This window comes from Petromyzon marinus, unplaced genomic scaffold (genome assembly GCF_048934315.1).
Source record: "Petromyzon marinus isolate PM22_M1 ecotype Great Lakes invasive population unplaced genomic scaffold, UKy_Petmar_22M1.pri1.0 PM_Scaffold_23, whole genome shotgun sequence".
Lineage (NCBI taxonomy): Eukaryota > Metazoa > Chordata > Hyperoartia > Petromyzontiformes > Petromyzontidae > Petromyzon > Petromyzon marinus.
Window position 1 is genome coordinate 1,033,158 of NW_027423202.1, and position 72,089 is coordinate 1,105,246.

General features: G+C 49.1%; 1 protein-coding gene and 1 long non-coding RNA gene across 4 annotated transcripts; both read left to right on the plus strand.

The window, feature by feature from the left end:
- The first annotated feature begins 14,716 nt into the window (after window positions 1–14,716).
- On the plus strand, window positions 14,717–37,231 carry LOC116938474 (uncharacterized). 3 transcript variants are annotated; one of them, XM_076063885.1, is made up of 4 exons: window positions 14,717–17,392; window positions 29,502–29,760; window positions 32,102–32,297; window positions 32,747–37,231. In XM_076063885.1, the coding sequence occupies exons 1-2, from the start codon at window positions 16,537–16,539 to the stop codon at window positions 29,519–29,521; spliced, it is 876 nt and encodes a 291-aa protein (XP_075920000.1). In that variant the 5' UTR covers window positions 14,717–16,536; the 3' UTR covers window positions 29,522–29,760; window positions 32,102–32,297; window positions 32,747–37,231. The 3 variants fall into 3 exon arrangements, with proteins under 3 accessions (XP_075920000.1, XP_075920001.1, XP_075920002.1); XM_076063886.1 differs by having other exon boundaries at window positions 32,780–37,231; XM_076063887.1 differs by lacking the exons at window positions 32,102–32,297; window positions 32,747–37,231 and adding an exon at window positions 31,470–31,855.
- A 2,900-nt stretch (window positions 37,232–40,131) lies between these two features.
- Window positions 40,132–52,542, plus strand: LOC142922947 (uncharacterized). Its single transcript, XR_012940440.1, has 3 exons — window positions 40,132–43,748; window positions 46,088–46,283; window positions 46,741–52,542. It is a non-coding gene; the product is annotated as an uncharacterized LOC142922947 (long non-coding RNA).
- Window positions 52,543–72,089: the final 19,547 nt, after the last annotated feature.

The following is a 72,089-nucleotide window of genomic DNA, read 5'->3' on the forward strand; positions in this document are numbered from 1 at the left end:
CACGAGTGCCAATGCAACAACAATGCTCATGCAGCAGAATGCCAAAGTAGCAGCAAAAATCCCTGCACGCCAAGGGCGGGTTTCGAGTCTCGCCGAAAGTAACCTGCCGCGGCCGGCTCATCCGGGGGCACCTTCCCTCGCCCAGCGGCTGCTGTTTCTCAATTAATTTTCGGCTGCGGGGGGTGATTGGGTGGCCTTCCGTTGGCGGTTCGCGGGGTGGTCTGATGCAGAGGCGCTATGTAATCTTCCCACCGTGCTTTAAGAGGCAGCCTTGGCGGTGTTTTTTTCCGTTCCCGAGGCGAGCACAAAACGACGCTGCCTCAAGTGTCTCCCCATTTGGCGGCAAATTTTGACCCTCCGTCCAACACGTGGCGGAAATTAGTGATGCGGAGTCGGGGGGAGACCGAGACGCCCCTCGACTTCCGCAGCGAACGACTGTCGCTGGCCCAGGATGCTTACCCAAGGATGGAGCGGGCAGGACTAGATTCTCTGTTGCTAGAGAAACTGTTGACGCTGGCTCAGGAAATGAACTTTTTTTGCCGGCCACAGGAGAGGACGACCTGTCCTCAGATAGCCCGATGCATCCAGGACCACTGTAACCTGTGACGGCGTGCCGGGGTGGCGGCCGGGGCTGGATTTCCGGGAGATGAGGGCGACCAGAAGCACCGAGAGTCTCCTTGGGTCTGCGCGTCGGGTGGTTGGAGCCCGCGGGGGAAAGTTGGAGTGGGACGATGACGGGACCAGCGGGGGGGGACCTTGCCTCAGCTATGGTGGGGCCCCGTTAACTGCTTCAGGTGTGGCCTACCGGGCCACATCTCCAGGGGCTGCCGTGCTGATTTGGGTAAGTTTTTCCCGGCTTTACCATCCTTGGCCTTGCCAGCCTGCGCTCCTCTGGGTCTAAAGGCAGGTCGCGATACATCACACACCCGGCCGGCACAGCCACCTCATACATCCCATTGCAGTAAGTGTTGGGTGCACACGAAGGTGGTGCTTCGGTGCATGATGGTTGGCCATGGGGGTGCGGGCAATTGACCGCACTAGCGCACCGTGCCATGGCAGCACCGTGCCATGGCAGCGGGAGCGGGATCATCCCTGGTGGGTGGATTTGTGCAGGATATTAAGGTGCGGATGCTCATAAATACAGGGGCATCCGCCACCATGGTTTCCGAGTTAATTTTTAGGACTTTCGATGGTGGGTTGCCTTAGTCCGGTAGATAATCCGTGTGTTGCCGCTAATGGCGGGAGTTTAGGCATTGTGGTCCAAATTAAGGCATCGATGCGGATTGGCGATATTGAAAGGATGGGCCCGGTGTTGGTTTCACATTCATTGGCGGTGCCTTGTTTTTTGGGGACGGACTTTTTTTAAGATGATGCCCCTCTGGATTTGAGTTGACCAGGGTTGTGTGAGGTTACCGATGGGGCATCGGTTGAGGTTTTTGGAGTCCCCTATGGGGTGGTGTATGTCTAATGCAGTGGTTCGGGCCCTGGTGCGTGAAACTATTAGGGTTCCCCCGGGTGCAGAGATGCTTGTACCCTTGAGGCTGCGGAAGTGGCTCGACCAGAAAATCACTGGGGGTGGGGTTCTTTTAACCCCTTCGAATAGGGCAGTTCGTGGGCTCACCTTGATATAGGGGCTCAGACGATAGTGAGGGGGGATCAGGAGCCCTTCCTGCAAGTATTAAATGCTGGGCTGGATACCGCAGTCATACAGGCTGGTACGGTGTTTGCCCATGCGACGGTTCAAATAATCGTCACCGGTGGCAGCCGTGAGCGGGAATCGAACTCGGGTCGCCGGGTTCGTTGCGCAGCGTGCTAATCACTATACTACCGCTCCCCCCACACACACACACACACGTGTCCATAGGTACACATGCACACGCTTGCTGCAGACACATACAACTTTCAGGGTGTGTACGGCAGTAAACGACTCAAATAGTAAACCAATGCTGCGTGAAGAACGCCTTAGACCTGCAACACATTTGTATGGCACTTTAACCGCGGAGGGTTGGGGGGGGGGGGGATGCGTGACATCAGCAGGCACACTGCGTGACGCTCCCGCATGTGGATGACATCACAGATGTGACGTCACAGCTCACTTGCTGTGCAAAATATATCCATTATTGTGCCCCCCCCCCCACTAAAAATTACAAAGTTTATTTTTATAATTTTTGCATGGTGTACAGTCTGGAAAGTACCCACATGCCAAATTTCAAGTTTGTTGCATGTCGGGAAGACACACATTCACAAATTTCCCTTTTACATATGTATAAACAGAACACACATGTGTTAATGAATGCACTGTGTATTATTAGTACAATGAGGTAAAATAGCATTCTCAATAGAAAACATAAAGTTATCGATGGTTGTAATAGACACATACAGGTAGTCTTCGACTAAGGAATGCCCGTACTTAGGATCCAGCTTTCATGCCGTATAAAACAACTTACATTGACTTCAAACGCAAACTCGAAATTGCAAACTAAACCACATAGCTATTTTGTTTCGCAGATCGACCATCCGCGAGGTGTGTGTGCGCACACTTGCACACATATGCGCCTGACTAAGTATTTTGTTCCATCAGACACTCCACCCCCACAACTACCAATTGGTGATGGGGCAGTTGTGGAGAGAGTGGAAAGTTTCCCATACCTGGGCAGTGTGCTCATGACCGGCTCGTTTGACAGCAGAGGCCTCACTCTGAATCAGTCCAGTGGCATATTTTCATCAGTTGTGTAATGCTGTATGGAATCTACGTAGTCTGTCACTCCTCACGAAGCTTCACATCTTCTCAGCCACAGTCATGCCCTCCCTTTTCTACGCTTGCGAAACGTGAACCCCGCTAATGGAACATCTTCACTGGTTTTGAACATTTAGGCTGGCCTGTCTACGATCCATCCTGGGTTTAACCAGGCTGGATTATGTGAGGAGCTCACAAATCCTTGAAAGATCCGGACAAATTCCCATCGGTGAGCCCCTCCGGCAGGCAAGGCTGCGTTGGTTGGGTCTTGTAACCCGCATGCCCAGCCACCGCATGCCTAACCAGCTTTTGTTCGGCCGGATATAGGGGGCTCAGCAGGCGTGGCACGGGCAAGATGAGAGATGGAGTGCTGTGCTACAAGAGGATGTGGAACTGAGTGGACTTGTCGATGACTGGTACCAGCGGTGTCAAGATCGGTTTCTATGGAGGAGGCTCGTGAAGGATGCTTCTGGGCAGTTGGAGGTAGTCACCCTCCAGCAACAATGAAGGGCAGAGGAGTGATGCTCACAATAACGATAGGAATGCCAGGCGGCTAAAATTCAACAAGTTGGCAAAGTAGGGAGTACAGTTTGTGCATCTGTAGTGGTGTTCTTTCACGCAGACAACTTTTTTTCTCCTGTGTCAGTTTTATTCGAACAGAACTCTTCGCGTTCAACACCAAGAAACTCCGTCGCAACTCTCCCGCTTGCACTGATCGCCTGCTTCACTCCACTCTGCGCTGCTCGCCTGCTTCACTCACTCCGCTCTCTCCCTCTCTCAGCCTCTCCATTGCTAGCTTGCTCTCTTTCACCATCCTAGCCTCTCCACTGCTAGCCTGCTCTCTCTCTCACTCCGCTAGAATCTCCGCTGCTAGCCTATCACTACGCACTCTGGTAGCTTCCCACCGTACCCTTTGCTAGCCTATTATTATACACTCTGGTAGCTTCTCCCTCACTATATACTCTGCTAGCTTCTCCACTGCTAGCCTTCTGCTATATACTCTGCTAGCTTCTCTACTGCTAGTCTTCACGCACTCACACTTAGGATTTCGCTAGCTTCTCTTCTGCCAGCCTTTCTACCCTTGCCTCTCCAACCTCGCCGTTGCCTCCAGTGGGGGTTCAGCCATCACCGCTCTAGAGGACGAGGTGTGGAGAGCGGGGCCTTGGACTTCTCTTGTGTTTGCTCTTCTCTTCGCCCCCCCTACAACCTCCTCCATTGCCGTATTTAACCTCATTAAACGCCCTAATTAAGGTGGCGCCCTCCCCCTGCCTCCCGCACGTGGCGTCCGCTGCTATTGCCTCAATCTGCAGACTCCGAGGCGCCTACTCCGCGCCTGCATTTGCAGCCAGCCAATCACGGCTATGCATCTTAATTGGTCGTCCCTCTCGCTTCGCTTTCTCTCCCAGCACCTGTTCGCCCTGATGTGACCTCACTGTCCGCGGCTCACACGTGCATGCACACTGTTTGCAAAACCCTACGCGCGTTACTCCACTATACATCTACCAGTCAGCTAAGTATGCCAACCAATGGCACCTGGGTCTGTTCCAAGTTCTCCTGTCAGGGAGCCTTTGATACTTCACGTGACCTCAAAGTGCACCTGCCCTGGCAGGTGTGTGGGGAGCGGTTTTGTAGCGGTTAGCGCACGGCACTAGGAAAGTGTCACAGTGCTCACGGCCAACACCAGTCTCTGGTGTGGTGTGTGAACATTACCACTGGGGAGACAAAGGCGGCCGGGCATGGTGTTGGCCAGCAACCCCCTCCTGTGACGTACCGACCAGAAATAAATCTACAGTCTGCCCTTCCGCACTCAAGAATGCTTTCCTCATCTTCGTTAATCCGGATTAACACCAGACTGGCGAATGCACACCCTGCTGGTCCTGGATCAATTCCAGACTCCGGGTGACTTTTTGGGTGAAGTTGGCATGTTTTCACCTTGTTCTGTATGAGGGTGAGTGAGCGTGTGAGTGAATGGCGTTGGAATGGTCTCCCCTTGTTCTGCATGAGTGTGAGTGAGCGTGACTGTGTGGAGCTTCTATTCTCTCTGCCTGCTCGGCATGGGTTTCCTCCAGATTCTACAGTTTTTGCCCATTTGAGAAAATCCCCACAAAATGTAAATGGTGTTGGACAAAACATGGCAATGCTGAAAACTTACCTACACATCACTCAATTGGGGTTACATAGCAGCAACATTTCACCTGACTATCATGAATACTTAGCAGAACCTTCCTTAAAATCGTCTTTAAACTCAGTGATTTCCTGGTAAACGGGCATAATAAATAAAAATATGAAAAAAATATGTTGGCGATCACAGTAGTTACACACTGAACATTATGCTGACGGAGTTGGAGTACAAAAAGGAGTTGGATAACAAATGCATTGGAAAAGTTCATCAAAACTGAAAATCCAAAAACATTCAGATATACGCAAGTGATGAGGACACTTAAAATACAGGGCATTGGCAATGAACGATTGGCAGACAAATTGGTAGACAGGTTAGTAGATCACAGGCAGCAATGAAGGACTTTGGACAGACCCATCGTCACTGCTCAGGAGACAGTGAGGATCTGAAAGGGAAGTAGAAGTTACTTTGCTTGTGCGTTGATACCTCTGTTGTGAATTAGGTCAGAAGCAGTCCACAGTTTGTCTATCACTGCTGCTGCTGCGGGTCGGTCACATTGACTCAATGTTGGATTGAAAATAACCTCAGGCTAAAGGACCACAATGCACGTATTCAGAAAATGCTTATGGGTTTTTTTGCATATCCACAAATGGCCGTGTGCTTTTAAATTAAATAATCTGTGTGTCTTGTTAGGAACGCGTGTTTTTTTTCAGCCTGCACTACTCTTTGGTTATGATTGTTTTTTGTTCTCATCATTTACATATTTCATGTTCGGAACTACAAATATTGACATTTTAGACAGGGGCTGTACCCTACATGACGTGCCTGAGATTGTTATCATAACAAGTGTATCACTATTCATTTTCTTGGTTCTTTCGGTAAAGTCACTTAGATAAATATAACAGATAATAAAGTAAAAATAATAAATTGAAAATAATAAAAGCAAAAAACCCACGACGTTTCGATTGCAACACAAGCAGTCTTCATCATCTGCCTGATGAAGACCGCTTGTGTTTTTTGCTTGTATTATTTTCAATTTTATTTTTTTATCTGTCATTTTTATTTTATTTTCTATCTACGTGACTTTACCAAAAGAACCAAGAATATGAATTCTTGCAGTCTCGAAAGTTTTAAGTCAATATTTAAGTGTCACTGTGTGCATGTGAGGGTGTTTATGTCTTCCGGTAGTCATGGAAGTGTGTCTCCCTGTGTCTCTCTCACTGTCTCATTGTCTATCTCGCTTTGTCTCTATCTCCTATCCGTTTCTCTATTTCTGTCTGTCTCTCGTTTGAGACTACATCCTCAGTTGCAACTACAACACCAAACTGCGCTCCGCCACACACCACCACACTACACACCACGCTACACCACACTACACCACAATACCACAGCACTACAGGAATACGTTGGACCACTCCATCACGACTACACCGCGGTTGTGCACCTCCCCACTCACCACACCGCTAAACCACAACATTAGCAATGGTGACGTGAGCCAACAGCATTTGCCCCAACAGTCTGTTAAGGCTATACGAGGGATCTTTCTCAGTCGTGTGTGTCTGTGTGTGTTCGGAGCGGTAGTGTAGTGGATAGCGCAAGGTGCTACGAACCCGGCGACGGGAGTTCGATCCTGGGCCTCCCATAGGTCGACTCAGCCTCACATGTGTACCTGGTGTGGTGTGTAGTAAACATCGCCACTGGGGAGACAAAGGCGACTGGGCGTAATGTTGGCCACTCACCGGCCTTCAGAGGTGCTCGCTAACAGCTCTTGCTCTAACAGTCTGCTAAAGGCTATATGGGGACTCTTAGTCTTTGTGATTGTATTTATGTATTTATGTATGTGTGTGTGTTTCTGCTTTTTGGGGAGGAGTAGTGTAGTGATTAGCACACTCTGCTACAAACTCAGACACCTGAGTTCGGGTTCCAGTTCAGAATCAGAATATTTATTCAGACTGGAGGAATATGATGACCTATGAAGATATTTTTCACAGATGTCCAGTCGGGGCAGGTCAGAAAGTCACAACAACAAACAATACAAACACGATAGGAGTGGCGGTCATGTCACAACGGCGCTTGTGCCTGGTTAGGTCCACTTTGAGGCCACATGAAGTGTCGAAGGCTTGCTGGTAGGAGCTCACGGGACAGAATCAGGTGCCATGGGTTGTACTGTTGTGCCAGGCTAGGTGCAGGAGGAGCTCAGAACAGACCCAGGTAACTTGAGTTGGCTGGGATGACTCCGTCTGAGATGGGGCGCCACATATGCTGACTACCTCGCCTGCTATACAGGAGGTTGTGGGTTCCATCCTGACTCTGACGAAGTATGTTTATTTGGAGTGTGTTAGTGTGGATTTTTTCCGGATCCTATCATTGCCTCCACATTTAGAAACATGCGATATAGGTATTTGGTTGCGATACATTTCTACATGATATGCCACTTCATTGTGCTATCATTAGTGGCCAGGTCGCTTCTGAAAAGAGCTATATAGGTCAAGAGGCCTTACCTGGTAGAAAAAAATAGTTTAGTTGTATATACTGGTAGATGTGTGACACATACTCCACACGCTCATGCACAGTGCACATTCTGACACCCTTATTGCCGCTCGCATCTCGCCGTCCTCTCGTTGGGGAGATTGGGGGGGGAGCGTGGGGCGTGAGTTCGGCTGTGCGGGAAGAAGAGGTATGGAGAGGGGGGTTTTGTAACCTCTGTTGTGAAAACCTCTCGTTCATGCCATTTATTGATTTGTTCATTTCTATTTTTGGTTGATATTTTTCGTCCTTCATGTCACGAACTACGTGTAATTATTGTACAGCGGTGTGACAAGCAGTTGGTGTGAATGATGCAATGGACAGGGTGTCCCATAAGTCTGGAATCGTAGGAAAAACAGAGCTCTGTGTTTTTGGCTCGCGGTCTGGATGCCATCTGTTAAATTCAACAGCGACCTCCCTCAGACTCCCGATTTCCTATGAGTATAATTATCTTGACTCGTTCTTCCTTACTCAGAGACACCTTGGGCCTGCAGAAACAAAAACATATGAATAAGTCAGTTTTCCCTATGATTCCAGACTCATGGCCACCCTGTATATACAACAGAATTATTTTGCGTTGAGGTTAAATTGAAGGATAAAGAGTGCACATACTCACACGAGATAAGTAATATTTAAAAACACTTCTTTTAAACACACTTTTATGAAATGTACTAGTAATGGAAGAACTCCACGACTCCAGGAAGTGAGCCCGAAGCTTGCCGTAACGTAAGGGACCGTGGTCAATTACAGCCAACGTCAGTTGACCGTTGACTTCGAAGTGCGGGCCTCCCAAAGCGCCGGGCCCGGGGCGGTCTTCCCGATTCGCTGTACCCTAAGGATGGCTCAGTCTCTACCTACCGACTGAGCGACCGATTCTCAGAGTGGAAGGAAGAACTCCCTCCCCGTCTCTCCTTCCCGCTCTCCGCCCTCATCAGGCAGGCGGCACGGGCCAGGCTGGCGCTGTCATTTGTCCTGGGGCAGAGTTCCGATTCCACGTGGAGGTGCGTGCGCACCAGAGACTCTTCGCGTTCAGTCGGGGCTACGGAAGTGGTATCCACGAGAGTTAACTTGTCAAGTGCAATGTGATGGTGGCACTGTGCGTTGTCTTGGCATGGTTTGTAATTATTCTTGCCAATGTTATTGTTGTTGTTATTGCTGTTATTGTTGTTTTGCTGCTTTTGCTCATTATTACATTAGATTTTGATATTAAAGCTTTTGTGACTGCAGGGATTCATATTCTTGGCTCTGTCGGTAAAGTCACGTAGACTTTACACGTGACTTTACCGAAAGAACCAAGAATATTACATTAGATGTTGACAAATCTGTAAAAATGTATGTGCTAGCGCAATTTGTACTGCCATGCTAACTATATTTATTTTGAATTAGTTAACTTGAATCTCCCTTACTCTGGTATAATTTATTGTATTGTTGCAACTCACTGACTGCCCGAACCCCTCCTGAATATCTGTGAACATGAGCTTCATAGCTCACCGTATTCCTCCTCCAATGATAAACACAGTCTGATTGTAAGAGTGAATGTACTGGCTGTCTTTACACTCTATGGTGTACTGTGTGTATACTGTGCGATGTACTGTGTGTACTGAGTAAGGCGGGAACTGATCGTAAAGTGTTATGACGGTGAGCTGCAAATAATGTTGCATTTTGCAGCACAGGGTGTCTCCCTTTTTTATTATTGGAAGTTTGTATCACGTTTACACGTCATCCTTCATACGCGAGGTAACGCTCAGCAAGCAGTTAGCCAGCCAGCCTTTGCGATGATGCTATGTGAAATTATGTTCAGGAGTCCCGTTGCACAGGCTGCTTTGTTGCAGTGCGTGGCGTCACCGAGACAAACCAATCAACCAGCTGGCAGAGCGTTACAGGAAAAAAACGCCCCGTGGCGTATTATGAGATAAGATAAAGGTTTTTGGGTCAGATCGTGTAAATATAAATGTGTCGTAACCCGCCACCACCCGACTCTGCTAACCAGTAAGGTTTGTCACGTAAACAAAATGTGTCAATTAGTTTCTATGTCAGTCCACCGGTGTGTTGGAGAGTAAATCCACAACATTTACAATGAGTAATTGCAGGGGCTGATGCTCCCCTCCTCCTCTCCCCCTTCCTCCTCTCCTCCCCGCCGGGCTGCCGCCAATCGAGTGATCGGCCCCCCTGCACCAGCGTCCTCTCTGTGGGACATGGCTAGTGGCTGGCTGTCCACCGCCTCGGGTTATCCCACACACTTCCCACGTAAACCACCATTAATCCCGAGGTGGCTACTTGCACGTGCATACCCGTACAGGTGTACACTGCTTGCCCCGACTCGCGCCAAAATAATAGCCGTATGAATAACCCACCACTCACGTTGCGGTGGCTGCGTGCACGCGCGTGTCTGCTCGTGTGGCTCGCTACTGCTCGCGCTAAAAATCTATAGGTTTGCAAAGGACCTTGGTATCGGAGAACACTATATCATGATCACCCACAGCGTTGGAACAGTGGTCAGCCACGGCAGAAGAATTCGTTCTGCCGTGTTTCAAATCTGATTTGTGCTCGCGAATAGGTTATCATCAGAGATTTGTCCACAATGCAATTCAGATTTACAGACACAATTTCAACCGAGAAAAGATTGTTTCAAATTTAGCAATCATTGGAAAGATGTTCTAAATCATACCAAACATTAAACAAATTTTCAATGGTACAGTATATTTATCCAAGTAGTGACATACCAAACTTTCACAGCAGCTTATTTCCCGTCAAAACAACGTTTGTAAACTCCCCTCCCCCTCCCCCAAGTATTAGGTGCTCTATCAGTACTTTATGCTAATTCCTTTGTCAAAGCATTTGGTTTCCTCCCACAGCTTAAAGGACGCGACCTGGCTTGACTTTCTTAATTCCTACGCTGTCTTCGTGACAGCACGGTCCCTTCACCTGATGAAGGCCACTTGTGTTGTGGCTGAAACGTCGTGATTTTTGTTGTTTAATTTTTTCCTACGTGACTTTACCGAATAGAACCAAAGAGTATGTATGGATCCTTGCAGTCACGAAAGCTTCAAATCTAGGATAGCGTGGTGGATTCCTCTTGGCGACATCCATACCGGAAATCTTAAAATTTGATTCGATTGAGCGTGATCAGGATAGCAGAGAATAAATTCCACACACCTGTGAAGATGTGGCGCAGCCTGAGTGAGGCCGAGTAAATCATGCACCTGGCGCAGCCTGAGTGAGGCCTGGCTGATCATGCACCTGGCGTAGCCTGAGTGAGGCCTAGTTAATCGTGCACGTGGCGCAGCCTGAGTGAGGCCTAGCTGATCGTGCACCTGGTGCAGCCTGATTGAGGCCGAGTTAATCATACACGTGGTGCAGCCTGAGGCCTAATTAATCGTGCACATGGTGCAGCCTGAGTGAGGCCTAGTAAATTGTGCACGTGAAACTGCCTGAGTGAGGCCTAGCTAATCGTGCACCTTGTCGCAGCCTGAGTGAGGCCTATTAAATCATACACAAGGCGCAGCCAGCGTGAGGCTTAGTGGGTCATACACGTGGCGCGGCCTGAGTGAGGCCTGGTTGTGCACATGACACTGCCTGGGTGAGGCCTGGCGGGTCGTGCACCTGGCGCAGCCTGAGAGAGGCCTGGTTAATCATGCACAAGGCGCAGCCTGAGTGAGGCCTGGTTGACAGTGCACCTGGTGCAGCCTGAGTGAGGCCTAGTAAATCGTGCACCTGGCACAGCCTGAGTGAGGCCTAGTTAAAAGTGCGACGGACCCCAAGCTGTGTTCCTGCCAAGGCAACATTGCGACGGACCCCAAGCTGTGTTCCTGGAAAACTTCACGGAGATCATCAATACGGCCAAGGGTCGTGAATGAAGAGTCCCCTGTGTGGGCTTCAGTGGGGCCGTCTGGTCGGGCAGCAGAGACATGAGAGGCCAAGAAACGACATTCCAGTCGTGGGCTGAGCTCAAGGAGGGCTAGCTCGAGCACCATCCTGCGGCGGGGAAAGGAGGTGGTGCAAGCGGTTCAGCCGGACCCACAACAGCCAAAAATCTGCTTTCTCTGTCTGGGGGGGGGCACTGTTCAACCTTAGCACATGGGCGAGAAGCCGTGCATGTGTGACGAGTGCGGCAAGACGTTTTTCTCGCGCTTGGCCTACAAGTATATATTTTTTATTTTCCGCTTGTGTGTTAATCTGTGTTTACCCCGGATATTTTAGAGATGGCAATTCTCCTGTTGTGTATCCTACTGCTGTCCCTCCCGGCCATATCTAGTGCCACACTCAACTCTACAAACAGCTACCCTCGTTACTTTGCATCCATACTTGTTGCTCGATTTGCTACTACACCTGCTAATGAAACAGCTCATAGACACGTCTACACTCCATCAGTGTATCCTTTTAAACCCTATCTTTGTCCCATTACTTCACCAGCACTCCTTCCAAACTTTATTCTGCTCTTATAAATAACACCATCTGCGAGTTACTGCTATTCGTCTAAGGTTCGCCGCTCTTCATCCTTTCACAGAAAATACTTGTGGAAACTATTAATTCTACTTTTCTTATTTCTGGGTGGTATTGAGCTTCATCCTGGCCCAATTGAAAATAACTCATATAATTCTGTAGATTTTTCTGGCAGGAAAGTTGTTGGTGTTCTACATGTCAACATCAGAGAGCTTGTGATTAAATTAAGTCAAGTAAAACTAGAAGTGGCAAATCTTGACCCGGACATTTTTTGCCTAACAGAAAAAAATTTCACTCCTGCCGTCAATGACTTGCAGATTGCGATTGACAACTACAACCTTTTTCGGCTTGACTGAGGATCTAAAGGAGGTAGAATTGCCATCTATGTTCGTAATACTATTGCATGTTCACTAGCTCACTCCTTGTTTAAAAAAATGTTGCTTTGAAGGTCTGGCTCTCAAAATAACTCTCCCAAATGATCAACATATTTTGATAGTGTGCTGCTATCGACCGCCTAGTGGGAAGGATATTGAAGCTGCATCTCTACTGAGAGAGCTTTTTGGGGGGCCTCCTTGAAGGTATAATATTTTTAGTGGGTTATTTAAATTGGAATTGGCTAAACCCGCCAGTCGTGGCCACAAATTTTGCAGATGAATTTAATCTTTTTCGATTAATTAATGTCCCCACAAGACCCAACCTAAAAAATCCGGGACAGTCATCTCTGCTTGACGTCCTATTGACAAATGCCCCTCACAATTTCACACTGACTGGTGTTCTGGGTAATAACCTTAGTGATCACTCCTTAATTTTTGGGGTGAGATCATCAGCAAGACCCAAAGCCCCCCCTTAATTGGTTGAGAAGCACTCTATGAGACACTTCAGCACTCAGGCATGTACTAATAATGTGCTTCACTCGGATATTGACAAGGTCTGTGATATCCCCAACTTGACTACGGCTTGGGAGACCTTCAGGTACATGTTTCTCCAAATTCTTAACAAACATGCTCCGTTGGTTAGATTTAAAACTAAAGGCAACCGCCCACCATGGTTTGATCCTTTCATTACAAAGCTCATGAAAACTAGGGACAAGGCTTCGGCATGTGCTCAGAAAAGTAATTTGGTCAATGACTGGCTAGAACACAGGATTTTAAGGAATAGATGCGTTAAAAAAAATACGGCATGCAAAAATGCCTACTTTTCCTCTACTCTCCTGGAATCACATGGAAATGCCAGGAATTTCTGGAAAACAATCAAATGTATCGAAAAGGCATCCAAAACAGACAATCTGCCCGCTGAGCTTAACCGAAATGGGGATATTTTTTCAGATCCCAAAAAAATAGTTGACAATTTTAACCTTCATTTTTCTGAAGCTGGTAATCTTTTTGATAATGTATTGGGAGTTATCCCTGCTCATGCAAATTCCTACACCTCTGTCCAAACATTAAACGAATTTAGTTTCCAGCCAATCCACGAAAGTAATGTTCTGAAACAACCGTCCTACCTCAAAGGGTCCTTCTCTACCGGAGCAGATAGTATTCCCGTCTTTGCTCTAACTGTTGGTCACCTAATATACAAACCTATAGCCCATATTTTCAACCTGTCCATCAAAGAAGCATCAGTTCCTCTAGAATGGAAACATTCCTATGTCCGTCCACTTCACAAAGGGGGCCCTAAAGATGATCCAAATAACTACCGACCTATCTCAATTTTGTCCCCGTTGATGAACATTTTGAAAAATGATTGACCTACCAAATTAGCAATTTCCTGTCCACCAACAATCTACTACATATAAAACAATCTGGGTTCCAAAAAAAATACAGCACCACATCTGCTGCATTAGACTCTCTGAATCACATTTACATTAGCCTTGATAATTCTCAGTACTGTGCCTGTCTTTTTCTAGCTTTTGATACAGCAGACCACAACACCCTGCTTTGTAAACTAAGTTGCCTCGGTTTTTCCGAAAACGCAGTAAAATGGTTACAAAATTACCCCTTTTCTCGCACCCAAACTGTATTCACAGATGGTTGGAGGTCAAAGAGTGTTAAGATAAAAAAGGGGTTCCACAGGGTTCCATCCTCGGCCCCCTTTTGTTCTCTCTTTATGTCAATAACTTGGGCACTGACCTGGATTATTCCAGGGTAAATCTTTTTGCAGATGACATGATACTGATTACTGCTGGCCGCTCTCCAGATGACGTGATTGCTAAGCTACAGGGTGATTTCATCAAAATACAACATCAGCTAGTTGCTCTTAAACTAGTCCTGAATACCTCCAAAACCAAGGTGCTATGCTTCTCACCAGGACTAAAGCAGGAAGTTATTTTTTTCCCAATTACATTCCTTAAATAATTATCAAATAGAGCAAGTCAAGATCTATAAGTACTGTATTTTGGGGTCATCCTGGATTCAAAACTGAATATTGAAGATCACATTGATTATATTGGTAAAAAGACCAAAATAAAAATTGGTTTTCTGTATCAACACAAGCACTGCTTCCCCCCAATGTTCCGTTTGGGTTTGATAAAGCTACCATACTGCCTGTACTTGACTACTGTGACATCGTGTATAAATCATCCCAAAGTACTGTACTGAAGAAGCTTGATTCCATCTATCACTCGGTTTTAAGATTTACATTGAACTGCCCATATAGGACTCACCACTGTGATCTCTACATTGGATCAAACTTAACATATCTTAATGTTTGACGGCTTGTGCACCAGATCTTATTTATTCATGATGTACTTACAAAAAAATCCGCCGACTACCTGCTGGATCTCCTCTCTGTTTCAAAGAACAAATTTGACCTCAGGTCTTCGCTCATTTACCAGCTTCACATTCCCAATTGCCGTAAAAAACTGGAGGAAGGGCCTTTGCTATTGATGCCCCCAGGGGCTGGAATGCTATTGCCAATTAACTGCAACTTGAATCGCTACCAATGAGATCTTCTCTCAAAACTGCTCTAGAAGAGTTGTACACCCCTAGCTGCCACTGCTATTCATTGGCGTAAAATAAAATGTTTCGCTCCGGATGACGCTGCAAAGTATTATCTGTATTTTGATTTAGCGTGCTGATCTCAAAGCTGCATTGAAAAATTTGATACTTCGACTGATGTTTCTGTTGTTCATGCAGCCAGCTATGGCTCTAGGATTTGGTGCTACATGTTATTTATGTAGTTTATTGTAAAAATTCGGTCACAGTCCCTGTGATCACTGTTACGTTGCAATTATGGCTTTATTTTTTTTATAGATTTCGAATAGTTTTTTGGTTCGGACATGTTTGTTTGTTGTAGTACGGAGTTAGACTGATGGCCTTAATCTAAGTTTTCTTTTGGTTGTTATTGTTGTTGTTTGACTTATATCCCACTGGGATTTTTTGCACACAACATTGGTGTACGGTGCTTTTTTCAGGAATATTTTGCTATTTTTTCATGGATTTTCTGTTTGCACAGTCACATAGTCACTTTAAGATGTTTTCTTGTTCGTGTTTTTGTTTGTTGTAGTTGCACCCGATTTAAGAGCCGAATGGCTCACAGGGCTATACAAAATAAATAAACTGAAAACTGACTTCACGACATATATCAGGAAATCGATTCCGGTGTATTGATTCCTCTTGGCGAGATCCATACCCACAATGTCAATATTAAATTTCGTTTTAAAGCTTTCATGACTGCAGGATTCATCTTCTTGGTTCTTTCGGTAAATACACGTAGAATGGAAATAAAATAATAATAAAAATAAAACGTAATAAAATTCTCACGACGTTTTGGCCACAACACAAGTAGCCTTCCTCAGGTGAAGAAACAGAACTGTCGGGAAGACAGCGCTTCAGTGAACACTGCCAAGCTTGGCAGCATCTTTTAAGCTGGGTGGGAGGAGCAGAGCGCCTTGACGAAGGAGTTTACATATCAACAGAAGAATTTAGCATTGAAGTAGCTGTGTTAATGTGTTGGATTAGCAGGATGTTAAAGTCAGAAATTAGCATGTAACTGGAAGATTAGCATAATATTAGTGTGAGGGATTAGCATGTAACTATGTCTGAAAAAGTGGCGGTTTCTTTTTTCTTTTCAACGTTAGCACCACGGAAAGCGACGAGCTTTGTTCAGACGGACGAGTCCATCTATGCTCGGAACGGAGGAGGGGGGAGAGAGAGAAACAGCCACGATGCACTGCTCTGTCCTGTGTTGTATTACAACTGTAGAGGAGTAAAATGGGGACGTGACGTCATGTGTGCCGTCTAGTGCGATGACGTCACGGAACGTGGCGTCATGCGCGCTGGGCGGCTCGATGACGTCATGTCTCTAGTATTTAAAGGGGCCCCGTGACGAAAGCTGGGTCACTGTGGGAACGGGTAGAGTGAGAAGGGTGGAGAGGGAACCAGGGGTAGAGAGGGATCGACGAAGAGTCAGGAGTGAAGCCGGTGGTAGCCGTAGGAGGTGCTGCTCTTCCCGGTCGGTGGGGTTGGCAAGTGCCCCCATCCGACTCGAGGGAGAGAGACTGGAGCTAGCCGGGCTGGATCAGGACTTAGTGTAGGACCCCTAACCCCTGGGAAGTTGTCACACCCTTTGTGTTATTGTAATATACTTAATAAACCTTTGGCGAAAGCCCTTACCTTCAAGCCGTCTTCGAGTCGTCGTCAGTTGCTCCTCAACAACTGGTTTCAGAAGTGGGATCCTCAACAACTGGTGTCAGAGTGTCTGCGCTGCCGCCACCATGTCAACATCGGGAGCGGCGCACAAGAACCCACTGACGGGACGATCGGAGGATGAAGACGGCGTGGAGGAGGTTTCGGCAGTGACCCCGGAGTCCGGGGCCCCGGTGACGGCCCCCGAGAAGAAGAATGGGACGGAGCGGGAGGAGAAGGCGTCCGGGGGTGCCAGCGCTCCGCCGCCGGGCGTGGGGAGCGCGTTCGCGGGGCAGCTGGAGCTGCTCACGCAGGCGATGGCGCAGCTCGGCGCCCGAATCAACATGGAGAAGGCGTCCGGGGGTGCCAGCGGGCCACCGCCAGGGGCGGGGAGCGCGTTCGCGGAGCTGCTGGAGCCGCTCACACGGGCGATGGAGCAGCTCTGCGCACAAGGCAACGTGGTGAAGGCGTCTGGGAGTGCCAGCGCGCCGCCGCCAGGCGCGGGGAGCGCATTTGCGAGGCAGCTGGAGCTGCTCGCGTGGCCGATGGCACAGCTCTGCGCCCAGATCTGCGCCCAGATCGAGGAGGTGGAGGCAAAGGTGCGCGCGCTCGACACGCATTTTGGATGGGAGCGGCGGATTCCCGCCAACCTGCTTCCCGCTAATTTCAAGATTGGCGCCATGTTCCCGACGGGGGCTCCGCGGGAGGCGGCCGCCATTTTGGCTGCGACGCCGCTGGCGGCGGCCATGTTGGTTGGGGCACGGCAGGCGGCCGCCATTTTGGCTGCGACGCCACAAGCGTCCGCCATTGTTGATGCGACGCCGCATGTCGGCGCCATGGGCGCTGCGGCGCCGCTCTCCACCGTGGGTGCCGCCAAGCACGCGAGGTCTGCCGGCGGCGACGCCGCAGCTCTGCACCACGCTGCGCCCGCCGGAGGGGGCCCAGGTACGGCCGCGGCTCCGCCCCTCGCTGTGCCTGCGGGTTTTGCTGCGCGCGCCGCCGCGGCTCCGCATGTCGCGGCGGTCGCGCGGTGGGCCGCCGGCTGCGCCGCGGCCCCTCTCCGCAGCCGCGCCTGGGGTGTGGGCCGCCGACGCTGCGGCGGCTCTGCACCTCGCAGTGCAGCGCATTGCCGTGCCGACGCCACGGCTGCGTGTCTCGCCGCGGGGTGGGCAGCAGGAGCCGCCGCTCGGGCCGGCGCGCACCTGGGGCCTCCAGCCCTCATCGCCAAATTGTCGGTTTATGTGTTGTCGGGGCTGCCCAAGTGTCGGTTGTGTTACGTTTGGGCTGCCAAATTGTCGTTACCGAGTGATGTGGGCTTCGTAAATTTGACTTTATTGTTGTTGGGCTGCCCTGGTGTTGTGTTTGGTTCTGGGGGCGGTCCGTCTTCGTAGCCACTTCCATGGGGTTGTCAGTTGTAACCACTACCGAAAACAGTCGCTTATGCACGCGCCCGCCGAACAGCACACCCGTAAACAGCCGCGTAGGCACGCGCACACTAAGCGCTCCGCCCCGATGTAAACAACCATGCGTGCGCGCGACCACCAAGCACTCTTTACTCTCGTATCTGCCGCAAACAGCCACGTATGCGCACGAGCGCAAAACAGTACTGTATACACTCGTACCGGTATGCGAACACCAAACACTCCGTCTCCCTCCTCGCACTCACAGCGACGACGACACAGCTTTATCCTCTATTAGCGGTTTTATTCCCCGCGAGTATCCCGCTAACTACGAGTGTCTGTGCGAGTCAGCAGGCCCTCCTAACCTATTCCTCGAGGAGCCCAGATTCAGCTTATCCTGCCTATAGCTTCGCTTTCTACCCTCTATTCAATAGCCCAAACTTACCCCTCCTCTACTTACGATTGCTTCCACTCTGCTGCACTGAACGCTGTAGAAAGGCGATACTGTGAGTCGTCTCCGGAGAGGGTTGAGTCTAGCTGTGCTGGGCTCGTCGCACGGACGTCTCGAACGGCTGACCCTCCTGCCCCGTGGACCGCGATGATTTTGCAGAAGAAGACTTTTTTACTGTCCCCCTCACCTCCTTTTTATCCTACCTATCACCAAACATATTGCACGAACCCTACACATCATCGCTCGTGCCTTTTCATATTCGAGTCTATTAGCTTACCTATAACAAAAGGCACTCCGATGCTTTCGCACCTATGCTGCCCGGCCAAATCAGAGGTCGCGTTATTTGTATCTCATTGTCATCGAGTCCATAATGCCATTCATAATAAAGGCGCACTGTGGTTCTCACACCCCAGCTGGCCCTGTCCATTCAGATGTTGGATATTCTTATCCCTTTGTTATCTAGATCCCTGATCCTAACAAAGGAATTCCGTCCTGTGACCTTATCTAGCACAAAAGGCATTCAGATGCTTCCGCCCCACGTCGTCCTGCTCATTCAAAGGCCTGAATGCTCCTATCCTGTTGTCATTTGGATCCGTGAGCCCACCTATAATCAGGGGCATTCAGTTCCCATTTCCATCTATAACAACAGGCATCTCGTGGTTCACACGCCCCGTGGTGTCTTTACGGCCTCCGCCGCGACTACGTGATTTTAATATCAGGTCACGGTGCCGCGGTTCGTATCAGCTACGGGGGGAGATATCGCCCAAATTCCCGACCATTGGAAACCATGAAACTTAATCCAATTAGGGGCTTCTGGAAAAAACCTATCGGCCAGGTGATCTCCCCTTCCGGCTCTACGTGGGGTGTGTGTGCATTCGTGCGGGGGTTTGGGGGTGCGAGGCGCAGTGCGCCGCGTCGGCGTTGTCACCCCCCGGGGCTGGTGTCGCGGCGGTGGGCACGGTCCCCGACAGAGCTACTCCGCCGTGGTGGCACCACACAGCCCCCCGAGGTGCCAGTCCCCGTACCGGGTTGACTAGAGCACCTCGCCTGGGTAGCCCCTACGAGGTAGCGCCGCGGGGTCCGCGGGACAGCCCTCGTGGCTGGTCTTGGCGTTGGCGGCCCCGTCTCTCGGGGTTCCGGCGGCGGTCTCCTCCTCCACTCCAGTGGCTCTCTCCGGTCCTGGGTACCTGCGGGCTGGGAGACAAACTCGGGGGAGGTGGGGTTCAGGGGTCGTCGTCCCCGTCTCCCCTGGCTTGGGTCGGGACCCTCTGGGGCCCGGGGCCCCGTGGGGCCCATATACGGCACGAGGCCCCCGCGTATGGGGGGTGTGTGGACCCTGGGGTTTCGGGGTCCTTGAACGGTGGGGTTCTCCCTCGCTGGGGTCGCCCTCCATGGTTTCAGTCGCCGGACATTGACTACCATCTCCCGGCCCCTCTCTCCCCCTTGAATCAGTACCGTCCAGGGGGAGATCTGTCGCCCCAATATCCAGGGTCCCCGGGCGCTCCGCTCCTGCCGCTGGTGTGCGGTCTCGCCTTGCGGGTAGGCCCGGACCCTAGCTTCTCGTAGGATCTCCATCAGGTGCTCCATGGGGTGGCTCCCTTCCTCCCGTTGCGGCGGAGGGACACCGAACAGCAGATCTGTAGACAGGCCAGACTCGCGACCAAACATCATTAGGAACAGGGTCTGTCCCGTGGATGTGTGTACCGTGGTGGCATAGGCGAACAGAGCATAGTTGAGGTGTTCGTCCCAGTCCTGTTGATTCGCGGCCGCCATGCGTATAAGGTTCCCGGCTAGGGTCTGGTTCATCCTCTCTACCATCCCATTTGCCTGGGGGTGATACGCCGTAGTTTGGTCCTTCTGGATCCCGAACTCCCGGCACAGCGCCTGGAATAGCTCTGCCTCGAACTCACTACCTTGGTCAGTAATGACTCATTCGGGGATCCCGTGCTTAAGTACGTAGTGTTCTACGAACGCTCGGGCCACTACGAGGGCTGTCTTATCGGGGATGGCCACCGCTACGGGATAGCGTGTGAAGTACTCCACCGCTACGAGAATATACCGGTTGCCCCGGTGGGATCGCGGGAATGGTCCCTGCAGGTCGATCCCAACTGGCTGGTTCATCCAGCTGACGCGGAACGGTCTCAGGAGTACCTGACACGCCCTGCACCCAGGCGGCCACGTCTTGAGCCAACTTGGGCCAGAGATACTGGTGACGCAGGGTTTCCCTAGTGCACCGTTCCCCGTCATGGCCCCCGAGCGGGTGGTCGTGTACCAGCCTTAGCAGCTGGGGTCGCACCTGGGTGGGAACGCAGATGCATCCCGGCTGGCCGGCTTCGGTTAGTTCCCATACTACCCCGTTCTGCACACACAACCAGGCATACAAACCACTCCAGGGTCCTGGTAGGGCGTTCTTCTTCCCCCGTAAGGCCGTCTCCACCGCTGCCAGATCTGGATCCCGCAGCTGGGTCCGTCTCAGCTGCTCGTCGTCCAGGCCCGGGAAGGCGCAGCCGACGTCCTCCTGGATCCGATCGGGTGGGGTTGGGCGACCCGTCGGGCCCGGGGGTGTTGGCTCCGTGCCTGTCGAGTGGTCCCCCGGGTCCCTGGTTCCCCCTGCCGGGGTCTCTGTTGCGCATACAGCACTGTCTCTCACCGGGGGGGGGGGGGGGGTTAGTCTCGGTGAGCTCCGGGGGGCCCACCACCTGCCGGCAATGGCCCCCCGTGAAGCACGGGCAGACTTCCTCCACCCTTTTCTCGGCGCACACCGCGGGCCGCCTTGACAAGGCGTCCGCGTTTGCGTGCGTACGCCCAGCTCGGTACTCTATTTGCAGGTTATACTCCAGCAGCTGCGCCAGCCATCGGGCCATCTGCCTCCACGGTTCCTTGAATGTAAGGAGAAACTGCAGGGCATAATGGTCGGTGCACACCCGACATTTCCTGTCGTACAAATACGGTCGAAACTGTTTACACGCGAAGATCACGGCATACAGTTCTTGACAGGTCACGCAATAATTCAGCTCGGCTCCACTCAGGGTCCGACTGGCGTATGCAATGACCCGCTCCGTCCCACCCTGTACCTGTGACAGCACCGCGCCCAGCCCACTGCTGCAGGCGTCGGTGTCCAAGATAAAATCCGTGGTGAAATCGGGGAAAGCTAGGGTGGGGGTGTGGGTGAGGTGGTCTTTGAGGGTGGTGAAGGCCGTTTGGCAGGCCTCCGTCCATCGATAGGGGTTCTTAGGGGAGGTGAGTTGGGTGAGGGGGCGTGCAGTCTCGCTGAATCCCTTTACTAATCGACAATAATAGGTGGCGAGTCCCAAGAATGACCTGATCTCCGTCAGATTCCTGGGCCTTGGCCATTCCACTACGGCGCGCACCTTTTCCAGATCGGTGCACACCCCCGCCTCGCTAACTCGGTGTCCGAGGTACCCTACCTCCCGCTGCGCAATGTAACACTTACGCGGCTTGAGCTTGAGATGGGCTGTTAGCAGTCGCTGTTACACCTCTCGCAACCTGGACCAGTGCTCGGACAGAGATCTGCTGAACACTATCACGTCGTCCAGGTAAATCAGGCACTGTTCCCACTGTAAACCCCGCATTACCAACTCCATCAACCGCTGGAACGACGCGGGCGCGTTAGTGAGTCCGATCGGAAGCAGTCGAAACTCGAACAGCCCCATCGGGGTGGTAAATGCGGTTTTCGGCCGATCCTCCTCTGCCATCTCCACCTGCCAGTACCCGGACGCCAGATCGAGGGTGCAAAAATACCGTGCTCCTGCGAGGCTGTCAAAGGTGTCGTCGATGCGCGGTATGGGGAAGGCGTCGCCGAGGGTGACTGCGTTCAACTTTCGTTAATCAACGCAGAACCGGGTCGACCCGTCCTTTTTCGTCACTAGCACCACCGGGGCAGACCACGGGCTCATTGAGGGCTGGATTATGTTATCATCTAGCATATCCGCGACTGCCTCCTTGATCTGGGTCCGTTCAGGCGCGCCCACCCAGTATGCGGGGATTTTGATAGGTCGGGCTGCACCCGTGTCAATTGTGTGCTTAACAAGGTCTGTCCGACCTACATCCGAATCGTGCTCACTGAACACGTCGGCGTACTCCTGCAACAACCCGCGCAGCTGATCGGCCTCCCCCTTGGGTAAGTCCGCCCAAGGCACATGTAACGTGTCATGCAAGGGGATGATCTCGGCTCGGGGAATCGGACCGACCCGCCAGGCCAGAACCTGGTTGTCCTCGGGGCGGCCAGGGTCTTCCGCCCAGAGTGCGAACACCGAGTCGTTAGAGTGGCGCATGTGCAGGGGGTGTATGGTGCCTACTGTGGTGCGCCGTCGTAGCATCGCCGGGGTACTGTGTGGGTTAAACACCCAGCGTGGCTGACCCGACGACTCCGTACCGCTCTGCCTACTCCGGGTGAGGAGTTAGCATTACTTTGCCCGATGGTCGGTTTGTGGGGTCGGTGGAGGGTGTTGCCACTGGCACCAGCATCTCGGCAAATGGCCCGATTGTGACGGTCGACACCAGCATAGCGGCCACGGTGTGAAGCGAGGGCGATTTGGCTTGGGTCCCAGGAACGGGATCCGCTCCCCACTGCCCTCCATGGTGGTGCATCGCTGGCGGGGCTGCACGTTGAGCCCCAGTTTCTCCAGGAGGTCCGTACCTGTAATACACTCGTGGCACAACACACTCGAGACGTAGAATTCCTGTGTGCACACCTGGTTTCCGAGACGGACCTCGAGGGAGATCCTTCCCAGCAACCCCATCCCGGCTCCGCTCGCTGTGTGCAGCACGCGATCTGGGGCCTGCAGGCGGCTCACGTCAACCCCGTGCACGCTGCAGTGCGCGGCGCTCACGAGTGAGGCTACGGCCCCCGTGTCCAGTAGGATCCGGGTGCGCTGCCCATTCACCTGTCCTTCCACCAACGACGTGGCCCCCGTGATTCCCGCCACCAGCTCCCGCAGCCAGTCGCCCGTGCTCACCATGTCCCTGGGTGTTGTGGTCGGAATCTGCATGGTGTCACTCGCTCACCATTATTATTATTGTCGTTCTGCAAAGGGACCGTGTTGACTGCACCCCTAGGTGGTCCACTCTCTAGGGGGCGTTGGCGTTTAACCATGGCGCGTTTCTAGCGCGGGCGATCTGAGGACAGTCCCTTACGAGGTGCCCTTGACGGTCGCACAGGTAACATGCTCGGGGAAGGGCGGCGGCCCCGTAGGAGCCTCCCCGCCCGCTCCCTATTTCCCCTCCCGTATGCCGCTGCCCAGACTCCGCCTCTAGTCGGGCTACCCTCCCGGCCAGCCCTCCCACCTCGGTCTGAACCGTCTCCACTGTAGTCTGCAGCACAGTCATGTGTGCCCGTACTTGGGTTACCTTGTTGTCCACTTGGGTTATTCTCTCACCCACTTGGGTTACCTTGTTGTCCACTTGGATTATTCTTTCACCTACTTAGGTTACCTTGTTGAGATGCTTACAGTTCATGTCTGGCTGCCACCACGCCGTGCGAGTTAAGGATCGCTGGATTTTCTCTGCGGCCAGCTCCTCAATCACCTCAGTCGTGTACCCTGGGCGTGCGATCTTTGTTAGCTCGCGCACATCCTCGGCATAATCGCGCAGGTCCTCGCCGGGTTGGCGATGGCGTGCCTCTAAGGCCACTTTTGCCTCCTCATTGCGCGTACCGAAACGCAGATCAAGTCGGCGAATCAGCTCCTCTAGCTGTGTCTGCGCGCTTGTGGGTAGGGCTTCCAAAAAATCGGCTGCCCGCCCATCCAGATTCATATTAAGTTGACGTAACGCCTGCGCGTCCGTCCACCGAGGATGTTGCGGGCAAACGCTTTCCACGAAGGGGTACCCCGGCCTGTGAATATATGCCTTATTTTCGCGTGGGGTAACGCGGGGGTTAGTACTGCTTCTGACGCCAAACTTTGGGGGCAAATGTCCCAAGCCATCACCGAATTGTCGGGGCCGTTGGCTCCCGACTCCCCCGCCACATTGATCCCACTACCCCTCGGCTGCTCTGTGGGGTTTGGGCTAGCGACCTCCACTACCCCGCCCTCCTGTGCAGCTGACCGCGTCTGCATGTTTTAACCGATGGGTAGGGCGCGTCGCTTTACACTAGCGGTGCGCTGCGAGGCGGTGTACCGCGAGGAGCGCGTTCGCCCGTAAAAACTCACTCCCGCCCGTGAACAGACTTGCGCGGTGCGTGTCTCCCTCCCACCCCCGCTGCACGTGCACCGGTAATAACAAACGCGCCTCTACCCCCTGCCCATCCCAGTACACCAATCGCACGCGAGGGGGTTGGGGTCAACGGATGGGCGGGCGGGACGTTTGCCGTGCGCGCGCCGCCGATTGAGGAGGGTCGGCTGGCTCTGAGTTAAAGAGCCTGTTCGAACAGTCGCGCGAATACGTGCGCGCTCGGCGCTTTAGCTCGCTGCTTCTCGATTAGCAATCGCGCAGGCACGCGACCACAACACCGTCGTACAGGCACACGAGCGCTAAACACCACCGTAAACAGCCGCATAGGCACGCGCACGCTAAGCGCTCCGCCCCAATGTAAACAACCTGTGGGTGCGCGCGACCACCAAGCACTCTTCACTCTCGTTTCCGCCGCAAACAGCCGCGTATGCGCACGAGCGCAAAACAGTACTGTACACACTTGTACCGGTATGCGAACACCAAACACTCCGTCTCCCTCCTCGCACTCACAGCGACCACGACACATCTTTATCCTCTATTAGCGGTTTTATTCCTCGCGAGTATCCCGCTAACTACGAGTGTCTGTGCGAGTCAGCAGGCCCTCCTAACCTATAACTCGAGGAGCCCAGATTCAGCTTATCTTGCCTATAGCTCCGCTTTCTACCCTCTATTCAATAGCCCAAACTTACCTCTCCTCTATTTACGATTGCTTCCACTCTGTTGCGCTGAACGCTGTAGAAAGGCGATACTGTAAGTCGTCTCCGGAGAGGGTTGAGTCTAGCTGCGCTTGGCTCGTCGCACGGACGTCTCGAACGGCTGACCCTCCTGCCCCGTGGACCGTGATGATTTTGCAGAAGAAGGCTTTTTTTACTGTCCTCCTCACCTCCTTTTTATCCTACCTGTCACCAAACATATTGCACGGACCCTACACATCATCGCCCGTGCGTTTTCATATTCGAGTCTATTAGCTTACTGATAACAAAAGGCACTCCGATGCTTTCGAAACCTATGCTGCCCGGGCCAATCGGAGGTCACGTTATTTTTATCTCCTTGTCATCGAGTCCCTAATCCCATTCATAATAAAGGCGCACTGTGGTTCTCACACCCCAGGTGGCCCAGTCCATTCAGATGTTGGATATTCTTACCCATTTATTATCTAGATCCCTGATCCTAACAAAGGCATTCCGTCCTGTGACCTTATCTAGCACAAAAGGCATTCAGATGCTTCCGCCCCTCGTCGCCCTTCTCATTCAAAGGCCTGAATGCTCCTATCCTGTTGTCATTTGGATCCGTGAGCTCACCTATAATCAGGGGCATTCAGTTCCTAATTCCATCTATAACAACAGGCATCTCGTGGTTCACACGTCCCGTGCCGCGTGTGTAATTTCGTCCGTGGTGGCTTTACGGCCTCCGCCGCGACTACGTGATTTTAATATCAGGTCACGGCGCTGCGGTTCGTGTCAGCTACGGGGGGAGATCAGCCAAATTTCCGGCCGTAGGAAACCATGAAACTTAATCCCATTAGGGACTTCTGGAAAAAAACCTATCGGCCAGGTGATCTCCCCTTCCGGCGTTCGTGCGGGGGGGGGGGGGGGGGAGGGGTGGGTGCGGCAAAGTGCGCTACGTCGGCGTTGTCACACCCCAGGGGTGGTGTCGCAGTGGTGGGCACGGTCCCCAACGGAGCTACTCCGCCGTGGTGGCACCACATAATTCCTGCAGTCACGAAAGCTTCGAATCTAATTTCACCCACATCATCACCAACATCATCACCCACATCATAATCTTCATCTACATCATCATCGACATCATCACCAACATCATTATTATCCACATCATAATCTACATCATCATCGACATCAGTATCATCCACATCATCATGACCACCCACATCATCTTCAGCCACATCAGCATCCTCCACATAACCCTCATCCACATAACCATCATCCACATCACCATGACCAACCACCATCGTCTTCGGCCACATCACGATGTGTTTCTCTATCTTTGTGTCTGTGTTTTTGTATTCCTCGTGACCGTGTCCCTGTCACTGTTTCTGTGTCTGTGTTTCTGTGTTTTTGTGTTTACGTATCTCTGTTTTTCTGTATGTCTCTTTGCCACTGTGACTGTGTTTCTGTGTCTCTGTGTTTTTGTGTCTTCATGATTCTGTGTCGCTGTGTTTATTTCTGTGTTTGTGTCTCTCTCTTGCACTGAGTGTTCTGCACTCTTTTCACGTCAGGGAAGCCGTCCCCTCCTTATCTAATGACGTCATCAACCAATTAACTGGTCACTTTTTTTGCAATGACCCTTTTCCATGTCATCAATAATAGCGTAGCATGTGAGGCTTTGACTGAATTAAAATATGCAATAGGCACAATAGGCGACGTTTTGGGAAATGGTCTTCCTTTCTTCTTCATACCACATTCACAGAGAAGCCAGGAGAGAGGCAGATTGGATGCTAAGAGCTGCAGGCATGCATTGGTTTACACCATGGGCCTGGGGCCCGATGAGAATCACATTTCACACCAGTTTCAACGTTCAGGTTCTCATCAGCGGCAGAGTCAGGCTCGATTGAGCCTGATGAAGGTGAATCTGCTGCTGATGAGACAATGAAAGTCAAAACCGGTCCAGAGTATTGCTGGAACTGAACAAATGGTTCAAGCAAGCCTGACTCTTGATGAGACACTGAATGTTAAAACCGGTCCAGAGTTTTACTTGTAAGAACAAATGGTTAAAGTGAGCCAGAGAGGCCCTCTGATGCTTTGTCTTCATCGGCCTTGATAGCAAGCCGAGTGTTACAGAGTATCAGAGGAGGTGGGAGTGTGCGCATTTGCTTTTTCGGAGTTGGTGGGATGCTAAGTTTACCAAACTAAAGTGAGCATCCAACGCCCTGCATGAACATAAAGGGCCGGTTGACTCTGCCCACGTATGTTTGTTGAACTTATTTCGCAGTATACGTAGCCAACCTTACTAATCGAAAGTCCACGTGTGTACATTAAAGTCATCACCATCTTAACCACACGTTCAGGGCGGTGCATGAGGTCTCGAGGCTTAATTTTTGCAGTGTGTAGATGATAGAGGTTTTTGGGAGGCACCTGGGGCCCAAAGGTGCGGTAGAGGTAATGGACACTTTGACCAGAGGAAAAAACTGCACCACGTAATGTGTGTAAACACATAATAGCGGTAGTCAAGTCGACAGGCTGAGTTTATTGATTGCAAGGGCCCTTAATCAGACCATGCCGAAAGTGACTCATCGGGGCCACTGTGCATCAGCGTCCACACCGAGTGGAACCGTTCTATGCATGATGAGGCACAAGTCCCACCGTGGGTTTCAAGGGGGAGTCGGTGAAGTCAAGACCCAGACCCCTCCCCGTCCCCTCCCCCGCTCATCTGAACTCCGAGTTGCATGACATACAGACGAGTTTGAGACGATGTTACGAATATTGTATTTTTATTACGTCTTTTAAACCAACAATGGTACTTATATAACTATGAATAAAATTAATCTTAACTGTTAACAGGTGGCCTTGGTACTTGCCCTTTTTGGCTTCATCTGTGATATCACCAGGCCACCTCAGCTCTCAAATGCTGGTTCAGCTATGCCCTTCCATGTCCTGGAAACCGTGGCGAGGTCATCCTCTGAGGACTGCCCGGATGAAAACCAGGATGGCAGGGCCCAGCTTAGGGCTAACTACACTAATGGGCTAGTCCCATGTGTGTGGTGTGTGTAGTGTGTACAGTCAGTTCTGCTATAAAGCATGTTTTCATCACGCAAATATTGTATTAAGGAACACATTCTTTTTATGACGCGGATGAGAATTGGATAAACGCGATTGAGTGAATAGAACTATGCCGTGCGAGTTGGAATAAGCGGTTGTATGGCTGCCTCGGCATAAGATCACGCAAGGCGAATCTAGCTGCTACCCATGCACCTCAGTCATTGTTCAGCCTGCATACGCATCTCGCGTGTCATCGCGGACTGTGTTTTACTCTATACAATATTGCTGTATTCGTCTCGCTTTATCATGCAACTTTGTTGATTTTCTATTACAATGGAATATTAATGAATTAACCATGTTTCTTCTAATATTATGTGTTTATCATGTGGTTAGTAACTTTATTTGATAATATACATTTGTTAAACGTTATAAAGTATGTTTTATGGGTGGAAAAGGGGTAACTTTTGATGCTATGGAAACAAATTAAGCCTTTAACATGTTTTTCCTATACTTGCCTAATGACCAAATTATAGTCGACCCTTCTGCACCGCGACTTTCCCCATTGCGGTTTCAATATATTGCAGGGTCGTTATAAGAAATAAAATGGGAATTTTTGGGGAGTTTTTGGGAGTTTTGCGAAAGCCACAGATGACACGCGAAGGTCAGCAGACGACACAAAAAGTTTAGGGACTCATAAATCCATAAAATATATGTACAGTACTGTATAATATTAATATATTGTATCTTTCAATACCATAAATATACACAATTTCTTTTTTAAAGTTACATTTTGTAAAAAGTTAAGTTTGCTAAAAGAACTCAAAAGCCAGCAGACGACACGCAAAGGCTGAACATGTAGAGATAATTTGAAAAGTTTAGTAACTGGAGGTGCTTGCTTCGCTCACCAAAGGGACCAAAACATTTAACTTGGTTTTTCCAGATCGCGGGGCCTGCACCGCTAACCCCCGCGATGTGGAAGGGTCGACTGTACTTGTTTAATTACCAACTTACTTAATGACCGTATTCATGTAACCAATTACCGTCGTTAAGAGGGGTTTCATTCTACATGTGTGGGAGGTAAAAAACTCAGGAGATGGGATCTGATATTGATGCTAGCACCGGAAGTTGCTCATGTATTCGCTTAGGCGAGCGTGTGTGTATACGGTGTGTGGAATGTGTACGCGCCCAGGATGAGCATTACGGTCGCATGCGGTGCATTTCTTAAAGCCACGGAAGAATGAGCATACGGCCCTGTATGCTCGAACCAGACGTGACTTCTCCTTCTCTTTCTGCAGGGGTTCACCCCACTGTCTAGTCTCCTCCTTGGCGGATGCCTCTGAGTGGATTGATGTGTCCACAACAGGGACACACTGACTCGGCACTTCCTCATCCCTCGGCACTTCCTCGTCCCTCGGAATTTCCTCATCCCTCGGAATTTCCTCATCCCTCAGCCAGCTGTGCGCCAGTGCCTCTGCTGGTGTCATCCGCAGAGCTGGATCCCATCTGTTGAGACACATAGAAATATATGGCACACGTGGCAAGGGTGATAATGATGTAAGTATTTACGTGCATTTTTTTCTCTTACTGTGTCCATTAACTTACGTGTGTATGTTCAACTTATTTCGCACCATACATAGCCAACCGTGCCAATTGCAGGTACGGGTGAAGGACAACAAACTACATTCAATCATGAGTTTTAAAAAAGTAGTTTTCAATCTATATTTAAAAGTTAATTGCCCCAGTGGTGTTGTGGTTCATTTGTGGTTCATTTGTGGTAAGCACTTTGTGTGTATTGAGTGTGATGTATTCGTTTAGCAAGTGTAATCCAATGCAGCTCCGTGAACACTGGACGGACATGGTTGGATCTTGCAAAGAATATTGTACATGCTGCAGCTTCCTAATGCTTTTTGCAGACGTCCCGTAGACTAGTGAGTTGCAATAATCTAACGTATACGCCACGATGTTGGCTATGTCATGACTCAATAGTGGCTGATTGTGTCATAGAGCCCTGATTAAAAAAAAATTGCACGACCTGACTATATAAAAAAGGGAGAAGCATAAATCCTCCACTATTGGTGATGACTGGCAGATGAACCTTCTGTTCTCCCCACTGTGCCACCTTGATGTATTTTTCCCCCTGGTGGTCCGTCATTGTGAACATCGCTCCACCACCCTCAATTGTTGTTGGAGGGTCAATGCTTACAACTGTCCAGTAGCCTCAAGGTACGTGTAGCCTGGCGTTGCCCAGTGGCATCCTTCACCGAGCCCCCTCCACATACATGATATACATATATCGATATATGTTCCTTTTAAGGGCTTTCATGTAAGAGTATGTGAGTCTATTGGTTTCTATAAGTGTATAGACCATGTGAGTGTATGAGTCTGGGTCTTTATATGTGTATGGACACGTCAGTGTATGTGAGTCTATTTGTCTATGTATTTGTAAATGTATGGCTGATGTAAGTGTATGCAAGTTTGTGGGTCTCTATGTAAGTGTGTGGACATTAAGGGCCTTCATGATGGTGGGCAATCTCAGGTGAAGCTATGTGGCCAGAAGTCAGAGCCATTCCCTGTTTACCTTGGGGTGCGAACGGGATGTCCTCTGCCTCCCACATTATTTAATGTGGCTGATCGATGCCTGGATGGGGTCGAGTAATGGCTCCCTATTGGTCAACCAAGTTATGTATGCTCATCTGGTGATTGCTGCTCACTCAGAGGCGAAGTTAGAAGCACAGATGTTGAACCTGGAGTGTACTACTGAGAGGTGTGGTCTTACCATCAGTTGCACCAAAACTAAGCACTTGCCTGGGTATTTTGTATCATCAAACATTCCACACCCTCAGCTCCCTGTTTGTCATGGAACAGTTGTGCAGAGAGTGGAGAGTTTCCCAAACCTGGCCAGTGTGCTTATGACCAGCTCTGGTTCGACAGCAGAGGTTTCACTCTGAATCAGCAGTATTTCGGCGTTTATTTATCAGCTGAGCAATGCTGTTTGGAAGCTACCTAGTTTGTCGCTCCATACGAAGCTTCAGATCTTCTCGGGCACAGTCATGCCCTCTCTTCTCGATGCTTGTGAAACGTGGACCCCTCTAAAGGAACATCTGTGCCTGTTAGGGACGTTTAGGCTGGCCTTCCTTCGATCCATCCTAGGTTTAACCAGGCTGGATTGTGTGAGGAACTCACACACTTCGGGGCTAATGGCGGATATTGGTATGGACCATGTGAGTGTATGACAGTATATGGGTCTCTCTTTACGTGTGTAGTGTAATAACGCGGGCTGCTGACGAGGAAGCGGCAGAGGCAGCAGGGGGCAGTACACACGTCAGCAGAGGGAGATCTAAAGGGAAGCCCAGGAATAAATCGATCTGGAAGCCTGAGAACCCGCTAGTAGGTTCGAGAAAGAGGGCGGTGCAAGGGCGGGGCGAGACCACGCCAGGGGAATAAAAGGGGGCCCGGGACCGGAGCTCGGGGCTGTTGCTGGAAGTGGATCCCCTCGCCGTGTCGCCGTTCGTCACCTTCTTCGGTGCCGTCTCCGACCACCTTAGACGCCGCAAGCTAGACAGCCTGCAGACTGTTCCAGCTAGGTAGTACCTTCAAGAACATGGATGTGTGACTAGTGCGTACGCACGCGGGGCACATGTGGTTTCCTGACGTGTAGAATAAGGAAGGTCCCTTAAGAACCCTGTCTCCGACTGAGTCACTACACGTGCATGGACCATGTAAGTATGTGAGTCTGTGGGTCTCTATGTCAGTGCTTTTTTTACATGCAAGACTATGGACAATGGTGTTTAATGGGAGACATGGCTTGGAAGATGAAGAATAATCAGAATAAAGGGTGGAGCTAGTGATCGTTCGCCAGTGATGTTAAACTATTAAACGTTTTTCTTTTTACCAGGTGACTGAATGGGAAAACCTCTCGGTGGTATGGTGGGGGCGGGGGTGTGTTCTTACTCCAGGCAGCGGCTAATGAAGTCGTGGTACTCCGAGTCCTGGCTCCCGAGTGCCAGGTAGAGGGGGTGACTGCCTGGGACCCTGCTTTGTCCGGACATCAAAGACATCCCCGAACCATCTGCAGGAATGATGCAGACCAGGTTAAACATCACAACAAACCACAGCACCCTGGTACACCCACAGCGCAGAAACAAAATCTTTTAGTGCTCTGACATAGATCAGTGGGAGTGCTTTGACCGCTTGTTGCAGAAGTTCATGGTTCAAATTCTGCAAGCCGCCCTGGTTATTACTTCAGTATTAACCATATGATGCTTTGCGCTGTTTGATTTAAAATGGGACATTACAGACCTTGTGAAGTAATAAAATTACTGTGCTGGCGTTATGCCCGCTACTGTGAAATGACTGCAGTTGGTGTCTGTGAAACACAGCAGGCACCTTCCTTTGTGATAGCTTTGCATTCTAAGAATGATAGCGCAAATACCAAGTGCAATCAATAATTATTAACTATGATAAATCCTAGAGGTAAAGAAAGAAGAGCTATTTTAACTGTGATTTAATCTCTTTCAAACAAAACATTATTTTTTACCAGGTAAAGCCCACTGAACTATTGCCTCTTCTTCAGAGGCGACCAGGCAAAGGGGAGAGGATATGGTCCCGCAATGTACAGCAGCCAGGGTGGGGATCCACGCGACGACCTTCTACATTGCAGGTGAGGGAGGAAACGTCTCCTTGCATCTGCAGCTTCCCAAAAACGTCCGATCTGATTGCTAAACGTGGTTTTGAGCATTGCCCTTCACATTACAGATGATTCTACTAAAATAATGATTACTAGTCACAACTGGCGTCTCTTTAATCGCTTGCACTTCATGGTACTTTAATTTGCTTGCCTGTGTCAGGTGGTGGAGAGCCTTAATGACACAAATTTGGGCAGATCACCATGAGGCCTAACCCTTCCCCAAAAAAGCATTACGAATTATATTGACTGCAAAAACACGTGTGGAAGTAGTTAACTATACAAAGTAATGCACCACTAAACTCTTAACAGACGCAGCTCTGCCTCAAACTTAACGCGCTTCCCCCGCTCGCCCCTTCACTCACCAAAGTACTTGTTTCTCCCAGGCGCGCCATCAATCAAATTCTGAGGAGGCATCCCGAGGGTCTACACACAATTTACAAAGAGACAATGATCACCCATACAGTATTGACACACTTGTGTGGCATGTTTTGTCTGTGAGCACCTACTGATGATGGCACAGCACCCAAGGCCACACCGCAGTAGCTATTTTACAAATCACTCTAGGTATTGATTTAATGCTGAGTCGATATTTGAGAGGCCAAGGACTGGTCCAACATTCAACACCACACGGTCAGGGCGCTAACCACTCAGCTACCACTCCCGATGGTTCTCGCATGCAGGCACACGGCAGTGTTATTGGCATGGCCCAGCAAAACCGCGTACGCAGCACATTGCAGAAGTTCACCGATCAATCCCAGTGACTGCCCTGGTCTTTCCTGCGGTATTAAACCACAAAATACTATGCACCATCTGCCTCATTCACAGCGGAGGTTATGGGTCCCGTGGCTTCATTTGAAATTGCTTATATGGTTGAGATGAAACAACAATAATTGGCGCGATAAATGCTTGTTCATCTGACAATCAAATTGTTTGCAGGTGGTTTTAGGGTTACATGTGGCCAATCCGTGGCCTCACGCAATAATCTATCACGAGTCATAACACCAGCTCTAAAAATCTATGCGTTCTGTTCACGGTTACCTTGACGGGTCTACGCCTGAGTAATTGGTTCTGTCACGCGGTTGAATGCAACTCAGTAGCTTGTGTGTGGACAACCCTGCAACCAGTCGCGAGCACTTGTATGCCTCTTTCTCACAGAAGAGACGACTTAAGTGGTCTGCTCAGGGAATTGTAAGTAACTATTTCCTGTCGCATGTTCTATTGGTCATACCAATTTTGAAGATTATGTTAATACCCTTGATGCGGAAATACTCGCTGAGAAGTGAACGTGGTTAGAAGCAATGACTGAGTTGGGCAATTTCAAGAGCAAATTGGTCGTGAAATTGATGACAATAACGGAATTGTCAGTGTTACTGCTGTGTGGGCAATACCTCCATATAACACGGGAGCTGGTCGTGTTTGTTGATGGCCGGAAAGAGGATGCGTCCGGTAGCCAACTCGGCCACTGTACAACCCAGTCCCCAAATGTCAACCGGGAAAGATGACATGTGGCCCAGGTACGCCTCTGGGGCAAGGTACGCGTGGGAACAAAAAATCTGTGAACCTGTGAATTACAAAAGACAAATATCACAAATATAGCCTTTAACAGCAACACACAGGCACAAAAAAACAAGTATAAAAACACATGTAATCACCCATAGATCTAGACACATGCACACACACAGGCGCAGAGATGCAAACACGTGTACACGCACACACACAAAACGTCCCCATATAGCCTTTAACAAATTTCTCTGGAATTTGCTTTTAGCGAGCACCTAATGAAGGCCTGAACAACACACACGAGGATGGGTGGCCAGCACCACGCCCATCCACCTTTGTCTCCTAAAGTGGTGGTGCCTATGCACCGCACATGGTACTCATTAATGGCTGAGTCGGCTTCGGTTAGTTCCCATACTACCCCGTTCTGCACACACAACCAGGCATACAAACCACTCCAGGGTCCTGGTAGGGCGTTCTTCTTCCCCCGTAAGGCCGTCTCCACCGCTGCCAGATCTGGATCCCGCAGCTGGGTCCGTCTCAGCTGCTCGTCGTCCAGGCCCGGGAAGGCGCAGCCGACGTCCTCCTGGATAGACTCGGTCCGCTCCTGGTGGCCCACCACCTACCGGCAATGGCCCCCCGTGAAGCACGGGCAGACTTCCTCCACCCTTTTCTCGGCGCACACCGCGGGCCGCCTTGACAAGGCGTCCGCGTTTGCGTGCGTCCGCCCAGCTCGGTACTCTATTTGCAGGTTGTACTCCAGCAGCTGCGCCAGCCATCGTACCATCTGCCTCCACGGTTCCTTGAATGTAAGGAGAAACTGCAGGGCATAATGGTCGGTGCACACCCGACATTTCCTGCCGTACAAATACGGTCGAAACTGTTTACACGCGAAGATCACGGCATACAGTTCTTGACAGGTCACGCAATAATTTAGCTCGGCTCCACTCAGGGTCCGACTGGCGTATGCAATGACCCGCTCCGTCCCACCCTGTACCTGTGACAGCACCGCGCCCAGCCCACTGCTGCAGGCGTCGGTGTCCAAGATAAAATCCGTGGTGAAATCGGGGAAAGCTAGGGTGGGGGTGTGGGTGAGGTGGTCTTTGAGGGTGGTGAAGGCCGTTTGGCAGGCCTCCGTCCATCGATAGGGGTTCTTAGGGGAGGTGAGTTGGGTGAGGGGGCGTGCAGTCTCGCTGAATCCCTTTACTAATCGACGATAATAGGTGGCGAGTCCCAAGAATGACCTGATCTCCCTCAGATTCCTGGGCCTTGGCCATTCTACTACGGCGCGCACCTTTTCCAGATCGGTGCACACCCCCGCCTCGCTAACTCGGTGTCCGAGGTACCCTACCTCCCGCTGCGCAATGTAACACTTACGCGGCTTGAGCTTGAGATGGGCTGTTAGCAGTCGCTGTTACACCTCTCGCAACCTGGACCAGTGCTCGGACAGAGATCTGCTGAACACTATCACGTCGTCCAGGTAAATCAGGCACTGTTCCCACTGTAAACCCCGCATTACCAACTCCATCAACTGCTGGAACGACGCGGGCGCGTTAGTGAGTCCGATCGGAAGCAGTCGAAACTCGAACAGCCCCATCGGGGTGGTAAATGCGGTTTTCGGCCGATCCTCCTCTGCCATCTCCACCTGCCAGTACCCGGACGCCAGATCGAGGGTGCAAAAATACCGTGCTCCTGCGAGGCTGTCAAAGGTGTCGTCGATGCGCGGTATGGGGAAGGCGTCGCCGAGGGTGACTGCGTTCAACTTTCGTTAATCAACGCAGAACCGGGTCGACCCGTCCTTTTTCGTCACCAGCACCACCGGGGCAGACCACGGGCTCATCGAGGGCTGGATTATGTTATCATCTAGCATATCCGCGACTGCCTCCTTGATCTGGGTCCGTTCAGGCGCGCCCACCCAGTATGCGGGGATTTTGATAGGTCGGGCTGCACCCGTGTCAATTGTGTGCTTAACAAGGTCTGTCCGACCTACATCCGAATCGTGCTCACTGAACACGTCGGCGTACTCCTGCAACAACCCGCGCAGCTGATCGGCCTCCCCCTTGGGTAAGTCCGCCCAAGGCACATGTAACGCGTCATGCAAGGGGATGATCTCGGCTCGGGGAATCGGACCGACCCGCCAGGCCAGAACCTGGTTGTCCTCGGGGCGGCCAGGGTCTTCCGCCCAGAGTGCGAACACCGAGTCGTTAGAGTGGCGCATGTGCAGGGGGTGTATGGTGCCTACTGTGGTGCGCCGTCGTAGCATCGCCGGGGTACTGTGTGGGTTAAACACCCAGCATGGCTGACCCGACGACTCCGTACCGCTCTGCCTACTCCGGGTGAGGAGTTAGCATTACTTTGCCCGATGGTCGGTTTGTGGGGTCAGTGGAGGGTGTTGCCACTGGCACCAGCATCTCGGCAAATGGCCCGATTGTGACGGCCGACACCAGCATAGCGGCCACGGGTGTGAAGCGAGGGCGATTTGGCTTGGGTCCCAGGAACGGGATCCGCTCCCCACTGCCCTCCATGGTGGTGCATCGCTGGCGGGGCTGCACGTTGAGCCCCAGTTTCTCCAGGAGGTCCGTACCTGTAATACACTCGTGGCACAACACACTCGAGACGTAGAATTCCTGTGTGCACACCTGGTTTCCGAGACGGACCTCAAGGGAGATCCTTCCCAGCAACCCCATCCCGGCTCCGCTCGCTGTGTGCAGCACGCGATCTGGGGCCTGCAGGCGGCTCACGTCAACCCCGTGCACGCTGCAGTGCGCGGCGCTCACGAGTGAGGCTACGGCCCCCGTGTCCAGTAGGATCCGGGTGCGCTGCCCATTCACCTGTCCTTCCACCAACGACATGGCCCCCGTGATTCCCGCCACCAGCTCCCGCAGCCAGTCGCCCGTGCTCACCATGTCCCTGGGTGTTGTGGTCGGAATCTGCATGGTGTCACTCGCTCACCATTATTATTATTGTCGTTCTGCAAAGGGACCGTGTTGACTGCACCCCTAGGTGGTCCACTCTCTAGGGGGCGTTGGCGTTTAACCGTGGCGCGTTTCTAGCGCGGGCGATCTGAGGACAGTCCCTTACGAGGTGCCCTTGACGGTCGCACAGGTAACATGCTCGGGGAAGGGCGGCGGCCCCGTAGGAGCCTCCCCGCCCGCTCCCTATTTCCCCTCCCGTATGCCACTGCCCAGACTCCGCCTCTAGTCGGGCTACCCTCCCGGCCAGCCCTCCCACCTCGGTCTGAACCGTCTCCACTGTAGTCTGCAGCACAGTCATGTGTGCCCGTACTTGGGTTACCTTGTTGTCCACTTGGGTTATTCTCTCACCCACTTGGGTTACCTTGTTGTCCACTTGGATTATTCTTTCACCTACTTAGGTTACCTTGTTGAGATGCTTACAGTTCATGTCTGGCTGCCACCACGCCGTGCGAGTTAAGGATCGCTGGATTTTCTCTGCGGCCAGCTCCTCAATCACCTCAGTCGTGTACCCTGGGCGTGCGATCTTTGTTAGCTCGCGCACATCCTCGGCATAATCGCGCAGGTCCTCGCCGGGTTGGCGATGGCGTGCCTCTAAGGCCGCTTTTGCCTCCTCATTGCGCGTACCGAAACGCAGATCAAGTCGGCGAATCAGCTCCTCTAGCTGTGTCTGCGCGCTTGTGGGTAGGGCTTCCAAAAAATCGGCTGCCCGCCCATCCAGATTCATATTAAGTTGACGTAACGCCTGCGCGTCCGTCCACCGAGGATGTTGCGGGCAAACGCTTTCCACGAAGGGGTACCCCGGCCTGTGAATATATGCCTTATTTTCGCGTGGGGTAACGCGGGGGTTAGTACTGCTTCTGACGCCAAACTTTGGGGGCAAATGTCCCAAGCCATCACCGAATTGTCGGGGCCGTTGGCTCCCGACTCCCCCGCCACATTGATCCCACTACCCCTCGGCTGCTCTGTGGGGTTTGGGCTAGCGACCTCCACTACCCCGCCCTCCTGTGCAGCTGACCGCGTCTGCATGTTTTAACCGATGGGTAGGGCGCGTCGCTTTACACTAGCGGTGCGCTGCGAGGCGGTGTACCGCGAGGAGCGCGTTCGCCCGTAAAAACTCACTCCCGCCCGTGAACAGACTTGCGCGGTGCGTGTCTCCCTCCCACCCCCGCTGCACGTGCACCGGTAATAACAAACGCGCCTCTACCCCCTGCCCATCCCAGTACACCAATCGCACGCGAGGGGGTTGGGGTCAACGGATGGGCGGGCGGGACGTTTGCCGTGCGCGCGTCGCCGATTGAGGAGGGTCGGCTGGCTCTGAGTTAAAGAGCCTGTTCGAACAGTCGCGCGAATACGTGCGCGCTCGGCGCTTTAGCTCGCTGCTTCTCGATTAGCAATCGCGCAGGCACGCGACCACAACACCGTCGTACAGGCACACGAGCGCTAAACACCACCGTAAACAGCCGCATAGGCACGCGCACGCTAAGCGCTCCGCCCCAATGTAAACAACCTGTGGGTGCGCGCGACCACCAAGCACTCTTCACTCTCATTTCCGCCGCAAACAGCCGCGTATGCGCACGAGCGCAAAACAGTACTGTACACACTTGTACCGGTATGCGAACACCAAACACTCCGTCTCCCTCCTCGCACTCACAGCGACCACGACACATCTTTATCCTCTATTAGCGGTTTTATTCCTCGCGAGTATCGCGCTAACTACGAGTGTCTGTGCGAGTCAGCAGGCCCTCCTAACCTATAACTCGAGGAGCCCAGATTCAGCTTATCTTGCCTATAGCTCCGCTTTCTACCCTCTATTCAATAGCCCAAACTTACCTCTCCTCTATTTACGATTGCTTCCACTCTGTTGCGCTGAACGCTGTAGAAAGGCGATACTGTAAGTCGTCTCCGGAGAGGGTTGAGTCTAGCTGCGCTTGGCTCGTCGCACGGACGTCTCGAACGGCTGACCCTCCTGCCCCGTGGACCGTGATGATTTTGCAGAAGAAGGCTTTTTTACTGTCCTCCTCACCTCCTTTTTATCCTACCTGTCACCAAACATATTGCACGGACCCTACACATCATCGCCCGTGCGTTTTCATATTCGAGTCTATTAGCTTACTGATAACAAAAGGCACTCCGATGCTTTCGAAACCTATGCTGCCCGGGCCAATCGGAGGTCACGTTATTTTTATCTCCTTGTCATCGAGTCCCTAATCCCATTCATAATAAAGGCGCACTGTGGTTCTCACACCCCAGGTGGCCCAGTCCATTCAGATGTTGGATATTCTTACCCATTTATTATCTAGATCCCTGATCCTAACAAAGGCATTCCGTCCTGTGACCTTATCTAGCACAAAAGGCATTCAGATGCTTCCGCCCCTCGTCGCCCTTCTCATTCAAAGGCCTGAATGCTCCTATCCTGTTGTCATTTGGATCCGTGAGCTCACCTATGATCAGGGGCATTCAGTTCCTAATTCCATCTATAACAACAGGCATCTCGTGGTTCACACGTCCCGTGCCGCGTGTGTAATTTCGTCCGTGGTGGCTTTACGGCCTCCGCCGCAACTACGTGATTTTAATATCAGGTCACGGCGCTGCGGTTCGTGTCAGCTACGGGGGGAGATCGGCCAAATTTCCGGCCGTAGGAAACCATGAAACTTAATCCCATTAGGGACTTCTGGAAAAAAACCTATCGGCCAGGTGATCTCCCCTTCTGGCGTTCGTGCGGGGGGGGGGGGGGGGGGGGGTGCGGCAAAGTGCACTACGTCGGCGTTGTCACACCCCAGGGGTGGTGTCGCGGTGGTGGGCACGGTCCCCAACGGAGCTACTCCGCCGTGGTGGCACCACATAATTCCTGCAGTCACGAAAGCTTCGAATCTAATTTCACCCACATCATCACCAACATCATCACCCACATCATAATCTTCATCTACATCATCATCGACATCATCACCAACATCATTATTATCCACATCATAATCATAATCTACATCATCATCGACATCAGTATCATCCACATCATCATGACCACCCACATCATCTTCAGCCACATCAGCATTCTCCACATAACCCTCATCCACATAACCATCATCCACATCACCATGACCAACCACCATCGTCTTCGGCCACATCACGATGTGTTTCTCTATCTTTGTGTCTGTGTTTTTGTATTCCTCGTGACCGTGTCCCTGTCACTGTTTCTGTGTCTCAGTGTTTCTGTGTTTTTGTGTTTACGTATCTCTGTTTTTCTGTATTTCTCTTTGCCACTGTGACTGTGTTTCTGTGTCTCTGTGTTTTTGTGTCTTCATGATTCTGTGTCGCTGTGTTTATTTCTGTGTCTGTGTCTCTCTCTTGCACTGAGTGTTCTGCACTCTTTTCACGTCAGGGAAGCCGTCCCCTCCTTACCTAATGACGCCATCAACCAATGAACTGGTCACTTTTTTTGCAATGACCCTTCTCCATGTCATCAATAATAGCGTAGCATGTGAGGCTTTGACTGAATTAAAATATGCAGTAGGCACAATAGGCGACGTTTTGGGAAATGGTCTTCCTTTCTTCTTCATACCACATTCACAGAGAAGCCAGGAGAGAGGCAGATTGGATGCTAAGAGCTGCAGGCATGCATTGGTTTACACCATGGGCCTGGGGCCCGATGAGAATCACATTTCACACGAGTTTCAACGTTCAGGTTCTCATCAGCGGCAGAGTCAGGCTCGATTGAGCCTGATGAAGGTGAATCTGCTGCTGATGAGACAATGAAAGTCAAAACCGGTCCAGAGTATTGCTGGAACTGAACAAATGGTTCAAGCAAGCCTGACTCTTGATGAGACACTGAATGTTAAAACCGGTCCAGAGTTTTACTTGTAAGAACAAATGGTTAAAGTGAGCCAGAGAGGCCCTCTGATGCTTTGTCTTCATCGGCCTTGATAGCAAGCCGAGTGTTACAGAGTATCAGAGGAGGTGGGAGTGTGCGTATTTGCTTTTTCGGAGTTGGTGGGATGCTAAGTTTACCAAACTAAAGTGAGCATCCAACGCCCTGCATGAACATAAAGGGCCGGTTGACTCTGCCCACGTATGTATGTTGAACTTCTTTCGCAGTATACGTAGCCAACCTTACTAATCGAAAGTCCACGTGTGTACATTAAAGTCATCACCATCTTAACCACACGTTCAGGGCGGTGCATGAGGTCTCGAGGCTTAATTTTTGCAGTGTGTAGATGATAGAGGTTTTTGGGAGGCACCTGGGGCCCAAAGGTGCGGTAGAGGTAATGGACACTTTGACCAGAGGAAAAAACTGCACCACGTAATGTGTGTAAACACATCATAGCGGTAGTCAAGTCGACAGGCTGAGTTTATTGATTGCAAGGGCCCTTAATCAGACCATGCCGAAAGTGACTCATCGGGGCCACTGTGCATCAGCGTCCACACCGAGTGGAACCGTTCTATGCATGATGAGGCACAAGTCCCACCGTGGGTTTCAAGGGGGAGTCGGTGAAGTCAAGACCCAGACCCCTCCCCGTCCCCTCCCCCGCTCATGTGAACTCCGAGTTGCATGACATACAGACGAGTTTGAAACGATGTTACGAATATTGTATTTTTATTACGTCTTTTAAACCAACAATGGTACTTATATAACTATGAATAAAATTAATCTTAACTGTTAACAGGTGGCCTTGGTACTTGCCCTTTTTGGCTTCATCTGTGATATCACCAGGCCACCTCAGCTCTCAAATGCTGGTTCAGCTATGCCCTTCCATGTCCTGGAAACCGTGGCGAGGTCATCCTCTGAGGACTGCCCGGATGAAAACCAGGATGGCAGGGCCCAGCTTAGGGCTAACTACACTAATGGGCTAGTCCCATGTGTGTGGTGTGTGTAGTGTGTACAGTCAGTTCTGCTATAAAGCATGTTTTCATCACGCAAATATTGTATTAAGGAACACATTCTTTTTATGACGCGGATGAGAATTGGATAAACGCGATTGAGTGAATAGAACTATGCCGTGCGAGTTGGAATAAGCGGTTGTATGGCTGCCTCGGCATAAGATCACGCAAGGCGAATCTAGCTGCTACCCATGCACCTCAGTCATTGTTCAGCCTGCATACGCATCTCGCGTGTCATCGCGGACTGTGTTTTACTCTATACAATATTGCTGTATTCGTCTCGCTTTATCATGCAACTTTGTTGATTTTCTATTACAATGGAATATTAATGAATTAACCATGTTTCTTCTAATATTATGTGTTTATCATGTGGTTAGTAACTTTATTTGATAATATACATTTGTTAAACGTTATAAAGTATGTTTTATGGGTGGAAAAGGGGTAACTTTTGATGCTATGGAAACAAATTAAGCCTTTAACATGTTTTTCCTATACTTGCCTAATGACCAAATTATAGTCGACCCTTCTGCACCGCGACTTTCCCCATTGCGGTTTCAATATATTGCAGGGTCGTTATAAGAAATAAAATGGGAATTTTTGGGGAGTTTTTGCGAAAGCCACAGATGACACGCGAAGGTCAGCAGACGACACAAAAAGTTTAGGGACTCATAAATCCATAAAATATATGTACAGTACTGTATAATATTAATCTATTGTATCTTTCAATACCATAAATATACACAATTTCTTTTTTAAAGTTACATTTTGTAAAAAGTTAAGTTTGCTAAAAGAACTCAAAAGCCAGCAGACGACACGCAAAGGCTGAACATGTAGAGATAATTTGAAAAGTTTAGTAACTGGAGGTGCTTGCTTCGCTCACCAAAGGGACCAAAACATTTAACTTGGTTTTTCCAGATCGCGGGGCCTGCACCGCTAACCCCCGCGATGTGGAAGGGTCGACTGTACTTGTTTAATTACCAACTTACTTAATGACCATATTCATGTAACCAATTACCGTCGTTAAGAGGGGTTTCATTCTACATGTGTGGGAGGTAAAAAACTCAGGAGATGGGATCTGATATTGATGCTAGCACCGGAAGTTGCTCGTGTATTCGCTTAGGCGAGCGTGTGTGTATACGGTGTGTGGAATGTGTACGCGCCCAGGATGAGCATTACGGTCGCATGCGGTGCATTTCTTAAAGCCACGGAAGAATGAGCATACGGCCCTGTATGCTCGAACCAGACGTGACTTCTTCTCTTTCTGCAGGGGTTCACCCCACTGTCTAGTCTCCTCCTTGGCGGATGCCTCTGAGTGGATTGATGTGTCCACAACAGGGACACACTGACTCGGCACTTCCTCGTCCCTCGGAATTTCCTCATCCCTCGGAATTTCCTCATCCCTCAGCCAGCTGTGCGCCAGTGCCTCTGCTGGTGTCATCCGCAGAGCTGGATCCCATCTGTTGAGACACATAGAAATATATGGCACACGTGGCAAGGGTGATAATGATGTAAGTATTTACGTGCATTTTTTTCTCTTACTGTGTCCATTAACTTACGTGTGTATGTTCAACTTATTTCGCACCATACATAGCCAACCGTGCCAATTGCAGGTACGGGTGAAGGACAACAAACTACATTCAATCATGAGTTTTAAAAAAGTAGTTTTCAATCTATATTTAAAAGTTAATTGCCCCAGTGGTGTTGTGGTTCATTTGTGGTTCATTTGTGGTAAGCACTTTGTGTGTATTGAGTGTGATGTATTCGTTTAGCAAGTGTAATCCAATGCAGCTCCGTGAACACTGGACGGACATGGTTGGATCTTGCAAAGAATATTGTACATGCTGCAGCTTCCTAATGCTTTTTGCAGACGTCCCGTAGACTAGTGAGTTGCAATAATCTAACGTATACGCCACGATGTTGGCTATGTCATGACTCAATAGTGGCTGATTGTGTCATAGAGCCCTGATTTAAAAAAAATTGCAGGACCTGACTATATAAAAAAGGGAGAAGCATAAATCCTCCACTATTGGTGATGACTGGCAGATGAACCTTCTGTTCTCCCCACTGTGCCACCTTGATGTATTTTTCCCCCTGGTGGTCCGTCATTGTGAACATCGCTCCACCACCCTCAATTGTTGTTGGAGGGTCAATGCTTACAACTGTCCAGTAGCCTCAAGGTACGTGTAGCCTGGCGTTGCCCAGTGGCATCCTTCACCGAGCCCCCTCCACATACATGATATACATATATCGATATATGTTCCTTTTAAGGGCTTTCATGTAAGAGTGTGAGTCTATTGGTTTCTATAAGTGTATAGACCATGTGAGTGTATGAGTCTGGGTCTTTATATGTGTATGGACACGTCAGTGCATGTGAGTCTATTTGTCTATGTATTTGTAAATGTATGGCTGATGTAAGTGTATGCAAGTTTGTGGGTCTCTATGTAAGTGTGTGGACATTAAGGGCCTTCATGATGGTGGGCAATCTCAGGTGAAGCTATGTGGCCAGAAGTCAGAGCCATTCCCTGTTTACCTTGGGGTGCGAACGGGATGTCCTCTGCCTCCCACATTATTTAATGTGGCTGATCGATGCCTGGGTGGGGTCGAGTAATGGCTCCCTATTGGTCAACCAAGTTATGTATGCTCATCTGGTGATTGCTGCTCACTCAGAGGCGAAGTTAGAAGCACAGATGTTGAACCTGGAGTGTACTACTGAGAGGTGTGGTCTTACCATCAGTTGCACCAAAACTAAGCACTTGCCTGGGTATTTTGTATCATAAAATATTCCACACCCTCAGCTCCCTGTTTGTCATGGAACAGTTGTGGAGAGAGTGGAGAGTTTCCCAAACCTGGCCAGTGTGCTTATGGCCAGCTCTGGTTCGACAGCAGAGGTTTCACTCTGAATCAGCAGTATTTCGGCGTTTATTTATCGGCTGAGCAATGCTGTTTGGAAGCTACCTAGTTTGTCGCTCCATACGAAGCTTCAGATCTTCTCGGGCACAGTTATGCCCTCTCTTCTCGATGCTTGTGAAACGTGGACCCCTCTAAAGGAACATCTGTGCCTGTTAGGGACGTTTAGGCTGGCCTTCCTTCGATCCATCCTAGGTTTAACCAGGCTGGATTGTGTGAGGAACTCACACACTTCGGGGCCAATGGCGGATATTGGTATGGACCATGTGAGTGTATGACAGTATATGGGTCTCTCTTTACGTGTGTAGTGTAATAACGCGGGCTGCTGACGAGGAAGCGGCAGAGGCAGCAGGGGGCAGTACACACGTCAGCAGAGGGAGATTTAAAGGGAAGCCCAGGAATAAATCGATCTGGAAGCCTGAGAACCCGCTAGTAGGTTCGAGAAAGAGGGCGGTGCAAGGGCGGGGCGAGACCACGCCAGGGGAATAAAAGGGGGCCCGGGACCGGAGCTCGGGGCTGTTGCTGGAAGTGGATCCCTTCGCCGTGTCGCCGTTCGTCACCTTCTTCGGTGCCGTCTCCGACCACCTTAGACGCCGCAAGCTAGACAGCCTGCAGACTGTTCCAGCTAGGTAGTACCTTCAAGAACATGGATGTGTGACTAGTGCGTATGCACGCGGGGCACATGTGGTTTCCTGACGTGTGGAATAAGGAAGGTCCCTTAAGAACCCTGTCTCCGACTGAGTCACTACACGTGCATGGACCATGTAAGTATGTGAGTCTGTGGGTCTCTATGTCAGTGCTTTTTTTACATGCAAGACTATGGACAATGGTGTTTAATGGGAGACATGGCTTAGAAGATGAAGAATAATCAGAATAAAGGTTGGAGCTAGTGATCGTTCGCCAGTGATGTTAAACTATTAAACGCTTTTCTTTTTACCAGGTGACTGAATGGGAAAACCTCTCGGTGGTATGGTGGGGGCGGGGGTGTGTTCTTACTCCAGGCAGCGGCTAATGAAGTCGTGGAACTCCGAGTCCTGGCTCCCGAGTGCCAGGTAGAGGGGGTGACTGCCTGGGACCCTGCTTTGTCCGGACATCAAAGACATCCCCGAACCATCTGCAGGAATGATGCAGACCAGGTTAAACATCACAACAAACCACAGCACCCTGGTACACCCACAGCGCAGAAACAAAATCTTTTAGTGCTCTGACATAGATCAGTGGGAGTGCTTTGACCGCTTGTTGCAGAAGTTCATGGTTCAAATTCTGCAAGCCGCCCTGGTTACTTTGCGCTGTTTGATTTAAAATGGGACATTACAGACCTTGTGAAGTAATAAAATTACTGTGCTGGCGTTATGCCCGCTACTGTGAAATGACTGCAGTTGGTGTCTGTGAAAAACAGCAGGCACCTTCCTTTGTGATAGCTTTGCATTCTAAGAATGATAGCGCAAATACCAAGTGCAATCAATAATTATTAACTATGATAAATCCTAGAGGTAAAGAAAGTAGAGCTATTTTAACTGTGATTTAATCTCTTTCAAACAAAACATTATTTTTTACCAGGTAAAGCCCACTGAACTATTGCCTCTTCTTCAGAGGCGACCAGGCAAAGGGGAGAGGATATGGTACCGCAATGTACAGCAGCCAGGGTGGGGATCCACGCGACGACCTTCTACATTGCAGGTGAGGGAGGAAATGTCTCCTTGCATCTGCAGCTTCCCAAAAACGTCCGATCTGATTGCTAAACGTGGTTTTGAGCATTGCCCTTCACATTACAGATGATTCTACTAAAATAATGATTACTAGTCACAACTGGCGTCTCTTTAATCGCTTGCACTTCATGGTACTTTAATTTGCTTGCCTGTGTCAGGTGGTGGAGAGCCTTAATGACACAAATTTGGGCAGATCACCATGAGGCCTAACCCTTCCCCAAAAAAGCATTACGAATTATATTGACTGCAAAAACACGTGTGGAAGTAGTTAACTATACAAAGTAATGCACCACTAAACTCTTAACAGACGCAGCTCTGCCTCAAACTTAACGCGCTTCCCCCGCTCGCCCCTTCACTCACCAAAGTACTTGTTTCTCCCAGGCGCGCCATCAATCAAATTCTGAGGAGGCATCCCGAGGGTCTACACACAATTTACAAAGAGACAATGATCACCCATACAGTATTGACACACTTGTGTGGCATGTTTTGTCTGTGAGCACCTACTGATGATGGCACAGCACCCAAGGCCACACCGCAGTAGCTATTTTACAAATCACTCTAGGTATTGATTTAATGCTGAGTCGATATTTGAGAGGCCAAGGACTGGTCCAACATTCAACACCACACGGTCAGGGCGCTAACCACTCAGCTACCACTCCCGATGGTTCTCGCATGCAGGCACACGGCAGTGTTATTGGCATGGCCCAGCAAAACCGCGTACGCAGCACATTGCAGAAGTTCACCGATCAATCCCAGTGACTGCCCTGGTCTTTCCTGCGGTATTAAACCACAAAATACTATGCACCATCTGCCTCATTCACAGCGGAGGTTATGGGTCCCGTGGCTTCATTTGAAATTGCTTATATGGTTGTGACAATTGTCTTCATTACAAGCAGTTGAGATGAAACAACAATAATTGGCGCGATAAATGCTTGTTCATCTGACAATTCAAATTGTTTGCAGGTGGTTTTGGGGTTACATGTGGCCAATCCGTGGCCTCACGCAATAATCTATCACGAGTCATAACAACAGCTCTAAAAATCTATGCGTTCTGCTCACGGTTACCTTGACGGGTCTACGCCTGAGTAATTGGTTCTGTCACGCGGTTGAATGCAACTCAGTAGCTTGTGTGTGGACAACCCTGCAACCAGTCGCGAGCACTTGTATGCCTCTTTCTCACAGAAGAGACGACTTAAGTGGTCTGCTCAGGGAATTGTAAGTAACTATTTCCTGTCGCATGTTCTATTGGTCATACCAATTTTGAAGATTATGTTAATACCCTTGATGCGGAAATACTCGCTGAGAAGTGAACGTGGTTAGAAGCAATGACTGATCTTCTTTGGTTCTTTCAGTAAAGTCACGTAGAATGATAATAAAATAATAAATTGATAAAATAAAATAACACAATAACATTTTTATATAATATTTTATTTTATCAATTTATTATTTTATTATCATTCTACGTGACTTTACCGAAAGAACCAAAGAAGATGAATCATTGCAGTCACGAAAGCTTTAAAGCAATGACTGAGTTGGGCAATTTCAAGAGCAAATTGGTCGTGAAATTGATGACAATAACGGAATTGTCAGTGTTACTGCTGTGTGGGCAATACCTCCATATAACACGGGAGCTGGTCGTGTTTGTTGATGGCCGGAAAGAGGATGCGTCCGGTAGCCAACTCGGCCACTGTACAACCCAGTCCCCACATGTCAATCGGGAAAGATGACGTGTGGCCCAGGTACGCCTCTGGGGCAAGGTACGCGTGGGAACAAAAAATCTGTGAATCTGTGAATTACAAAAGACAAATATCACAAATATAGCCTTTAACAGCAACACACAGGCACAAAAAAACAAGTATAAAAACACATGTAATCACCCATAGGTCTAGACACATGCACACACACAGGCGCAGAGATGCAAACACGTGTACACGCACACACACAAAACGTCCCCATATAGCCTTTAACAAATTTCTCTGGAATTTGCTTTTAGCGAGCACCTAATGAAGGCCTGAACAACACACACGAGGATGGGTGGCCAGCACCACGCCCATCCACCTTTGTCTCCTAAAGTGGTGGTGCCTAGGCACCGCACATGGTACTCATTTATGGCTGAGTCGACCTAGGGGATGCCCACGACTGGTTCAGATATTCACGAACGCGCATTTTACTCCAGTCACCAGGATTGTAGTGCTGTCGACTAACCCCAACACTACGGTTCCTCACTGCATAAACAAAGAAAAGTTCCCCCGTGTAGCCTTAGACATTGTTGGGGCAAGTGCAATTAGTGACCACCTATGAAGTCTGGAACGACACTTGAAGGGGGTGGGTGACCTGCACCGTGCCTGGCCGCCTTTGTCTCCTGAGTGGCATTGTTTACACACCACACCAGGTACTCATTTGAGACTGAGTCTACCTAGGGGAGGCCCATGACCGGTTCAGAAAACCGCCACTCGAACCTGGGTCGCCAGTTTCGTAATGCAGTGTGCTAACCACTACACTACTCGATTTAAAGCTTTCGTGACTGCAAGGATTCATATTCTTTGGTTCTTTCGGTGAAGTCACGTAGAATGAGAATAAAATAATAAATTGATAAAATAAAATAACTCAATAATATTCTCACGACGTTTCGGCCCTTCACCTGATGAAGGCCGCTTGTGTTGTGGCCAAAACGTCGTGAGAATATTATTGTGTTATTTTATTTGATCAATTTATTATTTTATTCTCATTCTACGTGACTTTACCGAAAGAACCAAAGAATATAAACACTACACTACTTCTCCTCAAACTGCATAAACACACATTCTCACACTCAGCCACACACTCACGACTCACGTTGGCGTCCCACCAAAAAGCTGTTTTCAAAACTCATCATCCGGATGGTCCCTGTCCCAGGCTCTTTAATCGACATGTTCCTCTAGACGATGGGCAGCAGAAGATATTCACATTCAGAGGTTATGATAATAATGTCAACTTGTAATACGCCAATGCCACGCAGTATTCACTCTATCTGGAAGAGCGAGAACCACTCTGAGGCAGGAGGAGGGGCCACAGATGATGTTTCACACCATTGGTGTGATCCACCAACCTGCGGCTCTACAGTGCTGAATTACAGGCATGCACAACTATTCAGCCTGCAGAAGATTGATCATGTAGCAAAATTACCATAATAAATATTAAAAGGGGAATTGGAGATGACATGCTTTTTCCAAGGTTATTCATAGCGACTCAAGAAAAGGTTTTCACGGCTGCCGATGGGGTGCCAATTCAAATGTATTTAGATAAGATGATGCCAATCGATAATCTCATGTAGAGCACTCTTGGGTACCCGGCGTTAAAGAGGGCGCTCTTATCATACCTGAATAACGATTGTTACAAGAGGGCCGAACGGAGCTTGTAGCTGTGAGTGTGAGTTAGGCAGAAGCATGCACATGCATGAAGTTGGTAACGCAGTCTCATGCGCATGAGCAGCATGAAGACAGGTGGGCAGTTGTCAGGTTAAAGCACAGCTGCTTATTTGCAAAGCCTCCTTTTACTTGCACTGGTTTGTGTCTCCTTGATTTGGGCATTGCTTTGTTTTGACGTGTCTGGTTTTCTCTTTTGCGAGTCCCTAATAGCAAACAACCTTTAAACTTAAGTTTCACCCATACATAACCCTCTGTACGACAGTTATCATGACCCGCAGCTATTGACAGTTGGACAGAGTGGATGCATTAACGCTTTGATCAATGGGTCTAGGTTTTACGAGGACGAGCCCCGAACGGGAACTCAAATTAATGCTGCAGTTGCGCTGAACGTGGTCTCCACTCACCGGCTTGATGTCCCCATGCACGATTCCCTTTGCATGGAGTTGAATGAGGAATTTGAGAATGGACTTGGTGAAGAGTTTCACCATTGTCATCTCCATGTGCTGGGGTGCCGTGCAATCAACGGCACTTAACAGACGTCTTCTGTCAAAGAGACAACAACACAAAGTCAGTGCCATCCTGTAAAGGGCTGAGTCAACAATAACAATTATTATACTCGTTTATCATATGGAAGCCTCACTAAATGTAAACACATTTTCCCGAGGGTCCTGCCAAGTTCTCCTGTCGGGGTGACATTGTTCCTATGTGTAATCCCAACTGAGTCATTTTAAGGTATTTCCTCAGAATTGGCAAATTTGTCGGATGCCAGTTAAATTGTGTGCGAGTGTTTTGCTATTGGAGGAATCCGGAGAATGCAGAGGAATTCTATGCAGAACAAGGGGAGAACAAACTCCACACAGACACTTATATCCGAGTCAGCAATCGAAACCAACCTCTTGGTATGATGCACGAGTGTTACCACTGCCGCCACACTGCCGGTTGTTGGCGTGGCTGTAGAAAAATGAGCAAGTCTGGAGGTGAAAATGGAGTGGAGCAGCCAGCTTTGCATGTCTCTGTTGAGCTGCTCAGACAGCGGGGTACGTACTTCGGTATGAGCTGCATGACGAGGCAGTTGTGACCCCTGAAGGTGAAAAAGTCGAGGATTCTGACAACGTTGACATCATCATTAGCCCAGCCCTGAAGTTGGAGCAAGATGTGGTACTCCATCCACTGGCTGTGGTCTTCCTCAGCACTGCACAGCGGAAATCCACAGCTTCATATTAATTACAAGAAGTGACCCTTGTAACACGCAGTATGTCGCTCGCTCTAAAAGACAGTTGTCCTTCATCACACCTGCGATTAATACAGTGGGCTACGTACGGCGCGAAAGAAGTTAAACATAAATCCAGAGAAAACCCACACATATGAGCACCATAACACTACCCACGTAAAGATCGAATTGATTTACTGTCCTGCTTTCTCCATGCAAGCCATTGTGAAGTCTTACCTGAATGACTGTCTCCACATCTTCACAGCCACTCGGGTGTTGGTCTTGTGGTCACGGCATTTGAAGATCTGGCTGTAAGGTCCGACCACCTTCTTCAGCACCTCATACCGGAAATTGAGGTGCTCATGCTCGACCTGCGGAGCAATCACATCAACTAAGTATACTGATCCAGTCACTGCTCATTCAGTCACTGAGTATGGATGCAATATTTTGTATGGCATGTGTAAGAGTGATTGTGTGAATGTGTCGGGTATGTTGTCCGCCTGTTCTGCAGATGATCATGGTGTTTGTCAGTGTGCAGACTTTGTATGTTCTCCACTTGTTACGTGCCCTGAGGAGAGCCGTACCGAGACATAATGGTTGTAGACATCATCGTAGCCATGGTTCTGGGTGCCAACGCCTTTGTTATGGACGCCGAAATACCAGATGTTATTCACGGTGAGGACCTCGCTTCTCTCGGTGGGGGTCAGGAAATCCCCAAAGAGCTTCAAGATTTCTGCAAACATAAGAACAATGATGATGATTAATACTGTACTATTGTTTTAATATTGTTTTGTTAAATAAAACGTTTTCGTTTCTTTAATTTGTTCATTAAGCAATGTAGTGGTTTTTTTTCCCATTTGATTTTTAACCAATTCCGTATTCCTGTAACATGTGAAGAACAGACTAATGACAAATTTGGTATCACCACCTATGTAACCGCGCTTTTGACATGAAGACTTGTTTAACATCCAAACGATCGCAGGACACCCATGAAACATAACGTGGCTGCTTATTGGGCCCTTCCTGCTGAAATGATAATAAAATATACGATGCTTGTTTACCCAAGAAAGCTCCACTGAGTGCCTGGACTGCATATAATCACCAACACTGTTTTTTTAGCATTGGGATGTGTTAATAATTTTCTTTCGCTGTGTGGAGGAAACTGGAGAGCCTGGAGGAATCCTATGCAGAGCAGGGGGAGATCATCCCGACTCCAAAGAGAAATGCACGAGGAGTGTTCCTGCTGTGCCACTCTGCCTCACAACATTTTTATTCCATAACCATTCACATGCTTGTTTTTGTTTTCAACTATGGCCACCATGACGTCCCCCACCATGACTTCTCTAATCATATCTATCACCTCGTGGGGTTTTACTACTGGCGATGGCAACGCCGTCCGATGTGGGCAGCGCACTCCATTGCACGCCGCTCCTGGAGCCCACCTTCGATTCAGCCTTGGCCATCTACACACACAGACAAAGATGCAGGTCACCCGGTATAACCTTTAGCAATCTTATATTCTTAGTTCTTTCGGTAAAGTCACGTTGAAGGGAAACAATAAAATAATAAAATATATATAAAACAATAAAAACGTCGTGAGAATTTGTATTGTTTTATATATATTTTATTGTTTCCCTTCAACGTGACTTTACCGAAAGAACTAAGAATATGAATTACTGCAGTCACGGAAGCTTTAAATCAAAACTTTAGCAATCTGTTGGAGAAAGTGCAGTAAGTGAGCAATGAGCCAACATCGCTGAGGGCCTGGGTTCCACAGTGAGGAAGGCCAGGCTTTGGAAATATGGGGCGAAGTTGCTATGTGGTCCAGCCATTGGGAACTCCCAGTGGCAGTTGTCCATGTGCATGAGTCTACCAGTGGACTAGTAGTCTACCAGTGTTCCATGAGTCGACCAGTAGACTATTAGTCTGGATGCAGGAAGTTGTGGGTACGATGCCGACCCTGTGTGACTGATAGTGAGCATGAAAGTATAAAGTGATTATGAGAGAGTGAGTGAGCGTGAGTGTGAGAGTTTGTAAGGATTAGATTGAGTGTGAGAGTGCGTGAGTTTTAGAGTTAGTGAGATAGTGAGAGCAAGTGTGAAAGTGCATGAGTTTGAGATAGTGTGAAGGTGAGTATCAGAGTTAGTGAGTGAGCATGAGTTATTGATAATAAATGTGAGTGAGTTTGAGAGTTAGTGAGTGTGAGATTCAGTGTGTGAGGGGGTGTGAGAGTGAGTGTGAAAGTTAGTTTGAGATTGATGTTGTGAGAGTGCATGGTAAAGTGAGAGTTAGTGTCAGTGAATGTGTGTGAACGTGAGTGAGAGTTACAGTGAGTGTGATAGTAAGTGAGTGTGTGCGAGTGAGACAGATTGAGTGAGTGAGAATGAGTGTGAGTGAGTGTGAATGAATGTGAAAATGAGTGGGGGAGTTAATGAGAGTGAGTGGGAGCATGATAAAGTGAGTGATTGAGTGAGTGTGAATTAGTGAGTGTGAAAGTTAATGCTTGTAAGAGTTATTGAGCGGGAGAGTAAGAGTGTGAGAGTGAGTTAGAGTGAGAGAATGAGTTGGAGAGTGCCAGAGTGTGAGTGAGATTCAGTGAGAGACAGTGTAAGTGAGATAGTGTGAATGAGTTTGAGAGTTAGTGTGAAAGTGAATGTGAGAGAGTGTGAGGAGAGTAAAAGTGTGTGTGAGAGTGCATGTGAGTGAGCGAGTGAGACAATGAGTATGAGCAAGATAGTGAATGTGAGCATGAGAGTGAATGCTTGTGAGTTATTGAGTGGGAGCGTAAGAGAGTGAGTGTGATAGTGAGTTAGTGTGAGAGTGAATGTGAGAGTGATACAGTGAGTGTGAGACAGAGGTTGAGAGTGAAACAGCGAGTCGGACAGTGTGTGAGTGAGCGTGAGTCTCACTGTGCACCCTCCTCCTCGTCTCCACTCCCCATAAAGAATAGCAACAAGAGCTCGGCTCTTTGTACTGCTAGTGCTGCTACCTTCTCTGCACGTCTCACTACACTGGAGTCACGTGTGCAGTGACGTCACTAACCTCCACGGTTATGGCCACGCCCCTCTGTCTCTGTTGCGTCAGACCCTCAGACCCCTCCCACTCAACGAGTGGCCACGTGTCCCACCAACCATTCGTGGTGTAACTGGTGAGTGAGATTTGAGTGATAAAGTTTGTGAATGTGATTGTCAGAGTGAGTGGGAGAGTGAGTGTCAGTGAGAGTGAGTGTGTGTAAGAGTTAGTGAGTGTTATATTGAACAGTTTGCATGAGAGATCGAGAGTGAGTGTGATGTTGAGTGTGAAAGTGAATCAGAGATTGAGTGAGACAGTGAGTGTGAGTAGATAGTGAGTGTGAGAATGAGAGTGAGACAGTGAGTATGCAAGTGAGTGGGAAAGATAATGTGAGTGAGTGTGAGAGTGAGTGAAAGAGTGATTTAGAGAGAGATTGAGTATGAGAGTGAATGTGATGGTGATGGTGAAAGTGGGAGAGATAATGTGAGGGACAGAGTGAGAGAGTGAACGTGAGAATGAAATGTAGAGTGTGAAAGTGCGTGTGACAGAGTAGGAAATTGCATAAAGTTGAAAAGAGGGGGGGGGGGGGGTTGAGATGAGGGACAACCAGGAGAGTTCCGTTCACGAGTTCTGTGTGGATGGTTTGGGAATCTGTAGTGCAGTGATGTGAGGTGAGGTCAATGGCTGGTGAGGCACTGGCTAGTGTCAGGGCCTGATTCAGACACTGAGGGGGGCATGGCCTTACGGAGGGGGCGTGGCCTCACTGAGCGGGCGTGTCCTAACTGAGGGGGGCGTGTTAGATACGTCCCCGTCACTGAGGCAGATGTGATAGCTGCCTCCCCTGGTGCTTTTTCATTGCAGTTTCATGACGAGACCAGCGAGCCTAGATATCTTCATACATATATGTGAAAAAAGTTACGTGAAGGCGAGAACATGAAATGAAGGGGTCTACAACCATTACATTGGTGACATACTGAGATTGTAACAGGCACGCTCTTATTGTCCGAGCTCAATCCAGTTACTGAGGTGTTGCACAATCGGAGGGGAGGCTGAGCTCGTCGCTGCCTCACCTCTCTTCTCTTCTTGTATTTGCAGTGGAGCTTCGCAAATTTGGAGATTTTTTAATTTACTAGATTATTCTTTTTTTTTTACTTTTCGAAACCGCTATTTACATTGGATTATGACAGGTGAGGCTCTGCCTCCCTGCCTTCCCTGACCGCACGTCCCTGCTGTAGAGAGGGTTTGGGGCATCTGTCTTGGGGGTTCCGTGTGGGGGGTTTGGGGGTTCTGTATTGGGGGTTTTGTGTGTGGGGTTTGGGGGTTTTGTGTGCGAGTTTGAGGTTCCACTCACAAGGGAACAGGGTGTAATCATACAAACTCTCACATAGAGACCAATAGACTCATAAAGAGACTCACAGACTCGCATAGTTCCCATAGAGGTTCACGACTGTGTGGTGGACACTCTGGTCAGTGGTTCTGCTATGGCACGCCGCAATGTCGACCAATCTCCACTGTGAAGGTGGCAGTGGGTGGCTCTGCCACGAGGTGTGCCGCCGATTAGAGCTACTGCCAACCCTCGCATTCACAGCATAAATTCAATCCTGGAGAGGTGCTTAAGTGGGCTTGGCGATTGTCACGTTTCTTGTTCGAATATCTCGGTGTTGCACTGAAGACGAACTTCAACACAGACACAGCTCCTCTCTAGGAGCTAGCTGTACCCATAACATGTAGCTCTGTCAACTGCAAAACCAGGGAGAACAGTCATACACACGCATGTATCCTGCAACACTTTCCAACATGTGAGTCACTAAATCCAACCTTTCACACCTAGTAATTCATGTCCCTCCCGCTCACACCATGCCAGTCCCCCCTTCCAACCACAAAGGCCCCCCTGTAGACAGGGAAAATTCTGTTCGTGATCACCTAAAAAGGCCGATAGGGGACAGGGTGGGTGGCCAGCACCACGCTCAGCCGCCTTTTTCTCGACAGGGCTGATGCTTTACACACCACACCAGGTACTAATTTAAGAATGAGTCAACCTAGGGAAGGCACAGGTCCGGCTCAGATATCGGAGTATCAGTTTGCCGGGTTTGTAGCGCAGCACGTGAACCACTGCACCACCACTCTTCCCCCCTCCCCCCCCACTGCTTCCAACAGGCACCGACATGCTGATGATGGGGGTGAACGGACCCCGCACGCCATGAAGCACACGGGCAACGTCATCTACAACGTCACCTACACGGTGACGAAGATGGGAAACTCCATCCTCATCGTCAAGTGGGGCGATGATTGCATCCCCAGCAGCCTCTTCTGCATCACCATGTCGGGCAGCTACGGCTAAGATTCACCACGACAACAATGATACGGCGATAATGATAGTGCGACTATGGTACGGAAATGATGGTACCGTAACAAAGATACGGCAATGATGAAACCATGGCAATGATACGGCGATAGTGATAGCATGACGATAACACAGCGATGAGAATACTGTGATGACGATTCGGCAATGATAACACCAGGACCACAAATATGACGATGATGATACCGTGACTATACGGCAATGATGATACCGTGATAATGATACGGCGACAAAGATACGGCGATGATGATACCGTGACGATACAGCAATGATGATACTGTGATGACGATATGCATATGATCGTAGCACAATGATGATACAGCGATGATGATACTGTGACGGCGATACGGCAATGATGATTCCCGGACGATGATACAGCGATGATGATGATGATGATATTGTGATGATGATACGGCGATAGAGATACCGTGACGACAATATGGCGATGCTTATACCGTGATGACGATTCGGCAATGATGATACAAGGACTACAATTTGGCAATGATAATACCATGACTATGCTGCGATGATACTGTGACGACAATATGGCAATGATGATTATAAGGTAATAACGTTGATGATACCGTGACGACAATATAGCAATAATGATACTGTGAAAACAATACAGAGCTGATCATAGCGCCATGACAATATGGTGATGATGATACCGTGACGACGATCCAGTTATGATGTACCGTGATGACGAGATGGCGATGACACCGGGACAATGATATGGCAATGATACCATGACGATATAATGGTAATGATGATGAATCCGTGACGACGATACAGTGATGATGAAAGCCGTGACAACAATACAGCAATGATGATATCGTGATGACGATACGGTGATTATGATACCATGACAAGGATACGGAAATTATGATACCATGATAACGATGCAGCAGTGAAACCGTGACAAAAATACGGCGATGATGATACCATGACAACGATACGGCGATGATGATACTGTGACAACAATACGGCAATAATGATATCATAACGATACAGCAGTGGTACCGTGACAACAATACGGTGATGATGATACCGTGACAACGATACGACGATGATGATACCATGATAACGATACAGCAGTGATACCGTGACAACGATACGGCGATGATGAGAGTGATGTTGTATATATGCCTTTTCCAAGAATTTATATTAAGAGTGATATTGCCTTTTTTTAATGTAATAGATTTCCATATATATGTAGAGGTGTTAACTACAAACTATTCGGTAACCTGCATTGCCACCAGGTATCAAGGGGGCAGTGCAGCGTTACCTCGGTGTACATAACGGTTGGGGTCAGACGAGGTGAAGTGGATCGTAGGCAGTTTGGGGAGAACCAATCAGACAGTTCCACGTGGGAATGTGGGATTGGTTATACCTGGCCACAAACGAGTATAAGGGTGACCGCGCAGAGCTCAGGGAATTATCTCCCTACACGAAGACCAATGCCCAGGCTGAAGACTATCTAGGACCCTGGACCAGCTTTCCAGCCCTTCTGAGGGCTAATGCTCGGCGTATCCAGTGGTCAGGACACACCGTCTACCGCTACCCTATCCCAGAGGACTATTCTACCCTATCCCAGAGGACTCTGGGATAGGGTAGAATAACAACAACAAAAAATGTTATAAATTGATTTGCATTTTAATGAGGAAAATAAGTATTTGACCCCCTCTCAATCGGAAAGATTTCTGGCTCCCAGGTGTCTTTTATATAGGTAGCGAGCTGAGATTAGGAGCACACTCTTAAAGGGAGTTCTCCTAATCTCAGCTTGTTACCTGTATAAAAGGCACCTGTCCACAGAAGCAATCAATCAATCAGATTCCATACTCTCCAACATGGCCAAGACCAAAGAGCTCTACAAGTATATCAGGGACAAGATTGTAGACCTACACAAGGGTGGAATGGGCTACAAGACCATTGCTAAGCAGCTTGGTGTTGGATATCGAGCCTTTACCAAAATTAAGATTAACAATAATATTTGCCGTTATATATATATATCATTCTTTTTTTTAAGTGACAAAAACAAATAATTAATAAAACACGTAAGCCAGTCACACACGAAAACCAGATGCCCATCGTTACAGGGCCATTAAACCAGAAAATCCATGAGATGAGCAATAAACAGTAATAAACCAGTCAAGGGAAGGGTCGCCCCCTCCTCCCCTCCAGAATTGTAAAACACAGACACACAAACACACACACACACAGACCACGCCCCCCCCCCCCTTTCACTGCACAGAGCGTAGAGTATGTTTTAATATAACGGCTAAGTCAAGTCAGTCAAGGCAGTCGAGACGGATCAACGGCAAGAAGTCAGTCCAGCAGTCAAGCAGTCGCATGGAACGGCTGGCTCCGAGCCTCGCTGAGTAGGGAGGATCGCTGAGTCGTGATGTATCAATGAAAGTGAGTCTAGGCAGGGAACAAAGTATCACTCCAAACTTTATTCCTACATCAAGTGCCAGCCATACAGCAGCGGAAAGAGCCTGTATCTGCCAGCACGAGCAGCCATGCCGACGCCTCAAACGTGAACATACAGCAGTGGAGAGAGCCTGCTTACAGCACCGACAAGCAAGCGCGTGCGACTTGAGTCATACAGCAGTGGAGGAAACCTGCTGTCAGCGAACCAGCACGGTCACGTTCGCGCACTTGAACAGAGAGAGCACGTGCGACTCAACTCACTCAACAGAAGAAAAAGCTTGGCCAGCCGCCAACGAAGTGTCAGCAGCTCCACAGAGAGAGCGCGTGCGACGTGGCTCATTCAGCAGCGGAAAGAGAGCCTGCTTACAGCACCGCCAAGCAAGCCCGTGCGATTTGAGTCATACAGCAGTGGAGGAAACCTGCTGTCAGCGAACCAGCACGGGCGCGTTCGCGCAGCTCAACAGAGAGAGCGCGTGCGACTCGACTCACACAGCAGTGGAAAAGCTTGGCCAGCCGCCAACAAAGTGTCAGCATCTCCACAGAGAGAGTGCGTGCGACGTGGCTCGATTCAGCAGCGGAAAGAGCGCGCGCCGGCGCAGCTCATCCAGCAGTGGATAGAACTGCTGTCAGCGAACCAGCACGGCGTGTTCGCGCATCTTCAAGGAGAGGGAGCGCGCGCCATCAGCACCAGCGCTGAGAGGGCAGCAGGCCCGCACTCGACACCCATCATCGTGCGACGACGGCGAGCATCGTGCTGACTCATCCAGCCAGCGGTGCACAGAAACTGTGGCAGCCTGTTCGTATGCCCCACCCCTCCCCCACACTCCCCCCCTCACTCCCCCACCGCTACACAACGCACAAACATTGTTTTTTTGTTACAAGGAATGTCAACCTAGGCGTTTGCTTAACGCAAGAAATCAACAACACTCATATTAAAACATACAAGAAGACTCATGATAAATGTGTCAACTATTAGCTGATAAGGATCTCAAAGGAAAACATCGCCACCCATTGAATTACGTTGATAATGTCAAATTAGAAGTATTTGAGTTATTATTTTTTTCCCTCTGCATAATCTTGATGGTATCCATGAATGAAATGACGGATCTATGAACGCATATTTGTGCCTTTAGAAATAATAATGGCTTGAGTGTCTTTTCAGATGTCATTGAGTTGCATAATAATCAATCGTCCTACTGGTTAACAACGTGACAAGAATTGCATTAAGGGTCGCATATGATCAATGATCGAATGCCGTGTCGCGTAACAATTCAAGTATACGAATTTGCATATAATAGAGTTAAGGTTTGATAGAATATTTATGCATGTTTAATCTCTCTCAACAACCGATCAATTGCGTTACACGTCGGGAATTAACCACAGGTGCCGTTATCGAAGTGAAACAACGCAATCTTGATGTGTACCATGTTAATGCTGTGCTGAAATCCCGATATTTGAGAGTTCTCATATTAATCAAAAATTATAGTTTAGCTAGAAAATAAAATTGATTAAAGCATAAAGGTTGTGTGTGATTCTTTCCGTGATTCTGCATAGAATTGTTCTGCGAATGAGATCTGAATCCTGCGGACCTTTCATAAGCACATTAATCCATAATCCATCACATAATCAATAAAGGTTAAATCGAAGATAATCATATCCTTATTGATAATACGGAATTAAATAACAAGTCGAGTTGACTCTCTCTCATTCACGCTCACAATACCTAATCAACTGCATACGGCTAATTGCGTTGTTCCAATTAATAACCAACCCTCGTCACCGAGGCTGAACCTAATTATCATAAGGACTCGCATTATCATAACCACGCCCACTCGCATAAAGTAATATGCTTATCTCTCGAATTAGCATAATTTATGTGCATAAATCAATTGTGCAAATTTAAAATTTTATTTAATTTTCATCATTTTCATCTAATTTTCACACACCCACATATACAACATTGGTGAGAAGGTGACAACAGTTGGTGCTATTATTCGCAAATGGAAGAAACACAAAATAATTGTCAATATCCCTCGGCCTGGGGCACCATGCAAGATCTCACCTCGTGGAGTTGCAATGATCATGAGAACGGTGAGGAATCAGCCCAGAACTACACGGGAGGATCTTGTCAATGATCTCAAGGCAGCTGGGACCATAGTCACCAAGAAAACAATTGGTAACATACTACGCCGTGAAGGACTGAAATCCTGCAGCGCCCGCAAGGTCCCCCTGCTCAAGAAAGCACATATACATGACCGTCTGAAGTTTGCCAATGAACATCTGAATGATTCAAAGGACAACTGGGTGAAAATGTTGTGGTCGGATGAGACCAAAATGGAGCTGTTTGGCATCAACTCAACTTGCCGTGTTTGGAGGAGGAGGAATGCTGCCTATGACCCCAAGAACACCATCTCCACCGTCAAACATGGAGGTGGAAACATGCTTTGGGGGTGTTTTTCTGCTAAGGGGATAGGACAACTTCACCGCATCAAAGGGACGATGGACGGGGCCATGTACCGTCAAATGTTGGGTAAGAACCTCCTTCCCTCAGCCAGGGCATTGAAAATGGGTCGTGGATGGGTATTCCAGCATGACAATGACCCAAAACACACGGCCAAGGCAACAAAAGAGTGGCTCAAGAAGAAGCACATTGAGGTCCTGGAGTGGCCTAGCCAGTCTCCAGACCTTGATCCCATAGAAAATCTGTGAAGTGAGCTGAAGGTTCGAGTTGCCAAACGTCCGCCTCGAAACCTTAATGACTTGGAGAAGATCTGCAAAGAGAAGTGGGACAAAATCCCTCCTGAGATGTGTGCAAATCTGGTGGCCAACTACAAGAAACGTCTGATCTCTGTGATTGCCAACAAGGGTTTTGCCATCAAGGACTAAGTCATGTTTTGCAGAGGGGTAAAAAACTTATTTCCCTCATTAAAATGCTAATCAATTTATAACATTTTTGACATGCGTTTTTCTGGATTTTTTTGTTGTTATTCTGTCTCTCGCTGTTCAAATAAACCTATCATTAAAATGTATAGACTGATAATTTATTTGTCAGTGGGCAAACATACAAAATCAGCAGGGGATCAAATACTTTTTTCCCTCACTGTAATAGTATGCAACACAGTGGTATTGAGGGTCGCAAAATGCCGATATATTATTAATAAACCCCAATGATGCGATCGAAATTAGGGATTTCGATTGATTCATTGGGGTGCACGGGCCACCCCACCCGCCTCCCCCCCCCCCCCCCGCCCCACTGGCTCCGCCAGTGCATAGTGCCCACTATAATCATTAGACCTCATGGCGACTGCCCTCCAACACACATACAATGCGTATTTCAGTACGAAAAAGATTGTTCCAAGAGCTTTTTTTGCTTCGAAAAGGGTTACCATTCCAAGGCGGTGAGTTAATTAGCTGGTCATGAAAAGCATTGTTCTGTCCCTTGAGTTGCATGAATACGGTCGTTTAGAAGTATTTGTCATTCGTTTTATTTACATCACGTAATTTTACGAATTAATTTATTGATGTCACACTAAACATTTATACGCATCTACGTCATGAATCTACACACTCGCATGAATATTATTTTTTGAGATATTTCTTTTAATTTCAAAATCATAGCAATGAATTCATTGATGGCCACTAGCCATTTGATAAGCATCTATTAGCCAAACCTACACACTCGCATGTACACTATTCTTTCGGGATATTTATTTTAATTGCATAATCCTACCAATTGGGCACATGTTTCTTGAGCATGGTTCCGTATGCATATTGTCATTTTTAAGGACTTTTCTATCGTCGTGTATTGTCGCGCTACTACGAGGAGTTAGCCTGTTGTTCTATTGCTCAGTTTAACAACCTAACCATTGGGGTTTCATTTACGGATATATGAGTAGGATATAAGCTAGAGTACCGTTGTGGTAATTCCGATCATAAGTATGTTCACATATTAGAGTTTTTTAAATATATATTCAAGTTGCTTAACACAGAAGAGTCTGAGTGGTTCCTTCCTAAGTTCATGCATCATTATCTTACTTAGGAGAACTATATCCTGTGGCGAGATCTGAATCCTGAGACCGGACATAATTACACTAAACCAGTAAATGTTTAAGCGAAAATCATAATCAGGAAATGTTTAGACGAGAATCATTGCATTATCACGATTGGCAATACACCCCTCGACAACAAAGCTCAGCATCACACACACCGTCACACATACACGATACGCCACTAGACGACGAAGCCGAGCATCACTTCACACACACATCAATCATTAATAACCATACACACAGAATACACCCCTAGACCACGAAGCCGAGCCAATAATAATACACGTAACCATACGCACACATATTGATCCTTATACAAACTAACACACACATTAATAATACTCCGATACAAGCACACACACACATAGATGATGTACATACAATTTCACGTAATATTTTACACACATTTAACCACACATAAGATTGATCACATTACACTTACACTCAAAGAATTTGAACACACACGTTTGATTATTTTATTAATTTTGAATAATTTTCATAATTACATACATTGGGATAATTGTATACATTGGCATAATTAAATACTTAACATTTTTCATTTAATTCTTTATTCATAATTGAGGTTTTTTGGGTTAGATCGCGTAAATATATGTGTTGCTAAAACCCGCCACCACCCGACACAGCCAACTCGTAAGGGTTGTCACGTAAACAGAACATGCCAATTCGTCACTAGAACAGCCACAGGTGTGTTGGAGAGCCAAGCCACAGCATTTACAATCTGAGTACGACGTTTCGCCAGTAATTACAACTAGCTTCATCAGGCGACAGCCAGATTTGTGAAGTCTTACTGTTTCGTTCCTTATATAGAGGCGTAGTTGTGTTGACCACCCTTCTGTGCTCTTGCACAATGTGGGGAGGGGGGGGGGGATTACTGAGGCAACGTACATTATGCATGTGCATTATGCGAGCCCTTTGAACTTGTCCTTCCTGTCTAGTGTTTATTAAAATAGTCCTACCAACGATAATCCCTATTGAAGTATGCTGCCCTTTGTAGGCATACATTTAAATAATGTATTACTTGTTGGTTCGCTTCTACGCAGCACTAAGACGGTAGCTATCCGAACGGTTAAAGTTAGTTTGATTTCTTTAAGTTTCGATAGATAATCTAATTCGTCTTGGCCAGTAGTAGCTAGTTTTGCACAAAACTTCAACCTCAAAATGAATTGAGTGTCCTTGTTAGCACGCGTGTTCTGCTACTGCTGACAGTTGCATTTGGGAGAATTTAATATTTTTCTGATGTTCTTTTAGTCTTGTGCTGATCATTCGTCCTGTTTGCCAAACAACATTTACAACACGTGCAGTTAATCATGTGCACAGCTTCAGCAATACACCTTTTGTAACAGATATAAAATTCTGTATTTTATGTACCGTGCCAAATCTGACTCGGATGTTTTGTTTTTACAAACATCTGGCGAGTTTATCAGTTATCTGAGAAGTGAAATTAAACATGTTAAAGAAGCGCTGCAAATGAACGGTTACAATGGCTATTTGCGAAAAAGTAATAATACTGTACAGCCCATGGCCAATCCACTGCTGCATGAAGGCCTCCCCAGCATGGGGGTTGTTTAACCACATGCCACCACGGGTGCTCGGTGCGGGTCGGTAAAGGCAGCGGGCAACAAGCCCTGACATCGCTCGCCATTGTATATTGTTGTGGCCATGGCCAGGATTGAACTCATGTGCGCCCGGGTCGTAGAGCAGTGTGGTGCCTAGCCATCTTTGCCACTGCTTCTACACTCTTTGGCTGTTTACTTAATTACCCACATTCGTGAATAATGACTGATTCCATTCATAAAGTGCGCTCTTGCTACCGTGTGCACTTAGTCGTACAGTATACTCGGTATTAAACACGTGTCTGTGTGTATGGTGAGCTTCTTTCACACCGTACGTAGCCAACTGCTAATCAGAGGCGCGGAGCAAGGACAACTAACTAAACAGAAACATCTGGTCTAAAGAAATTCGTTTTCAATTTATCTTTAAAAGTGTATAGCTGCAGTGGCTTCCTAACATAGGAATGAAGAGCGTTCCCAGACATCCGCAGAAGCTCGTCTAAAAGTGCCGCATGATACAGTGACCGTCTTTGTTCAATGGTTAGCCAAAACTGCTGCAAGGAGGACCGCATTTTTCGTCATCGTTTATGCTCCTTGACGAGATCAGCTAGGTTTTGTGGTACATTTGTGGCAAGCACCTTGTGTGTAATGAGGGCGACATTCTAGTGTATTCGTTGGGCAACCGGAAGCCAATTCTGCTCAATCGAGCACTGGACGGACATGGCACAATCTTGCAAAGAATGTTGTTAATGCTGCAAATTGGTAATGCATTTACCAGATGTCTCGTCGGTGATGGAATAGTGATCTATTCCCAACCCTGCAAGGTGACCCCTGTAATAGTGAAGGCATTACACTTGATCTGCAGTTGCACTGTGCCAGTAGATGTATCATTAACTATGCAATGGTGTTTCAATCCGTTTCTATAAAAATGCAGGATTTGCCATGAAACAACTTTTATTGGATTTAAGGTACTAAGGTGTTGCTCTTGTGCAGTCTTCTGCAATAGTCATTGCGTCGAGATTAAGGCATGGCTCTCTCAATAGCTGTAGCGATGGAGTAGTGATCTTCCACATTTTAGGTTTGTTAAATCTAATGACTGATAAACAAGTGCATAATTAAATGACCCCTGAGTGTTGAACAATCAGTGAAAGTTGAACTGCAAAACTCTGGAGTGTTAATTTAATTAATGCAGTCCCACCATCATCCTGCACAGAAATCCTCTCATCAAGATACTCAGACATCGGGCTAAGAAAGTGTCAAATGGTGACAGTCGAGGAAGTGAAATTAACCATGTTAAAGAAGCTCTGCAATTGAACGGTTACAATGATACACAAATCAACAGGGCACTGAATGGCAAATCAAATCAAATAACATGCCCGTCGAATCTGACCAAGTAATTAAAACTATTAAAATACCGTACATTGCAGGAGTAATTGGTAAACTAGCCAGATGGTTGTAGAAAAAAAAGCATCTGAATCATATTTGGCATAGTACATATAATACATAAATTAATATCTTGTACGAAAGATGTATTACCGATGCTGTCAACAGAAGGTGTGTACCGGATTAATTGCACGTGTGGCAAATGCTATGTTGGACAAAAAGGACAAATGATCAGCACGAGAGTACAAGAACACCAAAAATGTATTAAATTCTAGCGGGAAGTTCCCGGCATTGCCCGGGCGAAAAAGGCAGTCACACACATGGACTTACACACAGACATCGACCCACACATATAGAGACACATCGACTTAGACGCACACACACACATATGGTTAAACCCAGGGTGGATCGTTAGAAGGCCAGCCTAAATGTTTCCAACCGGCGAAGATGTTCCATTAGGTGGGTGCACGTTTCGCAAGCGTACAGAAGGTAGAGGATTACCGTGGCCGAGAAGACCTGGAGCTTCATGCGGAGCGAGAGACCAGGTAGCTTCCACACAGTGTAGCGCAGCCGATGAAAAGATAATGGCGCTCAACTGATTTGGATTGAGAGCTCTGGTGTTAAACCGGAGCTGGTCATGAGCACACTGGCCAGGTATGGGAATATCTCCAATCTCTCCACAACTAGCGCATCAGAAATTGTGAGTTGTGGGGGTGTATTGTCCGATGGTACAAAATACCCAGCCAGGTGCTTAGATTTGATTTGGCTGATGGTAAGGCCCCACCTCTCAGTGCCAAGCTCCAGGTTCAGTAGCAGTGCCTCCAAGTCCTCCTCTGAGTGAGCAGGATTCACCAGAGCATCGGCATACATTACATGATTGATCAATAGGGAGCCATCCCTTGACCGTACCCGGGTATCGATCAGCCTCCCATTGTATATGTACCATATGGTAATTCCTCCGGTACAGCCATTGAAGTCTTCACGAACTACGTGGTCAAAATATATGTAAAATAATGTGGGAGCCAGAGGACATCCCTGTCGCACCCCAAGGTGTAGAGGGAATGGCTCTGACTGACGGCCACGTAGTTTGACACGGAACCACTCACCATCATGAAGGTCCTTAAAGATCTTGAGCAAAGGCTGAGGGACTCCGAAAGTATGAAGAACAACCCAGAGGCAAGGCCTACTGATGGTATCATAGGCCTTGACCAGGTCAATAAAGCACACACATTCACTCACACGCACACATGGACCTACAGACACGCGAAGAAATGGACTTACACGGACTCACATGGAGCCACGGACACAAACGACTAACACACATGTCCATGGACTGACACACACAGACATATCGACTTGCACACACAAACACATGGACTTGCACACACACACATATGGACTCACACACGCATAGACATCCACTTTAGATACACACACGTGGAGTTACACACATCTATGGACGTAGACACATACAGCGACACAAACACACACATCGACTCACACACAGATATACGTGGACTCAAGAACAGTTTGACGTAAACATACATATGTACTTACACACACACATATCAACTAAGACACACACACATGGACTTACACGCACACACATAGACTGACACACACATTGCCCTACACACACATATATATGAACTGTGTCACACAGACATCTACTTTAGATACACACACATGGATTAACACACACACAGCGACTGATACACACACAAAATGGACTGACACGCACACTTGGACTGACACACAAACACTTGGACGTACACACACACATCAGCGTTGTCCAATCGTAAAAGACAGACACATACATGGACTTAAACACACGCATGGACCTAAACGCGCACACATATGGACTCAAACCCACACATCGACTCGCACACACACACATCGACGTGCACAGCAATCCCCGATGATGGCACAGCTCTGAGTATCGCAGTACTCCGTATGAGTAAATAGCGTGACATGAGCAATGGAAACAATGGAAATGCATTGAAGAAATAAGCAGAAAGCAGTGTAAATTAAAGAGCAGCATTACGCACAGGTAAGTTGAGAAGCAGGCTACAGTTTAGATTATAGACTGCCAGTACGCCGACTCAATGACATAAGCATTGCTACAGTTGACATAAAAAGCTGCCAATTCAGGCAGCAGCTGAAAAAGCAGAATACAGTGGACATGAAAGGCTGGGAGTACACTGAGTGAGGTAAAGAAGCAGGCAACAGATTATAGACTGGCATACACTCATAATGGTCAAAAGGAATATTAGCAGTGTAGATAATAAAGTGGCAGTGCACTGACGTTAATTATTCAGCAGGCAGCAGAGCACATGATAGACTGGCAATACACCGTCGCAGCGTGATAAAAGCACAGCTAAAAAAGGGAATATTTATCAAGCTAATAATGAAAATTTTGTTTTGTGCACACAAACATCATTCTAATATCTGGCAACGTATTTGTTTCATAATAGTAAACAATGAACCCGAGTTGTTATCTGCACACAAACATAATTTTTGTAATTTGTGGCAACTTATAAGTTTCATAATAGTCAGCAATGAGCCAGAGTTCCTATGTGCACACAAAAATTATTATTGTAATATCTGGCAACGTATTTGTTTAATAATAGTAAACAATGAACCTGAGTTCTTAGCGTAAGAAGCAAGGAAATTTGTACTTACCATAGGCTTGGTCAGGCCTAGGCCGGTGCGGAGCACCCGTCCTGGCCTACATTGCCGAGGCAGGGGAGGTAACACGTTGGCAGGCTGGGCCACTACTCCCACACCCATCCCCCCGGGCGTGCAATAATAATGGTATTTAAGCACTATAATATTATCTATGGACTCCGTTGTAGAAACTGGGGTTCTCCCTCGCTGGGGTCGCCCTCCATGGTTTCAGTCGCCGGACATTGACTACCATCTCCCGGACCCTCTCTCCCCCTTGAATCAGTACCGTCCAGGGGGAGATCTGTCGCCCCACCATCCAGGGTCCCCGCCAGTAAGTGGTTAACGTCCCCACCTGTCCGGCCCCGACGCGAGGGGTGTGCAAGCCACACCTTAGAGCCCGCCGAGTAGAAGGGGGGTTCCATTCGGGGTCGGGCGCTCCACTCCTGCCGCTGGTGTGCGGTCTCGCCTTGCGGGCAGGCCCGGACCCTAGCTTCTCGTAGGGTCTCCATCAGGTGGTCCATGGGGCAGCTCCCTTCCTCCCGTTGCGGCGGAGGGACACCGAACAGCAGATCTGTAGGCAGGTGAGACTTTCGACCAAACATCATTAGGAACGGGGTCTGTCCCGTAGATGTGTGTACCGTCGTGGCGTAGGCGAACAGAGCATAGCGAAGATGTTCGTCCCAGTCCTGTTGATTCGCGGCCGCCATGCATTTAAGCTTCCCGGCTAGGGTCTGGTTCATCCTCTCTACCATCCCATTTGCCTGGGGGTGATACGCCGTAGTTTGGTCCTTCTGGATTCCGAACTCCCGGCACAGCGCATGATCAGTAATGAGTCGCTCGGGGATCCCATGCTAAAGTGCGTAGTGTTCAACGAACGCTCGGGCCACTACGAGGGCTGTCTTTTCGGGGATGGCCACCGCTACAGGATAGCGTGTGAAGTACTCCACCGCTACGAGAACATACCGGTTGCCCCGGTGGAATCGCGGAATGGTCCCTGCAGGTCGATCCCAACTAGCTGGTTCGTCCGGCTGACGTGGAACGGTCTCAGGGGTACCTGATAGCACGCCGGTTTCGGCCGCATTGCTGACATGCGCGGCAGCCCTGCACCCAGGTGGCCACGTCTTGTGACAACTTGGGCCAGAGATACTGGTGACGCAGGGTTTTCCAAGTGCGATGCTCCCCGTCATGGCCCCCGAGCGGGTGGTCGTGTACCAGACTTAGCAGCTGTGGCCGCACCAGGGTGGGAACGCAGTTGCATCCCGGCTGGCCGGCTTCGGTTATTTCCCATACTACCCCGTTCTGCACGCACAACCAGGCATACAAACCACTCCAGGGTCCCGGTAGGGCATCCTTCTTCTACCGTAGGGCCGTCTCCACCGCTGCCAGATCTGGATCCCGCAGCTGGGTCCGTCTCAGCTGCTTGTCGTCCAGGCCCGGGAAGGCGCAGCCGACGTCCTCCTGGATCCGATCGGGTGGGGTTGGGCGACACGTCGGGCCCCAGGGTGTGGTCTCCATGCCCGTCGAGTTGTCCCCCGGGTCCCTGGTTCCCCCTGCCGGGGTCTCTGTTGCGCATACTGCACTGTCTCTCACCGGGGGGGGGGGGGGGGGTTAGACTCGGTCCGCTCCTGGTGGCCCACCACCTACCGGCAATGGCCCCCCGTGAAGCACGGGCAGACTTCCTCCACCCTTGTCTCGGCGCACACCGCGGGGCACCTTGACAAGGCGTCCGCGATTGCGTGCGTACGCCAGGCTCGGTACTCTATTTGCAGGTTGTACTCCTGCAGCTGCGCCAGCCATCGGGCCATCTGCCCCCGCGGTTCCTTGAATGTAAGGAGAAACTGCAGGGCATAATGGTCGGTGCGCACCTGACATTTCATGCCATACAAATACGATCGGAACTGTTTACACGTGAAGATCACGGCATACAGTTCTTGACGGGTCACGCAATAATTCAGCTCAGCCCCACTCAGGGTCCGCCTGGCGTATGCGATGATCCACTCCGTCCCACCCTGTACCTGTGACAGCACCACGCCCATCCCACTGCTGCAGGAGTCAGTGCCCAAGATAAAATCCGTGGTGAAATCGGGGAAAGCTAGGGTGGGGGTGTGGGTGAGGTGGTCTTTGAGGGTGGTGAAGGCCGTTTTGCAGACCTCCGTCCATCGATAGGGGTTCTTAGGGGAGGTGAGTTGGGTGAGGGGGCGTGCAGTCTCGCTGAATTCCTTTACAAATCGACGATAATAGGTGGCGAGTCCCAAGAATGACCTGATCTCCGTCAGATTCATGGGCCATGGACATTCCACTACGGCGCACACCTTTTCCGGATCAGTGCGCACCCCCGCCTTGCTGACTCGGTGTCCAAGGTACGCTACCTCGCGCTGCGCAATGTAACACTTATGCGGCTTGAGCTTGAGATGGGCTGCTCGCAGTCGCTGGAACACCTTTCGCAACCTGGACCAGTGCTCGGACAGAGATCTGCTGAACACTATCACGTCGTCCAGGTAAATCATGCACTGTTCCCACTGTAAGCCCCGCATTACCAACTCGATCAACCGCTGGAACGTCGCGCGCGCGTTAGTGAGTCCGAACGTAAGCACTCGAAACTCGAACAGCCCCATCGGGGTAGTAAATGCGGTTTTCGGCCTATCCTCTACCGCCATCTCCACCTGCAGTACCCGGACGCCAGATCGAGGGTGGAAAAATACCGAGCTCCTGCGAGACTGTCAAAGGTGTCGTCGATGCGCGGTATGGGGAATGTGTCGCCGAGGGTGACTGCGTTCAACTTTCGGTAATCAACGCAGAACCGAGTCGACCCGTCCTTTTTCATCACTAGAACCACCGGAGCAGACTAGGGGCTCGTCAAGGTCTGGATTACATTATCATGTAGCATATCCGCGACTGCCTCCTTGATCTGAGTCCGTTCAGGCGCGCTCACCCGGTATGCGGGGAGTTTGATAGGTCGGGCTGCACCCGTGTAAATTGTGTGCTTAACAAAGTCTGTCCGACCTACATCCGAATCGTGGTCACTGAACACGTCGGCGTACTCCTGCAACAACCCACGCAGCTGATCGGCCTCCCCTTTTGGTTGGTCCGCCCAAGGCACATGTAACGCGTCATGCAAAGGGATGATCTCGGCTCGGGGAGT

Coding starts and splice junctions, on each gene's coding strand:
- LOC116938474 (XM_076063885.1), top strand. CDS start 16,537: ATGTCAACATCGGGAGCGGCGCACAAGAACCCACTGACGGGACGATCG. Junction 17,393..29,501: donor GCCCGCCGGAGGGGGCCCAG/GTACGGCCGCGG, acceptor CTCTTTCTGCAG/GGGTTCACCCCACTGTCTAG.